Raw genomic sequence first — 69,389 nt, 5'->3', positions numbered from 1 at the left:
AATTAAAGACCTAAGCTGTGATTTCATGCTAGATGTATGCCAAAGATGTCCACAGCTCGTAAAGAAGCAATAAATAAATAGATATAGAAATATGAAATGGATTTATCATGAGCAAAAGTAGTAAGCAGTAGTAATCCTAATTATGGGTTCATCAGTCCAGCTGCCTGGCTTTTATCGGGGTGGTGGTTATTGTGTGAGTAATGGTTGAACATTTGATCTATTCTCCTGGTCAGCTTCTTACTGTGAGTGATGTGGTCCCAGGTGAACAAAAACTTGTTTAGAACATTTTTAGTGGTTTCTCCTGAGAGGGTAAGATGAAATGGATAGCACATAACTAAATCAAATCCAGTTTTCTGTGACATGATGCCAGTCAATTCTTTTAAAAGGATTTCCTTTTTTTTTTTTTTTTACCAACTTGTTTGTAGAAACATCTGAGACGAAGAGCCTGACCTGCAGCACCGCCCCCACCTTCCAGTCTCCCCTCTGATATTTGTGAAGAAGGCAAATGATGAAGAGCAGACTGTGAGCACACCCATAAGCATGTTTGATTCAATGTTAAAGTGATTAATGTGATGAGTGAGCTCCACAATTATTAGTCAGAAGTGTGACTTTGGTTCCTGTTATTGAAATGTTTCTAGAAGAGCAGAGCAGTAGGGGTCACTGTAGAGTCACCATGTGGACATTAGTCCTTTTGGAATATTATTAGAAATCATTAATAACTGTCATAGTAATATTTTAATCCAGAAGGCAGTTACTTAGTTATATTAGTTTTATTCCAGTATCATTAATTTTGGGGGCTTGGTTGTAGAGGTACAAGTGTTAGTTAGATCAGGTCAGTGATCCCTGCGAGGAAGCAGAGTCATTGTAGTGTCAGACAAGAGGATGTGGAAACTGGGAGGAGAATAAGATCATTAAAAATAAATATATAGATATAAGTATATATAGATAAGACATGTTGATACGTTGTCCCGTTATCACCCTTGCATTCATCTGTATGTTTGTTAGAACTACAAAGAGAAAGATGAGGCTGAAATTCCCCCACAAAATCACACAGAAATACACCTCAGTAGGCCAATTCAAGACTTAAGGACTCCCATAAGGACTGGGTAATGACCCACATAGGACCCACCAGGGCCTAACGACTCCAACTGTGTTTATATGCCTGACCTCCCTACCTGTCAGTCAGAACTGAAGAAGCCTCTTGGATGACAGGCGAAACGTCTTCAAGTACCTTCAACGAGTCCAGTTGACTTTTGCTCAACTCCCGAGGAACAATTCAAGACAAGAAAAAATAAAATAAGGCCCGAAGACTGAATGCACAGTGTTTTGAAATTACTGGGGCTTTCACATTGAGACTGGCCGTCGGGCTGCGTAACAAACGAGCGCGTGTTGTTGTCGTCGCCGATGTATCCGTTGCTGTGGTTGGCAGCACGATGCCGCAGTCAAACCACCATCTTCTTTGACTGCTTTAGCTTTGCTCGGCTCTTCAGACCTTTGCCGGATGATGATGTGGTTGCTGTATGTGTTATGTGCAGTCCAGCGGTCCTGGTTCAAGTAGTCTGAACTGTTTTGGTGCACTGGGCTATGCTGCTCACAAAGCTGCTGTGTGACGAGCCCTCGGCTTTACCAGCCTCCCTCGTAACCTCGCTAAAGCTGCATACCATCACTTGTCGATTGAATGACGCAGTTTCCCAATCGCTGAAGGTTCATTAGATCGTTCTGCCTCGAAGAACAGCTAAAACTAAAACAGTGTTGCTGTTTTGGTGATGCTGTGCTTTGCTGTCCTGTGACAGGTAATGGAGTGAGCCTTGAGGCAAGCACTGAAGCTTTGTCGGTGTGAGTTGAGGTGTGTTGCATTGAGGCGACTTTATTGCCATGGTGATAAATGTTGCTGGGAGCTCTGCTAGGTGAGCTCATAGTACAGGACAGACAGAATAACATTCAACACGACATACATACTTATTAAACCGTCACATAAATAAAGCATAATAATATCCACCAAATATCATTATATAAAAGATAGACCAACAACAATCCTGATCCTGATTCCTGGTCCTAATAACGCCCAGTGAACGAAACACCTTTAAGATTAAAACTAGTGCAGTTGCCTTTGATTCAGTGCTTTAAATGCAGGGATTCTAGTCTTTCTTTAGGAGTGTGTGGGGTGAACATGACTCGACTTTGTGTGTTGTATTTTGATGCTGTAGAACATTAGATTTTATATTGTTTGTCAAGGTTGATCCATTTCTTTCACTCTGAAACGATTCAAGACCCTCCAAGACTTTTTACACCCCAAACCCTGGAGAGGTTTCACAGAGCCCTTTGAATACATCCAGTTGAATATCAGTGCAAACACTCCAGCCTAATTTTAGACGGCAATAACACTGAATATTTGCCATTGGGTATCGGTGCATGCTCCTAGCTGTTGAGCAAACAAATAATCTTGCTACTTTGCCGAAGGAAACAAATGAGCAATGAGCTACGTCATAGTGGAACGTAGCCGGGCCTGTTTCTTACACACACACACACACACAAACACACACAATACCTTCTGTGCTGTCATTTCCCGATCAAAAACGACTTAATTTCCATTTACTGTATATTGGGTTTTCCAGCAACCTCAGGCACAGTGAGCTTTATGTGTTTGTGTCCCAGTTCCCGTAGGGGAGCCCTGGAACGTTTTCTGTTTACAGCTTTACTGTGATAACATTTTCCCCTCTGAATCACAGGCAGCGCTGTGTAGTGGTGCCACCTTTTCCCTGCCCACTAACAGGACACTCTCTGTCAGCTGGCTACACCGCCAGCTCCCACACTAAAGTCCCTTTGAAATACCAGTTTGTTTATTCTAGTGTACTAAATATGCAACGTGCAGTTTAACAAACCTCAGATTCACTGGAGGGAAATTCAGCAGCTATGTTGATGGCTCTGGCCTCTGTCATTTTCAGCTGAATCCCTGTTTCTTCAATTGTTCTCAGTGTGTTTTCGTGCAAACCTTGTTATGCTTGTACTGTTACGGTGGGCTCATTGCCCATCTTGTCATTTGCAAAACTCAGTTGACCTCTCTTTTTAGGCCTTTAGGTATCAGTCTCTGCAAAGATAAGCTCAGCATATATATCATTCTCTTCTCACTTCAACACAGATCTAAATGTCCATGCTGTCATTTCTAAAATCTATCAAACTATTATACATATCTAGAAGGGCTATGATCATTTCTGCCCAGCTTTGATAGTCCACATGCTCTGTATTCCAGTTGCAGTCCATGTGGTGTATGTAGGTCCTGTAAGTGTACACGACCACAAAGTCCACAATAAACCACAATTGTATATGGTAATATAATAGTACTGACTTAATTGTTGAACAAATGTATGATGAAGACGTTTATTGTGGTTCAAAGGTCTGAGTGTGAATCTCTAAACACGTACATAATCCACTTTATTTCTAGCCACAGCCAAGTTTGTAGAGGTCAAAACAGGCTTCAAAACATCCTGTCAGCATCTGCAGTCCTATTTTAGTGTTTTTTAACCCACAGCTTTACCAGTTGGTTCAGTCTCATCGTGGTTTTCAGCATTTAGCAGTTAAAGAGCCGGATATTTTCCTCAGGAGTTGGTGGAGACCAAAACATTGGACTCAATGTAAGAGAAAGATTTAATTCTGGTGATGGTCTCTCTTTGGCAACATGTCACCTGTTAACACCAACATCCTCCCTCCAATCATCGTTCTAAACATGAAATAAACAGGCCGCACCTGTGTTTGTCCGCCTGAATATCACACTATTGATCATTTCTTTAACACTTAAATATGACTCAGAGTTCTCAGTTCTGAAAAAATATTTCAACAATTACTTTAGTAATTTATTACCACTTGCCATCAAGTATAATTGGTTTGAGAGGTAAAATCCAAAAAATGATAGCTCTGAAGAATCTTTGAGGGCGCATGAGAAAAGTCTGTCCAAATATGAGTACTGTTGGAATTCCAACTACTTTCCTATACATGAGAGACAGACAGTAATCATTCGACTGTAATTATTTAAATCACTGAATTCACAGAATTCTTTTCTTTGGATCACTTTGGATGAGCAGCACAAGCGAAGACACACCACTGACGTAATCTCACCTTAAACAACACACGGCAGTAAGCAGCTGCACATCAGGCAGACACAGAGCAGCACTGTCATTTATTTTGAGCTGTGCTTGTACTTGTACTCAACAGTGGCTCTTTAGCCGCTAAATGCCTCGCTTTGTCCATCAGCTAGCTGCTACCTGTGTCTTTTTTTTTGTCTGGAAAAAAAATAAAGGAGATTGAAGAGAGTAGAGGTTGCAGGACAGAAAACCAAACAAAAAGACTGAGAAGCTCAGGCACTAGCCACCTACTTACTTTAACAACATTTTATCCATTGCTGGTATAAAAGCCATTGATTTGTCTTCCTCTAATAAAGGCAAATTAATATTGACCACAAAGAAGCTGCACAGTGACGGCTGCAGCAGCAACAGTTGTTACTTAAAGCTTCCCTGTGGAGTTTTAGACCTCCAGTAAAACTCCAGTAGTCTATGGAGCTGTTTTTTGTACGAGTTGGTCCCCTTTTTTTTTTTTTTTATCTCATGCATTTAATGTGCAGTCTTACGAATGGTGTCACGCTAATCTTCTGATTTTGACGCGTGGCGGTAACTCGCCAAGAGCTTCAGCAATGTGCCAACAAAGGCGGGAAAAAGAGCAAGACTGCAAACTAGTATACATGGATGTAGGATTTGAAATCCTCAAAAGATCCACTTTGCAAATGTCTTATGAACAAACACTGAAGTGTGACATCGTGGAAAGTGAACATGGTGAGTAAGGTTGAATGGGTTTACAAGAAAACTCCAGCAAGCACCTTTAAATCCACTTGCCACAAACCTCAGCCTGTCTGTGGACGGGATGTGTCTGTCAGTACCTGCAGCACACCTGCTCATGCCAGACACACAATGGCCAGGTTATTGCTAGTATTGCTAGCACTGTGGCCAGTTATTGCTGCTCTGTGCTCCCTGCTGTCATCACTCCTATTAGATGCTGTGGAGGAATGTGCAGGCCACAGCTCCACTCCGCCCTGCTGCTTGGGCAGCTGCCAGCTCAAATGACGACTCCCTTTTGTGCGCGGCTGCAGGACGGCCACACCTGCAGCCGCCGCATGCGGGACTAGCCTACTTTTTCATTAACTTTTATTCATCCCATGACTTTACGAGTTTGTGGAACTGCCTCATCCTGCTAATGAAAACCCATCCAACCAAAGCCTTGTTAAGGAAGTGAGAATAGTACCTGGAACAAATTCCTCCAAATGGGTTCTTTTGTAGTAGTACTACTTTGTAGTTTTTGCTTTAGTGAGTATACATTTTTCATATTTTAGAGAGACGACATGCTGAAAACATATTCTGGTCGAACGGCTTCTGCATTCTCCAGATTCTATGTGTCGAAACATATTAGAGGCATGTTCAGATCATGTATATCAACATATAGACTTGTCTTGCAAAGTGATGAACTATTTCCTACCACAATAGCATGTTAGACACTTGACATATTTATTAATGCACGCTTTTATTATTTCATAACAGATGTCACGGATCAGAGAAAGATGTACAAACTAATACGTACATTTTATCTGCTGAGGTTCTGACTTTATTATGGACATGCAGGAAGGACAGAAACTCAAATTTATTATTTGAATAAAAGTGTGAACTTTAATACTTGGTACCAGGAAAACAATTGTTACATGATATGAATGTTCTATTATCATCTTCAGAAAGAAGCTAATGCTGTTGTAGCAGTTAAACATTCAGTGTTTGAGATGTGAGACATATGAAGACATTTTTTAAAGTATCCTGATAATAACACCTCCATCTCATACAAACATGCAAAACATTTTTTTCACAGCTTCATGTTCATATAGATTATTAGATTAGATGTATCTGTGAAAGATTTACCTTCTATAAATTCTTAGTCTCACCCTTTTGACATCGATAGCTGCATTAGCCCATCTGCACCCTCTCTGTTCTCTCCTCACTCCTTTGTGTTTACACCTATGGAAACATGTCGCTACAATAACACCCCCATATCAAGCTTTGTCACATTGGATGGCGCCTAAATGAACAGCTACAGTACATTCATGCCACACCTTCTCAGTAGGGTTGAGGTGTTGGTCACTCCAAGGAGTGTGAAAGCTAATTAAGCAGCTGTTCCTCCAGTAACCACTAGTTGGCAGCACCATGAAAACGCCCACATTTTCTCTTAATTACAAAAATACAAGTTCTGTTTTTCGTTTTGTTTTTTTTTTTGTGAAGAGGCATCCACATTTGCTTTTCCTGAGCTTCTTCTATTTTTCCCTGTCAAAATTCTGTTTCACAAGTAAAACAACCTTTTGCAAACGGTTTCTAGTTGTGGTGGTTTTTAATGAAAACCATTTCCCATAAGCCTTACACCTTTTTCAGTACAAAAGAAGAATGAATTGAGAGTTTGGAGATAGAGACATGAGGAGCCAATGCTGCAGAAGGTTTTGGACAGCAGAGCAGGGTGCCCATGGGTCATAGAATTCCTGGAAAGTCATAGAAAGTCTATTCCAGACAGGGAAAGTAAGAGAACTTTACATGGGTCATGGAAATTAAATTTTTCTGTCATGTCAAGTCAGGGAATTTTACATTTAACTTGGTGGTAATTGGCAGAGATTTCATACCTTCATATCCCAGAAACACCCTTAAATTGTTGTATTAGTGCTTTAGTTTAAGGTTCTTTACATGAAATCTCAGCACCTCTGTCTCTCCCGTCCCCCACCCCCCACTGCTGCTGCCTTGACTCCTCAGCTGGGTCTCTCTGTCCCTCTGTATACAACCGCTGACTGACAGCCTCTCTTAGCCTCTGTGCTACCCTGTAGACTTAGCAGGTTAGCTGAGTCTGTCGCTGGGCAGCCGCTCTGACTCGTTTTTCGGCTCGGTTTCACCATGCTACAGGTTCACTCAGACTCACATGCACTAACATGAACCCATGGCCGCCCCAACGACAAGCAAAGGACAGAGAAGCTCAGATTACAAAACACACAGAGGGTGAGTGTGACTTCATCACTACCATCTAAATCTCATATAGAGAACCATTAAGCAGGTTGTAGATGCTGTATTAGCTAAGGAAATACTTTGTATGAAATCATATTGCGATACCAAATGAAGTCTTTATATGTGTCTTTTATGTGTTACACCGTCATGGGACAGAAGTATAGAAATAAATATGATGATGACCATCATGAAGGAAAGCTTTATGTCTGTGGTCACCAGAGGGCTGTTGCTGCTGCCAGTCATGGGCATCCAAACGCACCACAGCTCATGACATAATCGCTCTCACCCATCTTCGAAATCTAATACTCAGCTGGTGATCAGCTCTGGCTGCTCTGTATGAGTATGTACTGTATAGACAGACGTTGCACGGAGGGAAAAATGGAACCCATTCAGAGTAATGATGGGATGAGTGATGACTGCTGTGTACCAAGAGCTTTTTAAGGACACTAACATGAGGAATGTGGCGGAGATGTAACCTGTGGAGGCGGTGTTATGACTGTGGCTGGGATGCAGCCTTCACACGCACATGCTCACACACAGCTGATTCCACACCAAACATACATGTGCATTTACCTAATTGCAGTGACTGTACTGACGTGTTCTTCTAATCTCTTGAATGCACTGTTTACAACCAGGCTAAACCGAAGACATACATGGATCTAAGCTTAATGCTCGGCCGTTTAAGACGCTTCTTTCTGATAGAACGAAAGTGTTCTCTGCTTCTGAACATGAATTAAAGATGGATGTGTGAGAAAAAAGGTGCAGTTAAAGGTGCAGCGTGTGCATTATTGTCACTGTTAGCCGCCGTGTCGCGGCTCAAATTTTTCAAATTTTGTGGTGAAAATGCACCGTTTGGAAGACAAAGACGAAGAGAGATAAGGAATACCATTTTGTTTTGCAAGAAGTTAAAAACCCTTTTGACACATGGATCACACGTTTTATTTAGCACAAGAGAAATCGAGGGAGCGTGAATCTTCCTCAGCTTTAATAAAGATGTAGCTCAGCAATTGGCCTTTTCCCATTTTGTCATAATCCATTCTGATAAGGCTCCATGTTGCACACGGCACAAGTAGCGTTCCAACAGCAGGACGCAGTAAGAGGACTTTAGGTTTACTTGCTGAGGAGTTGGAGGTCCATTACTCCCTTGTTCCACCTGAAAATGATAAAGAATAATAAATCTTAACAAAAGCCAACTCAGCCAGCTGAAGATTCTTAATGTGAACTAGCAGCAGTAAGAAAATGGTGACAATGAATAATAACACTACATTCAAAATAGTGAGGATTTATCCTCTGGGAAGCACAAATGTTTTTAGTACATTTCATTTCAAATTGCCAATTCCAACAGAAACTTGTAAGTCAGTCACATTCTGCATCATTCAGTCATGAAGTGGTCGGGATTAAATAATCAGTTGTGATCCTACAGAAGGCATCTTGTGCACGGTGTGGATGAAATGATCGGTTATGTTAAGGCACAATCAGGCTGAGCTCTCTCCGTGAGTATTTGGCAGTGTGGCCAAAAGCACATATAATATACACACTGTTGAATGTGCTTCTTATATAAACCCTCCAGTGCTCTATGAGCTTCTTCTTAATTCGTACTAACTCATACTTTGCCTTTCATGAGCTCTTATTGGAGTCCAATCTAAACATTGCCTAATCCCTTCTCTGCTGTTGGTCTGTCTGGGTTCCTGTTGTGTCTTCTCAGTTCTCGGTGGTTGACTCAGGCGTTACAGCACTTCTTCCTGCATGCTGCACACGCTTCCTGTTTATCCTTTGGATTGCTATGAAAGTGTCACTTTTGCAGCAGGATTTGCACTTTTTTTCGCCACCGCATTTCGAGGAGACCTCCCGCCGAGCCTCCTCAGGGTTACGGGATGACAGCGGGCCGAAGAGCACTCAGGATACTAGTTGGCTTGGATGGGTGGATTTGTGGTTGCGCAGAAACAAGTTACATTATTAGTCAGAAAAACACTTAATAGGACTGACGCTTGGTGTCAGATTCGAGCTGAAAAAACAAATGTGGAGGAGGGGGGGGCAGTGTGATGAATCGCCGGCGACTCCTGACCTCCATGTGTTTTGGAAATATTTGCCTGGCTGACAAACAATGGTTGGCACATGGCCAGGCAAGAGGCTGCCAAACTGGCAATCCCCCCCCCCACCCCTTGACTCCCTCCTCCTCCCTCTCCTCCCTCCTCCTCCCTCTCCTCCATCAGTGTCCGACGCAGCGTGGCCAGTACACACATCCTGCCTTTGTGGGCCAGGAATGCCAAGAATCCAGACTGCTGCCCTCTTCCCCGCTGCTGCCCAACAAGGTGCTCTCGGCCCACCTCCCCTTCATCCCCCCCATCTCACCACAGCAACCCCCCCCCCCAACCCCCAACTCCTCCACCCACCCCCCACCCCACACACACACACACAGGCGTCCCGGTGGTTTCGCAGCCCAGCCGGCCGGGTGTCTGGGTGGCTGTGTGTGGTTTGATGCTGCACACAGCAACATCACCGCTTCAGTCTGGAGCTACAACACCTGCTCTCAGGAAGTGAGCCGTGTGTAGTGGGACCGGCTTTCAGCCTAAAGGCCGCAGGTTTGCTCCCAGCAGCATACTCGAGTTTGATGAGGTTTTCAGGGTGGTCTGTGGTGGGCTGAGGTCAGTCTTTTTCATCTTTAAGTCATTTTTAAACGTGATGCTAGCAAGTGTGGATCGGCTTCTAGAACCTCATGGTATTATCCCCCAAAACCATCAGTACCTGCAACTAGTTTTGTACAGCTCTGTCGTTAGGATGTGTGGTCCCCAAATGTTTTGTTTTGTGGCCCTTTGTGGCTATAATCAGTACAATCTCAGTCACACTGCATTACATTAGCTTGTACTGACAGGCACACAGATACCTAGCTCTGCAGCTCCTCTCAGGTCTACGGGGCATTTCATTTTCCAGCTTGCATCTTTCCTGTTTTAGTTCATCAGGTGGCAAGGTGCACAACTTCTAATAAATACCGGTGTGCTAATAAGCAAGCATTTGCTAACAAGTTAGTCACAACAACCCAAACAGTGCTAACATGTCAGTGTTGTGCCAAAAGAACAGGTATAACTCAGCAGCAGGTTAAGTCTTGCGTGTGCCAGTGTGCCAGTCCACTGTGACATCACTGCTGGGTGTCACCGAGGGTGCAACATGTTGCAGACACTTCTGACCTCACCCAGCATGAGTGACTTGAAACTTTCAACCAGAGAAGACGGTGAAATCCGCATTTCAATGTGTCTACTTAGGACTCCTCAGGACTATCCTAGTTTTAGACCTCTGAATCAAAACCCACATCACCATTTGTTCAGCCAGTAATGGCGCTGATCCTGTTGGTGGAAGCAATTAAACACTTGTGATCTAATCTAATCAACAGTGGGGGTCATCATCTGCCTAAAGACCCAGTTAGCTACTTAATCTACAGTAAAATGGTTGCAGCTGTACAGGTTCTTCATTTGCATGTTTGCATCAGTGTGACAAATGTTAACGGGCCCTGGCACCCTCTACTGCAGCTTCTGATGATGGCTTTTCATTTTCTATTTTTCTGAACAATTTCAGGGTTTCTTCTGCTTGTTGGCTAAAAACATTCAGTCTCCAGAACAGCCACAGAGCCCACGTGGATGGATTTGATCATCAAATGTTCTGTTTGTGCAGCACGGAGGGAGTTACAGCGTCATTTCATGATGCTTTCCTGGGATTACATAATCACAATAATGAAAATCTGAATCTTTGAATCCACATGCTCATGACAACAGGACAAGATCGTGTCATGTGATGTAAATCTCCATAACAGATACTGAGCGGACCTCAGGCATCTGGTAATGTTGTTTTTGTCAAAAGTGTAATCATTTTTAATCGATATTTTCCTTATTTTATGTCTTTAATCTGGTAATTAGTCTGGTAATCACTGCTATAAGGCATTTGGTCCTGTGTGTGTGTGTGTGTGTGTGTATTTCTCTTGTTAAATTCCTTTGGACACACAGATGCATTACAACATCACATGTAGCGTCTCTCAACACACTGTATCCACCATGTTTTTAGGAACAAGGGGAGACCTTCAGCAGCCTTATCAAATACGCCAAATTGCTTTTCCTATGTTTTAATGACAGCGCCCGCCAACGCTTAATGTGAGGACCTTCCTGCTCTCCAGCAAAACACTTTTTACGTGCCCCTGGAATGACAATGGGAATGGAGAGTTTTCCTACCAATCATGGGAACCTGAGGATAGGCCTGAATTTCCTGGAATGTGGCCCGTTAGGAAAGAGATGGAGGGAACACAGGATGTCCTGAGCACAGTGTCCCACAGCTCACTGCACTGGAGAGGACAGAGCCTGGCTGGGCGGCCAGAGCTGGTGGAAGAGTTGTTCACAGGAATTTTCTCCACATCACCACATCCCCTGTTAAAGACTCTACTGGGATGGAGTGGGATTCCCTACTCAGGTTTTCCATTACACCTGTCCCACCATTGTTTCCTTTTTTAATTGCAGGCATCTCTCAAATATAACATGACCTGTCTAATACCCCTAGATATGTATGGGAGGGGTAGAGTTACCCTGAAGTACAATATGTGCGAAACACTATTTGCTTGCCTGGATATAAACCAATTACCATTAATCATTAAAGATTTGTCTCCTGCATACACTCAGGCACCTTGACGATCCTCCCTGAGGTCACATGTGAGCGATTACACAGCGACTTGAGCACGTCTCTGTCTCTATTTCACACCAGCAAACCCCTCACCCCCTCTCTCTCTCTGGGCATCCTCCAGCAGTCTTGAGAGGAGAGTGGATGATATCACAGTGGGGGCGGGGGCATGTGTGTCTATAAGTACAGGCCCCACACAGGGAAACCTCTCTCTGAGGCAGAGCTGAGTTGTGCCAATACCAAGATACTTGTAGGACAGCAGGCGAGCAGCAGACGGGTGGACCTCTGGGTGCATGGACTCTGGACTGTGGATACATTTTTATCCTGGAGCTGAAAAACAAGACTTGTCTCCTCTTAGGACTCTGGACTGTTGATGTGGACGACTTCACACTCCTGCTGTTCTCAAGCCCTTTTGACGGTTTGACCAGTTTTCTCTTTTTGTTTGTCGGCTGTACCCAGGATGCTCAGCCTTGTTACTTTGCAGCAGATCATTTCCACCCTGTTTGTGCTCGGCAGCGCTGCGGTGATGGTGAGTTGCTGTGTCTTGTGGCCACTTGCCTTTTGAAGTCTCTCACTATAAATGTCTGTGAAATTTCATATCATAGATACTGTTGGATGAACAGTCATGTTATATCCTTTGAGTCACACCCACTAGCCATCACACATCCCGACCTGACCTCTGACCCTGCTCCCCAGGCAGAGGATGAGTGCCCAGCCGAATGCTCCTGCACACCCTCACCCCCATTGTGCCCGCCGGGTGTCAGCTGGGTGACCGATCACTGCGGCTGCTGTAAAGTTTGCGCTCGGCAGTTCAACGAGGACTGCAGTGCCACCGAACCATGTGATCACATCAAGGGGCTACGCTGCCATCTGGGGGCTGGAGGAGACCCTGAGAGAGGACTGTGTCGAGGTGAGCTAAGAAATCAGCCCTGCTTTTCAGATGTAAAACTCAAGTTTGGGTGTTGTATATCGTCTAGAAAGTAAATCCTGAATGTGGTGAAAAATACCGTGAGTAAGTGACCAGTGGGCTGGGACCACTAAGAAGAATCTAAGGGGACACCATAAAGGGATGAATAAACCCACCAGATTTTGTTAATGCTTTTCAGACCTTTCTCTGGTTTTTTGAGATGAACTAATCAGAGAAGAAAAAAGCGCTCCTTGGTTGATCAGCTCACATGTCATAAGGAGCCCCAAGACTTTCACTCATTTTAATGGTCCACAGGCCAAAAGTTTCAGAACTACTGAATTAGATAATGTCAGCGGCTGTCGGTATAACTCACATGACAAAAACACAGTGTTATCAAACGTGCACATGTGAAAGGAGAACTAATGGTTTTAGATACGACAATCAGTTTACGCAGAGTATCACTGGGAAGTACTCCTCAGCATGTGGAAACAGACTGATAAGGTCTTTGGAAGAGCTTCTCAAAACCTGTGAAATGAACCCTGGTGATGTCATTAGGTGAGCGGGGTCTAACAGAAGGTGCTACGAGGTGGCGTTATGAGAAATGTAGGGTTTCTGGACACTGACCTTTAGTGGTGAGATCCCTTTTAGAAAACATATTTCTTTCCCCAGTTTGATCCCACTGATATCAGTGTTTGTGTACAGATGCAGTTTTTTTTCCTGTGTCCTTCTATGAAGGTCCAAGGCCTCCTTTCACAGTTCTGCTTCCTGTTTTGTGTGTGCGTGTTGACAGCTGAGGCCCAGGGTTTGCCTTGTGAGTTCAGTGGGCGGGTGTACCAGCATGGTGAGGACTTCAAGCCCAACTGCCAGCACCAGTGCACCTGCATGGATAGGGTGGTGGGCTGCATGCCCCTCTGTCCTCACCAAGTGCCCCTGCCTGACTGGCGCTGCTCGCGGCCCCGGCTGGCCAGGCCTCAGGGCGGCTGCTGCGAGGAATGGGTGTGTGATGACAACAACCACATCAGTGAGGAGCCAGACGACCTGACACACACCTCCCTGCCAGACAGCCCGTCCCTTCCCAACCACATCAGTGCCCTATTGCAGGCACAGCCGCACCCAGCTGCCACTGGAGGGGCCATGTTCAGAGGTACACATCACAGTTTATCCCTGAGATGCTTTTGCTGATGCCCACCCCCAACGCTTAAAATGGTCTGAAGGAGGTTTTTCATGTTAACGACCAGTAGTTTGGACATATATGGTATGGATATGGTACAAGTGTATGGTTAAACAATGTATAAACTGCTTTGGAATCTATCTTGAGCTGGTGTCAGAAGGATGTGTAGAGCGTCTGACTTCACAAAACAATAACTTGCATTGGGGTGTGGGGTGCAGGCCAATACATTTCATAAGAAATGTTTACATTTCAGATTCCAGTTTTGAGATATTTTCTACTTCTTAGGTATCTAATATTCAAAAAATGTATATTTTATTCTAAAATATTTCTTATTTTAAACAAACTTTAATGTCTTAATCCCGCAAGTGACTTTGCTAGCTAAACCATCATGAGCTCATCAAAACTGAAAGAATTTATCCCCCTGGGTGCATGAATATAAAAATGTTGATTTAAAAAAAATTGGATGGCAGTGTTTTTCTTCCAGTTAGATACATTTGCCATCTTGTGATATTTCATCCTGAGGGTGGCCCTACACAGTACATTCAGTATAAACTGAAAAGGGTTTAACCTCAGGTGAGCATGTATGCGCTCAGTTACATTAGATTTTGATATATAAGTGAAACTTTTGACCCGGGATTATCTCTTCAGTAAGGATCTTTATGATTAGTCTGCTGTGGCCAATGAATGCCTACAGCTAATTTCATGAAAATGTGTCCTGTACTTGGACCCGAATGTGGAAAACAAAAATAACCAACTGAATGACATTTCAATCTGAAGGTTCCTCAATCACTAGAGCAAAAAAAAACATAAGCATCATTTAATCCACAAGTCATGAACATACACAAATACTTCATAATGCCTGAATGATTGCTGGGATCCATTGTTTGATTGTAGCTCATTAACTTTGTTTCCTCACAGAGATGGTGTCATTCCCCATATCTGAGGCGTTCCTCCAATCCAGCTGTTTCCCACAAACCACCGAGTGGACGGAGTGTTCCACCACATGTGGGATGGGCATTTCAAGTCGAGTGACCAGTGACAATCCGGAGTGTCGGCTGGTCAGAGAAACCAGACTCTGCCAGATCCGACAGTGTGTGCTGCAGCTTCCTGGAGCGAGCAAGGTACGCTAAAAAAATATACTGTTTAGTATATATATCTGACTTATTGTGAATTTCGTGTGAAATATGAAAAAGGAGTAAATCAATAAACAGTGCACTGTCCTTTGATGAAGTCAGTGGGACCTTCATGATGTCATTTCAATGGTGGCTCTGTTCTGTCATCCAGAAGGGGAAAAAGTGTCAGCGAACCGTCCGTCCTCAGGAACCAGTCAGAATCACCTTCGCAGGATGCTCGACGGCAGAGCGGTACCGCCCTCGAACCTGTGGCACTTGCGCCGACGGCCGCTGCTGCACGCCCTCTCTCTCCCGCACTGTGAGGCTGCGCTTCCACTGCTCAGATGGAGAGGGCTTCTACAAAAATGTCATGTGGATCCAGCGCTGCAGCTGCAGTACAAGCTGTCGTATGCACGGCGGGCCGTCCAGCCCTTCAGTCAGCCTCCACAATGACATCCACACCTTCACGCACTGAGGCTGACTCATCCTGCCCAGCCCTGGTCTGCCTCACTGGGCAGAGACTCTGCACCTCTCATCCCCAAACCAGGCGCCTCCCTGTCTGTCAGCTGCCCTCCCCAACAAGGCAATACGTTCGCTTGCACTTTAAGCTTCTCGCCACAATGACGGTGATCAGTTTGTCCACACCAGAGGTGTGTTACCTCTGTAGCACCAGGGCAGCACAGAGGACAACACACTGCAGTGTGCTGCTGCGTTAGACTGCTGGCCGAGAGCTTTCACTGAAACGTCTGTTATTTATTTGTAAGTGTGTGTACTCTCCACAGAGGGCAACGTGGCAGTTTGTCACAGACAGAAAGTTGTTTAGAAGAGTAACAGAGAACATTTATGAGACATGAGTAATGGACATGAAGTAATGAAGAACTAGAAGACATAAGACATATTCATTAGTGACTATAGGGACTGTGTTCATCAGTGCCTGTTGTTTGTGATACAACGTTTCCTACATATGTATTAATTGTGGAACTCATTAACCGTGTGTGTGTGTGTGTGTGTGTGTGTGTGTGTGTGTGTGAGAGACTGTGTGTGTCCATGAAAGTGTATTGTATAGTCTGAACAATGAGAAACTTTCACAAAAGAGAGTTTACAGAGTAATGTGCTCGTTGTGCATATAGAAGCATAACATAGATGAAAGCCTGTAGTGTGGAAAGACTTCACTCTTAATTGTGGAGTGGTAAATTCAAGGATCACCTCATTTTTCGGGGTGTGATTTTATTGTTTTTTGTCTGTGTCTTTCACAGTGTATATACGATGCTTTATTTTGAGCGATGGAGTCATGTGATAAAGTTAAAAAAAAAGATGTCTTGTGCCTATAAACTCAAATAAAACCTATCACCTTGTGATATGCTCTTTTTTTGGTTATTGTTTGAATGGAATGTATCAGAGCACTCATGGCTGGGTTAACTGTCCATGTGTACATGCATAAATATATAACGCCTTTATTAGTCTTGTGGGAAACTCACTGAAGAGTCAAATTCAAATGCAGACATTTCCAAGCTGAGATTACTGAAGCTGCCCTACACAGACCAGCCTCTGTCACTTAACGGCTGCTTTTTAGTTAGACTAAAGGAAAGGGCAGGGGATTATAGTTAGTTATTGCAGTTTGTCTTGAAGGGGACATGAGGGTCTGAACCAAATTGGAGGACAATCCGTCCAGTAGTTGTGGAAACATTCAACTCTCAGCTAAAAATGTCAACTTCCTGGTGGCACTAGAGGAAAAAGTCAGGGGGTGAAACACTTGGTCCAGTTACTCTGATGTAACGGTGTGTCTTCACTGTCTTGCTCTTGTCACAGAGCATTTCAGTGCTCATTCTCAGCCAGAGCTCTGCATTCGTGTTGCCTCATGGCCTTGCACAAAGCTCAGGCTGGCTCTGGAGCACAAACATTACAGTGGACTATTAAATTCCTCACCCTGGCCTCTGCCTCCTCCTGAGAGGACGGAGGAACGATGTGACCTCCTCACTGCCCCAGTCAGGACTACTTATTAACCATTAAATGTGTTTATGGTGACGCTGGAAGTGAGAGTGAATGAAACCATGGCTAATGTCATGATGATCTGGTCATCCAGTAACATATATTGCTGTGAACCATGGTGGGTGGATGGACAGGCTGATGAATGGCCTAATGACATGCCATCATTTGGCCACAGCGCTAGTGGTGTAGATACTTCGAGCCTCTTTCAGATACGTAGTATTCAAACACATTAAACATTAAACTGTGCTAATTGATATTTTTTGTTTTTATTTTTTTATTTGATTTTACATATTCGCTGATCAGAATAAAGCCTATAATGTCAACCTCATCTGGCTGTGAGGTTACCCACAGCTCTACAGAGCATTTTAACATTTGACACCCCACAGACTCTGCTGTCATCGATCTCATTTCCAGCAGCAGACAGCTGTTTTCATCAAAAACCCACCCGCACTACCTGCTCAGCGGCAAACGGCAGACAGACAATGTTAGAAACTAGCTGGTGAGCAAAGTGGAGCATTTAGCAGGTTTTTTCTTTTTCTCAGGGGTTGAATGGAAACTAAAATAAAGTTGAAAAGAATATCAATATGGGGTGAACACAAGCATGTAATGTCATTCTATATCATTCTACATCTGCTCTCTCTTTCTACTTGTATAGCGCCTTTCTGGTCATTTCGATTACTCTTTTACATCACATCCTCATTCACACATCGTTCATTCAGGAGGGATCTAAGGTGGAGGAGACTGTTCTTTCACACACTGAAGCTGCTTCAGGAGCAAGTTGGAGTTCAGTGTCTTGCCCAAGAACACTTCGACATGCCGACCACTCTACCTATGAGCGACAGCTGCTCAATAACTAATATCCATTAATAATAATATCTATTTATTATGTTATTCATATTATACATTTTCATGCTATATTACTGTGTTGCTCTTACTATACCTATTACTACATATACTATACATGCAACAGTATGATCTGTGTTTTCATCTTGGGTGTTCTAACTTGGGCTGGATAAAATCTTGACACCATTGGCATGTTTTCCTATTGGAACTATCTATCATAAATCCAACTGACAGAAAGTCAAATATTAGTATCATTCTCTGCGTCCTCCTCCACACGAGGCTGAATTCTTTTGCCATCCCACCGACAGGCGAGGACCAAAGAGCACACACGACATACCATCTCACCATGGAGACTTCCTTACCATCTGCTATCGTCACTGATGGAGCCGCTGGTTCCCATTTGACTCAGACGGTTCAACATTACCCTTGATGACGATGTTTGTCTGCTCAGGCAGTTGTAAATTCAGGGAATTGATCCCTCTAACCGCGGTGTTGTACACAAACGCTAGTGTCCCATGACAACACTGACTGCTCGTTTGTTAAAGGGTCATCCTGGAATTTCAGAGCAATTAATGGCAGAATCAGAGGCAGTCAGCTATGAGGAAAACATTTCAGGGGGCAGTTTTCTCAGCCTGTTCAATGCCAAACGATGTATGTGTCCACCCGTACGAAGGTTCAACGGTTGGTTGAGCTCAGTCTATCATTGCAGAGTTGGGATCAGTTTATAAGTAGTTGCTGAGAGGAATTTCGAAGGAAGATTTGCAGAACTCTCAATAACTGGAGAAAGGCAAACCCATTAAATCATGCGTGTTGAATTATATGCTTGCCAAAAGACACCTTTTAGATTTGAGTTCAGACCTGCTGTGCTTTGTGTGCACTTGTCATATAAAGTGTTATGAACCAGAAACAAATCAGAGCAATAGATGCTTTGATAAAGGTCATTTAATTTCGAAATATTTGACTTCAGAAAGACAGCACAAACATTAACACTGTTTTATTCGTCACTCAACAGTAAAAAAGAATCTGCAGTGTTCATTCCAATGAGGCGGGATGTGCTGCTAGTTTTGTTCAGGTTTGTTTTGTTGTCGCGTGTGTTTCAGTGTTTTAATCTATGTACACAGCCGTGTTAGAGGTTAGAGGGTGGGGCAGAGTGGGGAGACGGGGGCACAAGGAAAACTTTGCTTTGCTTGCCTTGTGTTACCTTTGCGGCTGTGATGGTTGCAAGCTGCTCTTATACACACAACAGATAACTGATCACACGAAACAACAGTATTTACTGGTGCTTGTAGATTTTTATTGAATGAAACTGTAGACAACGGTGAGTTAATGCTAGGAGGAAGTGAACAGAACAGGAGAAAGGAAACAGAAAGAAGCACCAGGGAGCTATTGTGACATGTGAGATTAGCTTGTAGCTGCAGCAGTTTTGGCCGCACATATTGCACATGGACCGGTGAACGACACTGACTGTGTCTTTGGACGGACCAACCACAGCCCACCAACAGACTAGCTCTGCACCCTGATTCATAATTTGTGACCCGTTGGAGCTCTTCCATGACCTGATCATTTGATCCTATAGAGTGCAGTTGAAGAGTTAAACAGAAACATTGTTCCAGCATTATTGGAAAAAAAACAAAAACCTACTGATATTCACAGGTTTCCCCCGAGAAATAACCGATTTGTCGACTTTCCCTTCCTGCAACACATCACTCCAAACTCCATGACAACCTGCGGAGATATTGAGGATGACTCATTTCTAAAGTGGTACCACAAAACTCAGATGACACGGAGGTGTTTGCCCTCAAGAGAGAGAAAACGAGGCCTCAGATGGAAGGATTTCTCCACATTACAGTGACGGGTACCTCATAAATGTGATTGTCTTGGCAGCCTGCGGTGCGGTGATGCTCCACAGCGGTTTACTTTGGCTGGAAGTTACAGGTGTTGTTCGGCCTCACAGAGAGCTGTGACTTTCAGCGTGGCCTTGACAGAGGAACAGGAAATATGTCGGAAATAAACGGGGGCCTCAAAGAGTGGTGGATGTTGGCCCGCGCCGCTACGCCAACCACTGCAGAGGAAATACCCCCAATCCCACCCCAACCCACCCCGCCATGCACTCTGAAAACAGATGTGCCGAAGTGGTTGCTCTTCAACACAATGTGGGGTAATAACACACGTCTCCATTTGAGTTATTATTGGCTTATTCTGCTGAAAACAAATGTGTGGAACATGACTCATTCTCTTTTAAGAGTGTCACAGCAACAACCTCTATTGAACTTAAGTCAACATTTCCACAAAGGATCCTGTTTAGACTGGGAGCTCCCAGGCAAGTAAACAGTGTCACGTCAACACTGATTCAAAGGACCACCACTACTTCCACCACCTCTAACACTGCGTCTAGTGCTACTGCAGATGATGGTGCTGATGCTACTACCGCACTGTTGGCCCTTGGGATCAGTTCTTGGTCCAGTCGTCTTGCTCCCCTGCTCCAGATAATTGGTCATTACGTTATGGCAGTGACCACAGTGATGCTATGAATGCTGAACAGGCCCAGTGTGTTAAAAAAAACAACTGGAGTCTTCAGTCACACTAGTGGCTACTGACATACTGATGCTGTCTACCAGGCTTAATGTTTACCATGTTCACTGCCTTAGAATAATACGTTGCCAATTTTCAACTGGCTTTATATCATTACATTGTGGTTAATTTGTACAAATGAATGATCTTTAGTCTTGACTGCATAACTGGCTTAAGAATAAGAATAAGAATAAGAATAAGACCGACTTTATTTATCCCGGAGGAAATTGTTGTGCCAGAGTGCGGTACAGAGGTCGTCACCACAATACAAAATGTTAAAATACAAAATTGAACAGAAACTTAGACACAATAAAATACAATTAAATTAAATAGTCTGTCCCTTTTTAAAACAAAAAGTACAGATTGAAAAGTACAATGGTAATGGTAAAATAACAGTAATACTTTTATTGTTGAGTCGGCTGAGTGACAGACTTTGAGAGCTGACCGGAGGAAAGTTAAACTTTGTTCATTAGCATATAACGCACATATATGTGACGACACAAAGCTGGTTGAAAATTGGCACAATCATCCTTTTCATTTAGTTTGTTAGCTAACATTTGATACTTAACATTGAACACAAAAAGCACAGATGAGGATCTGATAACGACACTAGACAAAGAGTTCATGGATCAGCAACATCAATAGGGATTATTCTTTTGGCACCATGACCATCTGTACCAAGTTCTATGGCAATTAAGCCAATAGGTGTGAAGACTTCTCGCTCAAATCCAACAAACGCCAGCCTCATGGTGGCACCAGAGGAAAAGTCTGTAAGATTAATTCTGTACAAATGTTTGTAGCAATCCCTTCAATAGTTGTTGAGCTATTTCAGTCTGGGCCAAAGTGCCAAAGTGAGCCGACTGATGCCATCCACAGAACCCTGCTGCTAGCGTGGCTAGCTCTAAAATACCTGGGGCGTGATTCCCAGCGGCAGCACCTTCCATTGAGTTGTGTTTTCCAAAAAACATGGTCATGTGTGAAGGAGGGTAGCAGGCCGGTGAGGGCTCTAGACCTTGTCACAGCACCACTTAGTTGAGACACCGGCACAGTGCTGGCTGGAAATTCAGGGGTCTTAAACGACACAGGCCTCCTCTGCATTAATCTGATCAAAAATCAAGTAAGAGCCTGCAATTGTGTGTGTGCAAAGTACCCTGCAGATCATGGCTGGCAGGTGGTAAGATGTGACAAGCAACACGTGTCCCCGGGGGAGCACATGTGTCAGCAGTCCTCCTCTGGAAAGCTGGAAAGCTGTTGAATCCCCCGTAAAAAAAGAATTCTTAGCTTCTGGTTTGAGAGAGCAGAAATGAGCTTTTAGCAACCCATAGATGTCACCAGGAGCAACAGTAGGTAGCTGACATGAGTGGATTTAAAACCACGTGTGTTCACTGTCCTCCAGTGGTCACAGTGAGGAGCTGCAACACAGCGTCAGACTGGTGGGGAGAGCACAGTGTCTCCATCAACTGTACACATGATAAGTCATTTTATGAAGCCTTCTGTGTCCGTACCAGTTTAACCTGGCAGGTCAAACCAAGCTGGTATGAAGAAATAAGATATGAGACAACAGAAATGATTATGACACAATCATTATTTCCTTCACAGTAACAAACTACAACTACACATTGTAAAGTGGGAATCATATACTGAGATATGTATTATTTCTTTACGGGCACCGGTGTGATAATAGTTATGTTCGAGTTAAGATCAGAAATGTGTAAATGCTTCTGAAAACAGCAATGTAATAAACAGAACACATGAAAAACAAGTCATTAAATAGGCAACTTGTGTTCATTTACTGACAAAATATTTCCACAGAAACATTATCATTATATGTTTCTGCAATACCTGCTTTCAAAAGTTCATTTAAGGATGCAACTGTTAGAATATTAATTCAGGAACAGGAAGATCAGCCTGATTGCTGTTACGTTTCGGACTCATCCCATCGTGCATATGTGACCTCATAAATCAGGACTTAGTCTGCTCCTCGCAACATTATAGGACGCTGTCCTCTGCTGGAACCCAACAGGAAGTACAGCAGGGCGCCAGGTTAATGTACTGACACTGACCTCGGACCTACTGACCTAATGTGCTCAAGAACAGTGTTAGTGACAGGTATGTAGAGAATGTGTCACCAGATTTCATGTAATGTCTTTCATCATTGTATGGAAGTATGATTACTGGCTATATGCTTGATTTGCCCTGATAATACTTATAATACTGCAACAACACTAATAGATAGATAGATAGATATATGCTTGTATGGATGGATGACAGGAAGAGCTATTGACACGCATGCACACGTGAATAAATTCCAAAGCTTTTAAAGATCTGCGACTGAAACTTTTGTGAAATTTGCCTTCATATTCAGTGATACATCTTTAAATCACGAGTCCTATGAACTCAGGTGATAAAGGAATAGCATTTTTTTTCTGATTAACAAAGAAATGTTGGACATTGATGATGTTGTGAAGACAAAACATCTTTTTCAAGCATCACAGAGGAGGTAAGGTCGGCATTAATGAAAAGTAGAAAAACCCGTAGCATCATTTGTTTCCACGGCTGCTTCCCATGTCTCACACACACACACACACACACACACACACACACACACTCAGAGGCACCCTGTGGGGCGCTGAGAAGATGTCAATGTGCATATTAATGAGCCACTATGAACTCATAAATCATTTTGACTGAGGACACGCCCCCTGCGCTCCGATTGGCTGCTGCGCGCTTCCTCCGGCTGCGTCCCCTCTCGCTAATTTAAATAGCCCCTTGCGCAATTTGATGAATAGTGTCGCTGTCAAACGCGGTGGAAACAGACGGAGGCATGTCGATAGACAGGCGGCTGTGAGGGAGAGGAGAGAAGCAGAAGCTGCGTCATGTCTCCTCCTCACGGCTACATGTAGTTTTTTTTTTTTAGTTTTTTGTTTTTTTAATCCGCGGAGCTGGATGTCGGGAAGAGTTTGCCCAACTGTTACCGCCGCCGCGCCTCTCCGTCCCGGGGCTTCATCTTCCGCCGCTTCGCCTTCTTCTGGAAACCTATGGAGACCAAAACACGGCCCGTCTGAGCGCGCCTTCACTTCTCCAAAGCGTGGCGAGATTTGACAGAATATTTCTTCCAGCGTCTCAAACTTTCAGCGCGGGAGGACAAAGCTCGGGCTCGGTAAGGCACCACGGCTCCTCTCTTTGCTCTCGTCTCCGCCCGCGCGCCTTCCAGCGCTCCTCCGAGCCGCGGACACCGTGTCCACTTCCACAGCTGGCACGCGCCACCGACAACTTTTCTGATGCCGCAAACCACCACGTTTACTTTCATTACTGGCAGTCTTCCAAAAGTCCCATTTGGTGACTTTTGCTCCCTCCACACGCACACACACACACACACACACACACACACACACACACATAGACATAACGTTAAAGCCTGTTAACCCATCATTACCCTGTAGACTTGTCAAGCTACTAATGAGATGATAAGATACAGAGAACAACACTCTGTTCACTCTGGATTGTGCTGCTGACTCTGGATCAGTGGAAATATCTCGAAGCCTCTTCTTCCCTGTGTTGATCAGTGTGTCAGTGACCATGTCATCAGTCAGGTCTGAGTTATTGGACATAGACTGTTTTGCTAATATTATCAGTCTGCATAACTAGATATCGTTTATTGATCCCTCAGTGGGGAAAGTTTGCTGTTACAGCAGCTCAAAGGGGACACAGTTAAAAGAAATAGAAAATTAAATAGCAATAATATAATATATACAGAGGAAAAACCTATATAGACAAAAAAAACCAAACTAGAACTCCTACCTGTAAATATTGCAAAATAAATGTCCACCAATAGGAAACAGGAGTAAACATATTCTACTTTAACACTTAAGGCATTTCAAAGGCATCAGTACAGTAATATTTATGTAGTGTGGGTCCAGCCTTTACACCTGTCTCACCTGTCGAATCTATTCTGTGTGTCAAAGCAGCCTCTGAGGGCAGCATGGTGAACAGCCAAGCATCAGGTGTACCGCCGGCCCCCAGGTCGTGTGCAGGATGCGGGGGGAAGATCGCCGACCGCTTCCTGCTCTTCTCCATGGAGCGCTACTGGCACACTCGCTGCCTCAAGTGCTCTTGCTGCCAAGCCCAGCTGGGGGACATTGGCACCACCTGCTACAGCAAAGGGGGCATGATTCTGTGTCGAAGTGACTATATCAGGTGAAAGGAAGGAAGAGGTGGCAGGGGGAGGAAGGAAGGAAGGAAGGAAGGAGGAGGAGGAGGGAGAGGAAGCTGCTGGCTTTAGATTTTGGAGGCCGTACAGACTCAACAATCTGTGTTTTCTTCTGTGTTTGCAGACTGTTCGGGCACAGCGGGGCGTGCAGCGCCTGCGGCCAGTCGATCCCAGCCAACGAAATGGTGATGAGGGCGCAGGGGAATGTTTACCACCTCAAGGTAAATCCCCAGATCTCACATCAGAGCGCTTTGTCTCCTGCTGCTCGTTTGACAGAAACATCTGGGATTTGACGGGGGAGAGACAGTGAGGCGGGGAGACGGGTCACCTCAGAATCAGGACGGAAGGGAATGGTGCCTTCCATGTGTTCTGCCTCGTGTACTCAATTTTAAACTTGTTTAAAGACACGTTTAAGAGATTTCCATTTCTTAACAAGTGATTAGACTGTAATGTGTAAACGTATTCATCTTCAGTTTCTCATATCAGGTGACTTCACTCACTAAACTTTGTTTTTGGTTTTTGTATCATGCCCACAGCTAATGAATGTGCTGTAGTGGCCTGCATTTGATCTCCATCTACATTTCTGACCCTCCTCTGTGCTTCTCTGCAGTGTTTCAGCTGTGCCACCTGTAGAAACAGACTGATGCCCGGCGATCGCTTCCATTACATCAACGGCACAATCTTCTGCGAGCACGACAGGCCCGGCGCCGTCTTGCTCAACAGCCACCTGCCTCCACTTCAGAGCAGCTCTGTGCTGACAGACCAGAAGGTGAGTAAAGGGATACAGAACTAGCTTCACTTAACAGCAGAGTGTAAATTCTCCTTACATGGAAACTGCACCACGTTGCAGGAATGCAAAAAACTACATTCTACATCATAAGAGTCTGAATATCAGAATCAAAATATCAGCAGGAAGAATAGGGTCAAAAACATTAAAGACAGAAACAATGCTGTACTATTTTGAGGTACTTGTACTTAATACTTGGGTATTTCCATTTTGTGAGCCTCTATACTTCTACTCCTCCAAACTGACTCCATCTTGACCAGCTAAAATGTTACAATGCATGTAATAATAGTCTACCATGATAATGTATAATAACAACAAGCACTATTCCACAGCATAATGGCCACAGGCACTGTGGATATGTGATAGTTGACTTTTAAGTTTTATTTTTTTTTGTATATACTGTTAAATCTGAATTCTTGTTCGTCCACTGAAAAATGAAACATGATAAAAAAAGATTTTAGGAAAAACTGAAATGCTACTTGGTAACTGAAGCGGAACAGTCTTCAGAATGTGCTTTCTTCAGCTACCAATGTTACAATGCTCTTTATAACTTGTGTATTATGTCATGGTGTGTTTTGTTTTTAGATGAATTCGTCCTCAAATAGGTCTATAAGCTAAAATGAACTGGAATTTAACGCTTGAATAAGAAGGAAACGGAAACATGAAAAGATGAATAGCGTTGATGCTTCGTATTCACACAAGATGAACCTGCAGGGTGTGTCGTGGCGGTGACCCTAACCCTTCTCCCCCCCCCTCGTCTTGTCTGCAGGTGTGCTGAGTGGCGGGAGCGCTGCGTCTCCGCCTTGCCTTTCCTCCCGAGCTTCATTTCTCTTCAGCGCACCGTTCTTCTCCCGCTGTTGTCACTGTTGTTGTGGATTCTCATCACTGTCCTGCCTCTCTCTGTCTCTCTGAGAGGACGCGGTTTCTCACCAAGATATCCTGTCCGTCACCATATCAGAGACTCTATATACCGCATACAAAGTCACATTTATGTTGTGTTCAATGTTAACGTGGTCTGCGCATCAGCAAAGACTTACAGAATGCGTGGACTGTGCTGGAAAACGGCTCCTTTGGGACTCAGAGAAAGCTGGAGGGAAACAGTGTGACGATGAAAGCCTGCGCCAACTAAAAGAGGGAACAAAAGATGCTTGAATGAACGTTTGGACTGCTGTAAAATGACTGTCAAAGCTTTGCTTGTGCCATGTGGCATTATTTCCCCTGAGCGTCAGTGCTTGTAATGAACTCTTGATCTCTCTCTTGTATATGTTAATCTGAGATCCACATGCTGCGACTTGAATATAAAATTGAAAGGCTTCAGGACAAAAAAATCAGAGCATCTGAAAATGTTCCATTTGAATGAGTTAAAAACTGCTTGTCAGAAGTCGGATTCAAAGCCCCATCAGTAACTAACTTTATTTTAATTATTCAAGGAAAACAAAAATGTAATGTTGCTGTCACCTGTGATAACTGATTTTTCAGATGCCCTGCACAAAGAACTGAATTGATCCAGTGAAGGTTTTGTTATTTGTCTTCTGTAGAGTTTTATTTCTTTATCAGATGCCTGTTCGATGTGTGAAAAAATTGTGAGAAAAATCCTATTAAAATGATTTTCCTGTAACATGTCGTGAACTGAGGTCGTTCTGCAGCCCTTAGCTGGCATTAGAGTGGCATTGCATTGCATGGTACCTAGCAGGGTGACTGTCTCTCCCTTTAGCCCTGTATGGTGAAAACATGCCTGATTACCCAGAGGAATGGAATTAGGGGGCTTGAGCTCTGACCATTTACAGAAGCAATTAAACATGAGCCCTGTATCTGTGCTGCTGGAGCTCCTGGGAGGCTGAACTTGGGGCATATCCTGTGGCTGACTGGCTCGGTGGCTGCCTGCCTGCCTCTAATAACGCCTAATCTGAAAGCAGGCTAATTAAAGGGGAGTGGCCCCCTCTACATCCAGGGCATTTGAAACAATCTGATGTATTTACTGTTTACCATGTTCCAATTAAAGCTTCTACACAGCCCGGTTTGTTTCCCACCAAAGCTCTTTGTTCTCTGCCACTCTCTGCGTGGCTTCTGAAAATTATTTTCCTGAGCTGCGTCTAATTCGCTCTTAACTCGACGTGCCTTTTTAATGTTGTGTAAAAACTTAAAGTCTCAGCATACCGTCAGAGGTTGGGAGTTAATCTCAGCGTGATAGCTTTGGTGGAGCACACACAGCGGGCAGGAAGCACAAGATACGATCTGCTCTACTTTCACACCTTGCCTGGGAGCATGGCAGCCATCAAGCTCGCACCTTAATGCGCTTAGCTATTTCGAAACGTCCCACTTGTCATGGTAGGTGCTGATACTGCATCAATTATTTATTCCACGTCTGATCAAGAAGCGTCACGCAAATTCATTAACGTATGCAAATGATCACAATTACAATTATCTTTGTATCGTGATGGTGAAGAAATAAAACCTCGGCACATTCCCGAGTCCCTCTGCACCACAAGTTACACTTTGCATTCAAACTAATCAAGCCTCATCTGCCTTTTCCTAATTAGCCGGAACGTTTTCAGATGCCAATTAGCAGGTCTCATGAAAAGGCTCTTTGCCATGAGGCGTTGTCTTTTATCAGAGCTTCTGCAGGTGTGTGGCTCACCATGTAGCCTGTGTCATAGGAAAGTGTTTATTCCTGCTAATTAATCATATTAACACATGCAGATGAGTGTAATTGCCTGAGCTCCTCCACGTCACACTGTGTGAAGACACACAACGATGCCAGGATATTTTTACATGCTCATGATGAAGAGGAAGAAGGCCGGCGAAGCCTCCTCTTTGCCCAGACACTCCTGTGATTCGGATCCAAGATGGCTGCCTTCCTGTAGCCCAGTTCCCTTGTGATGCTGATCCGTTGGTCTGTCGGCCAGAAGCTCCTCTCGAGTAGCGAGGCCTCTCTGCGCGTGGAGAGGCCAGACTGAGCGTTTGGAATCGAACGGCGTGCTGGCGTTAGCTTACACATCTCAGTGATGCTCCAGTCTGCTTTGTGTCACCAGATGTGAACTAAATTCTGACCAGCAGGAGAACACAGGGGCTCAGTTCCCACTCTGGTTAACAACTGTACTCAAAAATGAATAACTGAACCCTCACTTTTTTTATACTTTCATTTGACTCCATCTTTACCGCGAAGTGCTCATTATTTTGGTGTTTTTGAGCTGCATGTCCATGAGGTTTATGCTGTTAATCAGGGTTGGGGCAGATTACTTTCAAATGTAGTCAGTCACTGAGTGCAAGTTACATGGTAATTTCTGTAATTGATAATGTTATTCATTGGATTCCAAAAAAATTGATCATTTAATCAGAATACTTTTTGATTACTTCAAAATCAGATACTGAAAATATTTCCATGTCAAATAAAAAAAAACAAAAAACTGGATGCATCTACCAAAGTTTGAGTTCCACAAATATTCTCCATTAATTCAAAGCATCCTCAGTGTAAATAAAAAGTATTCTTTGTGTTTTGTGTTCGTTGTAAAAGAAAAGGAATAAAAATGTCACTCTCCACAATTCATCAAAACAAAACCAATCATTAGCATAGTCACCATTAAAGCTCACAGTGGACTGACCTTCATTGACATTCAATAGAACATATTTGGCATTTAGAATTGGTCAGATTCAATCGTCCTTTCAAACACGCTGGCGTAAACACCTGCAGGTGAACTGTTCATGAGTTAATGGCATCGGTTATTATGAAGCAATGTTTCATCATTTCAAAATTTCAGTGTTTAGAAATGTAATCAATTGATTCTTGACCACAATGCTGTCATGTTTTTTTCAAATGAAATCTCGCCTGATTACAGTTACTAATTTTTTTGTAATCTGATCGTGTAATACTGAATACATGTAATTAGTTACTACCCAACCCTGTTAGCAATACTACATCTTAGTTTGTACAGATGCTATGGCAATAGCGCATCAATAATCTCCTTTTCTACAGAATGTGAGCTTCAAGGAACCATTCTTGGCTCACATTTTTAATGTGCGAACACAATTGTTCACCGCCACCACTAACCACCACAGGGTTAGCCAGCATTCCCCACTTGGCCTTTAGAGATAAGTCACTGCTTCTAGCTCTTCCAAATCCTTTGTTACATCTTTTTTCGTCATGTTTTGGTGGAACAAGATGAATAAATTAGAGCACATAGGGAAGAGTTTCAGAGGACCAGACGCAGCAACATTTCTCACAAAAATGACTGTTTGCAAACTGCACGCGACGTCCTCTTTGTTTGGAATCCAGCTCTGTGTAAAACATGAAAAAGCGACCATTTACAGTTCAGCTAAATTACAAAACTTCTTTCAGGGAACTGCCATGATGTCTTTGGAATATCCAGAGAATTGCTCTCGTTGCTTTTTAAACATTTTTTTCATACAATGTTTTTATCTACCGCTCAAAATTCTGTCAGGGTGGAAGCATACATCTGGTCATATTGTAAGGATGAGTGTAAAAACGCTGATCCTTTAAGTGACTTTGGACACTTCTGTTTAGTGCTCGTAACCCTACAGCACAGCCGCAACACGTTGCGCACAATGCACATTGCAGAGATTTGTGGCCGTCACCGTCACCGGACTGAATTTGTCTTGGCTCTGTATCGTAATGGTGAAGTTGATGTTCTGTCTGTTACGCTATGATGTCTGTCATTACTCACACTCTATATGTAGTCCCTGCAAACTAGAAATAAAAAGTACATGCTTCCTGTCTGAGGATTTTTCTCAGAAAAGGCTCGTACTGGGTGGTTAGAACAGTGTTAAAGTGTTCTTGAACAGTACGTCGTCACGGCCATCGTCGAATAACAAATATAAAAACAGATCCTCACTTTGAGCCAAGACTTGATATTTGAATGTAGATCCAACAGCACGTGGTTCCTGGTGTTCACCGTTCAAGTAGATTATAGATATAAATGACTCTGTGTTACAGAAAAAACAGGCCGAGGAGCTGAGATTGAAGGATTCCAGAGGGTACTGTGTGTGTGTGGAGGTTGTGCTGTAGATGAATGCTGATAGACTGGTTTCGTCCACCCTTAGGCATGGAGCTCAACGTAAGTATGTTTGCTGTAAAACCGCCATCTGGTTGTCACCATTTTCAAAATCCGAGCATGTAAAAGCAATGGTAGTGTGTTGAAAGACGTTTATGGCATTTAGCTGTGCTGACAATCCTTCTGAAAGCTGCTCGAGCTGCCAAAGCTATTTATGGTAGCTCCAATCCCAGAGCACCAGATGACTGTTGAGAGGTAGCTACGGCAACGACCAACACGCACCTAATTTGTCATAACCATAGTGTGTTAAATATTCCGATGATTTCTGAATCCTCTTTGAACTCGCTGAGGTCTCCAGCGCCGCGCTCTATACCCCCGCATTGTATGGGAGTGAAACATGAGACGCTGCTGGAACATGTAGGAAGTGAGGCATGTTGCAGCCATAACTCACTGCCTTCAGCATGGGAGTAGAGGAGCATAATGACAAAGAGAGTGACTTTACAACTCCGAGCCTCATACAGGAATGTCAGGGAGGGGAGAGGGAGAAAAGTTCTCCTGGCCAATCGGAACGCTTTGAATAATTAAAGTGATCGGCTTAATTAGCTCAATTACGTTAATTTGACCACGGAACACGGCCATATGGTGAAAGGAAACAAAAGAGGGGGGAACTAATTAAAAGTAAAATAATGAGGATTTTAATTAACTGGCTCCCCAGACAGCGGAGCGCAGGGATCAGGAGCCTGCTACCATAATTAAAGTGCTGTAACGCTGGCAACATCTCTCCTCTCTTTCTTATATCTGTGAGGGCTCTATCCATCTAATTAAATCTGTAAATAAATTAGCAACATTGAGGGTTCCTGCTTGACTTAACACCGCCTGCAATCCACCCCCCACCTTCCCAATAACACGCTCACCTTACTTTCAGCACACTGCGCCACCCATATGTAGGCAAAGGTTGAGCTAAGGTCTGTCATTAACAGAGGGATGTGGGTAGAGGATTGTGTGTGTGTGTGTGTGTGTGTGTGTATTTCACTCTATCATGTTTGTGCAGGCTGATGCTTGTGTTTGCTCCCTTTCATAACACCGGATTCTGTTTTGAAGCTCTATCTGCTGGGAACGCTGGCTGTCACAGATCACAGGAGGTGACAGCGGCATCACCTCCATGTGTTACACATGTTCAAGCTGCAACCAGCCGCCATGCGTGTTCAATAAGTGCCATCTGGGCTTCCATTCTTCTGTGCCTAATACATTGTACCTCAGCGTCTTACTGGTATCTTTCAGCTACGCCTCTCCTGCGCTTTTTAACCTGCCTCTGGCCTTTTTCTCTTTCCCCTGCACACAATGCCACAGTCAACCTGCAGAACCCCGTGGAAGCAGGAGCTTTTTCATTAAAATGCATTCAGATTGACAAGAGACTTATTTGCATATTAAATTAACAAGCACTTAAGAGTTCTGAGCGAACTGTTACACTGCCAGCTCCCAGTAAATGAGGAGCGAGCGAGCGTTCGACTGTCATTACCCACGGCTGTCACCGTTGGACACGGTTGAGGAATAGTGTGTTCAGAGATAGAAAGACACACAGAGACAGATAAATGCGACAGAGACAACAAATGTATCGCCTCTTCCACCTCTACTGTCCCAGCTATGGTTCGAATGATGTATCATTTTGATGATAATAGGCCTGATACAGGTTTTTCATTACAATCAGTCAGTGTCTGCATATGAATACAGAATCTGTAGGCAAGGGGCAAGATTTTGGTATTGGAAGCACTGTGGTCTCCATTTGTAGTCTGAGTGGTATTGACCGATGACGTTTGAGCAGGCTTTTGGTTGCCTCCAGGTCAGTCCGTGTGGAGAGCGGAGGAGGCGAAATGCAGTCTCGGAATCCACCGACTGTCATCTGATGATGATTTAGCTTTTGTTTTTTTTTCAGTTTATCTGCATTCATATGCAGATATCTGTTTATGGAACTTAGCCGAAAAATCTTGGCCCAGATATCCATTATCTGTTGTCCGCATGTCTGCAGACTGCACCAGGAGCTTTGAAACATTGGCCCTCGCAAAGGGTGGCTGCTTTGAAGAATCTAAAATATAAAACATAATCTGGTTTGTTTAGACTTTTTTGTTTACTATATAATTCCATTTGTGTTCCGTCATAGTTCTGATGTCTTATATATTATATATACCGTATTTACCGGACTATAGAGCGCATCGGAATATAAGCCGCACCCACTAAATTTTAAAAGAATAAAATATTTTTACATATATTAGCCGCACCAGACTATAAGCCGCAGATATATACGTTGTGAAATGAGATATTTACACAGAAAGATTTTGTAAATGTTTATTTACATGCCTTAATTGTTTCCAAACGGTGCCTGTAACACGGCAGTAAAACGGCTGATCGAACAAAAAAGAAAAGTCATTAATGTTTTTATTTGTCCTCCTCCTGTGCACTGAAACCGTCACTGAAACGTTAGTGAAGAAAAATCTAGAGATTAGCCGCATCGTTGTTCAAAGAGTTCAAAGCGTGGGAAAAAAGTAGCGGCTTATAGTCCGGTAAATACGGTATATATCATAAATTAATGTACAATGTAGAAAATACTAGAAATGAAGAAAACCCATTGAATGACAAGTGTCCAAACTTTTGACTGATACTGCATATGTATGAAATCTACAGGATCTGGTGTGGCATGCATTCAGAATTGGTTAACAATGTAGTCATGTTGTGTGGCGAGTCTGCGGCACCTTCATTCTGTGTGACTGTGACAGTGATGCTCCCAGCAGTGCCCTGTGTCATGTTAGAACACAGGGGTGTTGTATCAATACCAGCTTTAGCAGGCTGTGGGAGACACCCGAGGGAGGGCTCCTCGCTGCAGAGACAGCACAGACAGCACAGGGCTGCTTCCGAAGTGACTGAAGCACCAGTCTACACCCTGCTTCCCTGAAGTGTTCAGCTAACAGGAAAAACACACCAGTAGCTCAGTATCTAGACTGCGAAGCATGATGATGGTGGATTTGCTTTGTCTTCTTTTTGTTCTTGTTATGGTTATGGTTATTACGGTGGAGTTTTCTCAAAATGAAGCAAATAAATCTTTTTAAAAAGCAGACCATCGTCACCTAAATATAATTCTGATACTTTTAAAGCTGGGCCCTGTTTTGACATATTTTGGATTCAAAGTGTAGATCTTTTCAGCCACTGCGGCGGAACAAGCTGCAATGGCTGCAACCCAATCCTCTGGGACAACTGCACCTGATCACAGTAGGTCCACTAAAAGTGCTTGTTTGATCCACTGACAGGCTCAGAGTGTTATTCTAAGTGTGTGACAGCATCATGGAAAGGATCCCTACAGAGAGAGACCTGGAAGATTCAGTTATATCACTCGTCTCAAAGCCATCAGACTCCACTGAAAGTAATTTTACTATGCAGACTAGTTGCTGTGACTTGCTCTGACCAACTCCTGTGTTCTGCTAGGTAAAATCATTTCTTGATAACGGATTCAGGTGACTTTACACCAAGCGATGTAACAGCTGCAAGATATTTAGAACCTCAAAAATAGGGCCCAGGTTTAAAAATATAGATTTATCCTTTAATTATAAAACAAGTCCTGCATCAACTGGGTTTACAACAGAAACAAGTGCTTAACAGAACTCAGCTCACCTCAGCTGGGCGCCAGTTCTGCGTGAGAAGCTGGCAAACCTCTGCAGTCACTTCCTGCAACTCATTCCACAAACTTTTACAAACTTGTCTTTACTTTGTGTTTTGTGTTTGATTGATTGCTATCATCTTTCTGATCGTCTGGCGATTTTATTGTGTTCATTTTATTACTGTTCTCCGTGATTTATAATGTGTTCATTTTTATCATTGGGGTTGCATCACTTTTTCATTTTGGTTTATTGCTTTACTTGTCCAGCACTTTGAAACTTTCTCGAAAAAGTGCTTCATAAATACAGTTATTTTTCAGCAGAATGTGGTGGAAAGCAAGTGAAATTATCTGAACCTACAGGACATATTTCCACCTTATTGTATACCACTGTACAGTGAAGGTTTGAATTGTATTTGTTGCCGTAATGAAAACTATTTGTTCTCGTATACGGTATCTCTTAAGAAAACATGCCCATGTCAATGAGCCAACTTGATGCAATAGAGAAACCTAACCTTTATTTACAGCTGTGAACAATCAGAAAAAAATCACCCATTATTCTTGAGAAGGACGACAGGGGGTGGACTGACGGTATTCTGAACTGATGAACTTCCCTCATACATCATCTAAGATCTATTAGAGAACTTTGGGTATGTTTATCATTTGCCACCTCTCACCAAATTACCCATGTAACCTCCGTGCTAGCGAAAACACCTAATATGGCACATCTTAAAGCAAAGGCAGAGGAAGAGTGACTTCCATGACACACCCTAAATTCTAACCAAAGGTTTACCATATTAGTGGCTGCTCTAAAAACGTCATGTGAATCACTTCCGTACAGTTATTGATGACACTGACAGATGGTGTGCTCCTGTGGATAGGATCAGAAAATGCTTATATGGGTCATTTTGTTCTTTAGTTCAGAGAACTTGTGTAAAAGACATAAGGTCAATCACTATTTTACAAATGGTTGGGCTATTTCTACCAGAACCTGATTTGGTTGGATGGTTTAGCCTTGACAGCAACTGCGAGTGTAATTCCTCTTATTTTTTTCCCCAGGTAGAGTCACAGTTCTGCTCAGTAGGGCAGTAGCATCACCTTGCTCATTAGAGGAGGAACCGCCAAACTGTTGTCAGATGAGCGTCTGGGGATTGAGCTCCCCTGTTTGTCTTGAGACAGTTTTTACGACAGGGAAGCTGGGAAAGGCCAGGCCCTCATCAACCCCCCACTCCACCAAACCAGGTGGAACACACGTGCGTTCATTAGCGCCCTTTAATGAGGAGCAGATGCAACAATGCCGCCTCTCACTCTCTCACTCTCACACACAAAGAGCTGTGCGTAAAGACAGACGCGCACACACACACACACACACACACACACACACACACTTTCTGAAATGCAGATATTCCTTCTAATGCTAGAAAGGTCCAGGAAGCAACGCTAATGTGTATTTCTATTATGCACACACGTACGCTGGCAGCCACTCACACACACAGACTTCTGACAGTAAAATAAATAGAAGCTCACACATGAAAATACAGACTAAACTTGAGTATGTATGCATGTCCCCCCCACCCCCTGAGTTCCCCTCCACACACACACACACACACACACACACATTTGCCCATTCATTTAGTCCTATTGGGGGGGGGGGGTCTTTCACAGCTCAGACGTGTGGGCCTCATTTGTCCAATTTAGATGAATGACTGAGATCATATATCATTCCCCTTACGTCTGACTATTTTTATCTTGGAGGAAGTCCATGCAAGTGAGCTGCAGGAACCAGAAAAATGCCCCATCTGTGGAATCCGGGTTGAGCTTTTACTGGTGTGAGATGTCTTTATTGACATCAAAAGTAGATAGGGGGGTGGGGGGGGTTCAGTGTCTTGTTGAAGAAAACATGCACAAATGGCTGATGGACATATTGGCTGGTCTTGCCGCCACTTTATGTTAGAGCAGCCTCTCTGAGCCTAAATTCATGTAATCCCTAAATTTTGGGAACGTCCGTGCTTTGACTGTTTGCCAAAGCCAGTAAATCTAATCGGCTATCTGTATATAAGATGATAAAAGCAATGCTGCAGCAGTGCATATTATTGTAATCTGATCAGTATTTAAGCCTACTTCACTGAACTTGGCTCATTTTAAAGGCACGGTTTAACATTTTCAGATTTACACTTACTTAGTCTCTCTGAGATGAGATCTCATGTCCGACAGAGCTGAAGTCAGTACACGGTTAGCCTAGCTTAGCTTTAAGACCGGAAGCAGGGAGAAAACCTAGCCATCACAAGTCCAACAAGCCAGTCCACAGCCATACTTCCTGCTCTGTTAGGTTGTACTGCCGACACCAGCGTGCTGACATGCTCCGAATTGCAATGCTAACATGCTAAAGTTCAGCAGATCTAATGTTCACCATATTCACCATCATATATGCTAATAAGGACAGCAAAAACAGCAAATACAGTATAACTGAGTCTGATGGGAATGTTATCAGTTTAGTAGGCATTTGGTCATAAGACAAAATCCTCAGTCAGATGGCTCGACATGAAAAGTCAGAAGATAACCAAAGGAACTAAATTCCTGTGTGCATTACACTGCATGGCAATCCATCTAATATAGAGATATTTCAGTGTGAACCGACCATACTTACAGTTTTGAGTGTGTTATTTCAGAATGTGATTTATTACATGATAATGAGTTTACAGTTTCTGTAGAGTAATGCCGATTACATTACTTTTATGTTCCACCAATTGAGTCGCTGAATCCATTTCCAATGGGTGCGTGATGGAAACGTGGTGTACAGAGAACGGCATGCGGCCTCTCTTCCCTCTCAGCACTGTGGCCTCGCAGCAGGAGGGTCCCGTGTTTGATGTCCAGCCGTCCCAGGCCTTTCCTGTGCGGAGTCCCTGTGTTAGCGTTGGGTTTTCCAGATGCTCTGGTTTCTTCCCACCTTCAAAGAGGTGTGTGTTAGGGTCCCTTTTCTTCTGTCATAGGAACAACAGAGGAATGATGAAGCCAGAAGCTCATCGAGACATGCCCCCACCCATGGTCTCGACCCATCACGGTTCTTGCCACTCCTGCCATCTCCATTCTTATTGGGCCCCTGTTCATCCCCGTGTGATCGACCTTCAAAACGCTCGACCCCACCGTTCACTACCCATCATCCAATCAATCCCACCTCCTCTCACCAATCCTAATAATCTACCTGTTACCACAACAACACTGTGTTCATGTTGGTGAATTTTTTCCTCAAGAGTCATTAAGTGTCTAAACTAATTAATTAAACTAATGATATGCAGGAAATAACTTAGTGACTGCTAATGAGTTTATTGGCAGTTTGCTACTGGCAGCTCCAAGTAATGGCAATTACTTGACATAGTAAATAAACTGATATTAACAAAATCTTTGCTATATTATAGTAATATATCCTTCTTATTTTGTTAATACTAACACCTATCCCCCACACTGGCCGGTAGCATGCCTTTAAGTACACATGCCCACACCTCTAAAGCTTATTAATGGTAATAACAACGATAATGATAATGACGATGATGATGATTATGATAAAAATATTGTCAAAGTCAAAGTTAGATTGCCGATCTGCTGCACAGAAACACTGGACGGACGACTAAACTACCGAATCAGGATTTTTAAGTTGGGCTCACTGTCCACAGTTCCAAGAACATTTTACCAGAAGACAGACGGAGACATCAAACTTAGAACAAGGACAACACGGAACTATTATATACATATAGCATACATTTAGATATACTGTATGACCAACAACACGCAGTGTCTCTATACAAGTAAAGTGTTTCTGTAAATACTAAACTGTTCAAGAAACAATGAAATTGACAGTGATCTGCTCATTTCACTCCTCAAATAATCACTTTTCCACAAACGTTGAAATATTTCTGTTGAGTCGCATAGTATAGTATTTCAAAGTATCTCATAGTATCTCAAAGATCTCCATTTTGTCAGCATTTGACTTAACACACATTCTTTTGATAGAAAAAAGTAAAAGGTAACACTGGTCCACTACAACAATGACGTTTCCTAAGTCACATTTAAATATTGTCTCTGACAGGCGAAAATCTTCAGTTCATTTCCTAATTTTTCAAATAATTATTTGCACTTTATCCAATAGAATAGCATGTGAAAAAGTTTCATGTTAATCAGATATTTAACTCAGACCAGATTACATCTTGAACATGGAAATTAGTACTGATATGTGTAAAAAAAACACATCTGTTTTCTAAACTAGTGAACAGTAAACTAGTCCACGTGAGTTTTCCGACCCTGACTGCAGTCCACCAGAGCCAGGATTTAAAGCCTCTATCCCCTTATTGGCCATTAAAGTTAACTCACAACATCCCAGCCTTGTTCCCTAATTGAGGCCTATGAGCTGGGGGAGCAGGTGGGGTTCAGACTGCCACGTTGGGGTAAGACTCAGCAAGGGGCTGCAAACAACCCCGAGCTAAGTCAGTTGAAGTGTCAGCAAAACGTAGTAGGGGAAATAATATGTGAGATGCATTCATTATACACTTTAATGCACACAGAACCAGTGTTAACACAGTCAGGAGTGACACCAACATAAATAATCTTAGTCTGAGGCTTAGTGTCTGCTCTTTCAGACCAGTCAATATCATTGTTCAGGCAATTCTATTCAAAGATAGGTAAATTAAAATAAAATGACGGCCTGCTGTACATTGAGTGGCTCTTGATTATCGTTCCCGACATCCTTGTCAGCCTGAAAACATTAATGCAAGTTTACCAGAGTTTGCTTTCTGCTGTTGTGTTTGTGCAACAATGTGGATATTTGGTCATGAATTCTCAGACAGTGATCAATGTGAGTCAAGGCCTGACCTCAGCAGCTTAAAGTTCACAGTTCATTCCATAACATAACACCGCTTCATCGGCTGGGGGCCGGTTAGTAAGCTGGCACTCACCGGTGTTTTATGATTGCCAAGCAGAAAACCACATTTAGAAATGTGTTTCATTACATAACAAATCAATGTGATAGTGTATGAGCTTAAAATAGAAGCGTGGTGAGGGGACCAGAGGATGGTGTTGACCAGTACTGATAGTCTAATGCCAACACCCTGCACAGCTGCTACTTTGGATGCTACAGTTATCGTGTTAGTCTAGACAATTTACATTGTGGTAGTCAAATGTAAGTCAGCAAATCTTTCCTTAACTGCCATTAGTTTGAATACTTGAGATCAGAACACTCATGCTGTGTGAACTTTCTGTTTTCTTCTGTTTTACCTTTTGGCAAATCCATTTGTTTAACAATGTACAGCACTGTGAAACAAAACTGAAGTTTGGGAAGATAGTGTTAACCGTGCCGATATTTTGCAGAACCTATAAACCAGTTCTGGAGTAATATATTTCACACTACCAATCTGCTCTGAAAAACCACTGTAAGTAAGGTAGGCCTACAGAAAGGGAACAAATTGGAAATCTCTCCAAACATTTTTCGAACATATCCAATATATGGGTTACGTTCCCCAAAAGGTGGCCTCACAAATGCTGGAGTACAGAAAATAGTTTTGGAGCATGAAGTTGCATTCAATAGGCCCATATTTTCGTGCACAACCCACTGTAATGCATAAACTATGTTTTCATGTGCTTGGAATGCCATGCAGTGGTGAACCGGCCATCTGGCAAACCCGTGCGGATCCCAGTGGGCCCACACTGTGGTGAGCTGGTGGACTAGGACGCATCTCTATGTGCCTGTCATTTGGGCTGCCTGTGAGCAGTGATTAAAGTGGGATTTGTAACGTGGAGGAATGCACCAAATCCCATCTTGGATAGAGATTTTAACATCTAGGTGCACTGCAGATGTGCATGAACAACCAGCTAAGGAGTGCACGACCGGGCTGAGCCACCGACAGAGCCCAGTCGCAGTTTAACATTGAGGTGCTAGAATGGAATAATCCCTTTATTTGTATTGAGCATTCGGTCATCGCACAGCTGCAGGAATGAATACGGGCATCTCCAGATTCAGAGCGGGCACTTTGATGCACAGAAGCACAGCAGAGTTAACTTCATTAATTATTAACAGTTGTTAATAGTCCCGTAAGGCCGACAAGATTCATTCTCACATTCCCAACATATTCCACTAATCAGTGAAATGAAACATGTTGACTGTGGCTATTACATTGAAACATCACTTATATGATCATCTCTGCAAGCATGCACACGACCGGGCTGAGCCCTGGACACCCGATGCACGAGAGTGTGCTGTGTGTGTTCCTGGATGCACGGTTCAGCTCTGACGATATCCAAATCCACGTGTATGCATGAATCATCCACCCACCACCCACCCCAGCAAACTATTTCCTCTGATTTAGAGACCCAACCCCGACATTTCCACCTCTTCTGGTTCCTGTAGGCTGTAATGCCTTTTAAACTATGTCGAGCAGCACAAACTTTCCAGTTGGTTACTTTATTGTTTGTTGCGCTGATGTACAAATGATTTACTTTAAAGATTAGAGAGTCTGCTTTCAGCAATAATTAGCATTTCCATGCATGCAATAATGTCACTGAAGCAAATATCATGGCACATTTAAGCAGCACAACCAAAAAAAAAACATGTTATAAAGTTGATAGGACAGAGGAAACTCCAAAGGGGAAACAGAACTAAACTTTTAGTTTCTGAAATAAAATATTTGAGATGGAACCCAGGATTTATATGAAGGACAGCTGCTTTACCCCAAACACTTTCACTGTATGGATCTGGACTGCGTGCCTGACCTTTTGGATGTGTTCAAGAACACAGAATATGAATTAACATTGGATCCAGAACAATCCTGCTCACTGTGTTTGGTGATTTAAATAATCAATGAAGTTACGCTGCTGTGCCTTGTGCATACACCACCAAAGGTAAGTGCATGTGTCTAAATGGGCCGACGTACTTGTCTTTTCTGCTGTGGTGGGATCGCTACCGATATTTCACACAAACCACAAGCCATTTGCTATTAATCAGAATGTTCATTTTTATGGCCTGTCCTGTCTGTCCATGGATATGACTGCAATCTGTGCATTATTGCTGGAGAGCTACATGGATACCGATGGACGTACACTAAACGCAGAGATCACGGACTACGTGTGATGAACGAGGATGTATGCTTGGTGTTTGGGTTGAGTCATGAGTATGGGAACATTTCAGTACCAAAGTACATTGATTTGAATGAGAAGTTTTGTGAAAGAACGCAGGTTTTGCAAGGGAGTGCGGAAGTTTCTTTGGAAACACCAAAGTTGCGAGAGAATACAAAAGTATTTTTCTTTTTGCTTGCGCCTATCATTTTTTTTTTAACATTGTTTTTCCTTCTTTTTCTTACCAGCATGTCTCCTAAGGGGCATCATACAAAGAGGTATTTGTGGAAGCTGAAAATGTTTCAGCTTGTGTAAACTTCACTTATATCTATTCTGTATAACGTCATTTCATAAACAGACAGAGGAACAGTATAAAAAGAGAAAGTGTTAATTGAGGTAGAGCGCTGAAATCATGCTGATCGGCATCAGCTGCTCATTTATGCATCACAATCACTGACTACTTTACAGCTGTAGCTCCCAGCTGACAAGTAATGTCCAATCATATTCATACAGGTGCACAGGGAAGCCACTGCAACCTGACACTCCTCACTGATACATTCATGACGATGTTGTTTGCTCCGTCTGCAACCTCAACATATTTGTTTCTGTGCTTTTTTCGGTTTTGTTGACTGTACGATGAATAGATATAATGTTCATGAATGTGTTTTAGGTGGATTAGTTCTGCTCAGAATCTTTGAGAGGTCCCCTATAGACCATATTGCTATAAATGGTTAATAGATTGAGGAACTTCTGAGTGAACTGGAATTCTTTCCAAGTTTCAAGAACAGTAGTGTAAGCTGCTACACAAACAGCTGTCTGTCTACTTATTTGCATCCACTCAGGTTTTTTCCGTTGACTCTACATGCAAATGCACCATTTTAACAATTCCCTTTGTGTTCAGTCTCAGCACACCTTTAGAATACTTCTGTTATATAAACACAATTTAATACAGGCTGGTGCATTTCACTCTATCTACAATCAACACATACCTTATATAAGACAGAAGTGGACCACTTACCCACAAGCACTGATAAAGGCTGGAGAGCCAAAGGGATTTTGCCCTTTAAAAAATAAATATCACTTAAAAGTGTTCTTTTGTCGATTGTGACCCCATTCTTTTGATTACTCATTGATGCATGGATAACTTAACACCCCACCTGCAACCTACAACCACTCCAACCATCAATACAATGCTGGAGAGCCAAGTCCAAGTGCAAGCAGGGGAGTGTGTTGATCAGGAGAGGTATAGCTGAAATGTCAGTGTGTGGTTTATATGTGTTTTGTGTACGTGTGTGTGTGTGTGTGTGTGTGTGTGTGTGTGTGTGTGTGTGTGGTTTGGCATTTCAGACAGAGATATCATTGCAGAGCAGGGTGAGAGGTGTCCAGCGCTGATACAGAGAGGGAGGGGGTTGTTCAGTGTCACCCTGAGAGTGGTGGCCTGTGGTTTTCCTGACTCAAGCAAGGTCCCACAGCCAGATGACGTTGGGGCGAGATGCTGGGACGCAGGCTAGGAGTTCAAGTCCCCGTGGCTCTGCTGGGTGCCTGGTCCTCAGTTCCCAGCTTGATAAGCAATGTTGCTTCTGCCCTCTTCGGTAGAACCTCCCGCAGCTGGAAATGCCAGTGTAGAGCCGAGGGCAGAGCTTGCCCAACAAAACCTCACCTCGATGAACCACGGGGCACCTGTGCCTCTTATCAGCACCCATACACCTGCACAGCCACTACAATGGGAGGCCGTGGATGTGTGTCTGTGCGGTGGTAGTTGGAGGGGGGGGGCAAACAGACCGAGAGAGCCTGGAAGACAATGTGGCCCCTTAGTGGTTTGTTGAACTCTTGGATGTGTGGAGGATCACAAACCTGACAGTTTGAGGTTTGTCAAGTAAGTGTGCCTCTGACTTTATCTGCCATAGAACTGAGCTTTCTATTCACAGTAGAGGCTAGCAAATGTGCTGCCAGATAAGAGATCAGGGCAACAGCCTCCACCAGTCTTGGGCCTCATCTACTGCTCTGTTTGCTTATTCTGCTGGTCATGACCTCAGGAATAGGAGAGAGCTGAAACACAGAACCATTTCTGAGCTGGTAGGTTAATGCCATGATGGATCTTTGTAATAAAACAAGCATATAGGTGTTGCTGTCTCTTAGGATTAAGTCTTAGACTGCAATGGCCTGTGTAGCCACTCTGCTGCCTCGAGGAGGTGAAGTTGATCTATTTTGGATTTAATTGGGCTGCTAAATGCCTCTTTGCATGTGTGTATGTGTGCACACAAGCATGGATTTGAGTGCATGGCTGGCTACACACTTGTGTGTGTGTTTTCTGTAATTGCATAAGCCAATGAGGAACTGATAAGCCTACTGGAGCCAGACAGCAGACACTTAAAGATGTCTGCATTGATAATAAGGGGAGAGTTTAGTAAAGGCAATCTCTCTGGCAAACACGCATGCATGAAACACTCACTGTATCATTTTTAACCTGGGCTCCTGTGATGAACTGTATACACAGTTGCATGCGTCTGAATAAACATTCCTTCAAAAGAGCAGGTAAACAGATTAATCTCATCACTGCTGGGATGCCGGGCTACGCTCAGGTTTAATCCTGGTCCGTGTGATGTTATCAGGATGCCATTTGTTGTCATAACCATCCAAGCACAGTGGCGCTGCATTCTTGCGCTCTGACAACCGCAGACTGAGGAGGACGTTCTGCTTTCACTTCCTCGAGTTTAATGTAAATCCCCATATTGGGAGAGGAGAACTGAACATGCGAATGTCTGTGGAGCCTCTGCTCTGGCTGTGGGGGAATAAAAGTACAGGACGGACTGCACTGAAGTGTGCTTCTCTTATGACCGTGGCAGGGGGGTCGGCGAGCTTAAAACAGCTATGATCTCAGTGCTCGTTGAAATGAATTCTCCATGGCTGCCGCTCCGTGTGACTGTGGCCTTGAGAGAAACTGGCTGCAGAAAGGAGGTTAAAAGCTAATTGATTGCATGTTGTCAGAGTGCACGAGTCGTGTCTGCCTGTGTACGTGACTGCGTGTATTTGTGCACAAGGACATTACTAGTGGCTGTGAGTGTGCGTGTGCGGCGTCCCTCACCCCCCCCCCATCCTTCCTGCCTGTGTTTTTAAACCCAGAGATGAAGCCATCTGCACCGCTCTCTGGAGACGCTGGGCTCCCTCGTCTCCTCGTCTCTCCTCCATTTTCTGCTCCTGCTGTAATGGGAAAATTGCTCTGTCTTTCCGCTCTAGTTGGGATTGGCTGCGTTGATAAGCATTGCAGGGACAATTAGAGGTAGGAGTTTTCATTGAGAGGCTTTCAAATGACGCTGAGCTGTCATTGGTGGCTGATACCCCTTGGGACATAACACTGCGCCGAAAAAGACTCCCTCTTCAATAAGAGAACACCCCTGCTCAGAGGTAAATTCCAGTATTTTGGGGGCAGCAACAACCTTCCCAAAGAATTCCAGTCTTGTCATAGTTGTAATTGCATTGATTTGAACAGCATTCAACCCCAGTATGTACTCAGAAAATAGATGCATGCAGCATCTGGTTTTATTTCTTTTTGTTCCTTTTCATGCCATTCTCTTTTGACGCTGGTTGCACACAATGTAGGCAACAAAAAGGCTTTTTTTTCCAACACATCTTGGCTTTGTTCGGATATGTGTGATGAGTCTGTCATTATCTCAGCAGGCTCCTACCAACACAGCTTTACCTTACCTTTCTCCTTCTCCCAGAGTTGGGGACAAATTAGGGAAGTCTCTCGCTGTGCTGCAGTCCCTCAACTAATTACTCTTAAAAGGTCTGATATGACTGGGAGGTAGGCAGGCAGTGAGAGGCTGGAGCTTGTAGACAGGCAGAAATATGAAGGTGTGGAAGGGGCTGGAGGCATTGTTTATGAGCAAAGTGAAGTGGACCATCACAGAGGGAGTCAGGCAAAGGCCAAGTAAGTGATGAAGGGAACGATTAGAGGAGAGTGAGAGGGGGATGAAAAAGGGGGGTGGCAAGAGCAACATTCCTGCGTGGGACTCGATCCCCCCTTTCAGTAACAGGACACTCTTGTCTCCGCAGTGGAAGCTTTGCATGAGAAAAGGCCATATAGAGTTAGAAGCAGTTTTGTGTTTTCTTGTTCACTTCTGGTCCAAGTGCATGCAGTTTTCAACGCCTCTCCAAATGTGTGCGTCATACAGCACAGTCACAGGTAATAGTCAACATTCCCAGAGTCATCACACTCCACCTCTGTTCCAGTTCTCAGGACCAGGTCTCCACTTTCTTCACCACCTGGGATTAAACATGCATCAAAACCCAAACTTAGTAGCCGCCAGGTTTCTCTTGAGCTCAGATAAAAGCTGTAATAATAACAACAACACTAGGTGAGTCAGTGGCGCTCCATTCACAGCACACTGTTAATTGGCCATAAATGAGCCCATCTGGTTTGATTTGCTGTTCGGTGAGGCAGCAGGATAGCGGCTCCCTCCCAGCTAAGCTCCCCTAGCAGCCCGCTCAGCCCATGGCTCCACTAACACCCGAGACCACCTAAGCTGAACTCATAACATGAAACCTAAACTGCACCTCTCTGCACCAACATAAAAAAAAAAAAAAAACTCTAGGTATGGCTTATTCCTAAGCCTTCCCTTAATGGCTGCATTATAAATAAACCCTTGGCTAAGGCCTTCATTTGAGAAGTTGTATGCAACATTCATGCATGAGATTAGGAAAATTAAATACTGGAGTGAGCCTTTAGACAGAGCCTGAAGTGTAATCAGGAAGGTTTGACTTTCCCACAGTGTAACATGACGGAATGGGGCTGACAGTGTTGTTGATCAGTATGACAGACGCAGTGATCGCCCAGCTAGGTGCTGATATTTGGCTAGTAGCTGAAAATTGTGGGTAGGGGCTAGGGTGTGTAGTGGGGCGGAGCGAGGGAATGTGGGCTGAGTCAGAGATGTAGACTTAGTACACCCAAATTACAAATTACCTCTAGTCATGCAAATCCTTTTTGTTTTAATGATCAATTTTAAGATATCCGTGTTTGAGATTTGTGTCTCAGTTCAAAAAATTGAGATAAATGGAATTTTGCTTGTGAAGGTCACAGCATTGAGCATTTTTGTCAAAGCCTGTATTGGTAGATTTTTGGGGGGGGCATTCGGGGTAGTGCAAAAAAAGCTGTCAACGCAACCCCTTATTAAAGATGACATGGCTACGTGTTTGCAGAGAGTTGCAGATTCAGAGCACATGATTAGAAAAATAGCCTATGGAACAAAATTTGTACGTCCATGGCATTTACATTACTTTTCAGTAATAATCCCACAATGCTCACACAATTTGTTTAAATGCTTCAAGTTCAAGTGTCCAAAATCTGTGATTTTAGTGATTTCTGACGTAGCTCAGCACAAGTTATAAAACGAAATCCATTTCCTGTAACGGGGCTTATTTCTCATTACGTCTCAAAGTCTTCTTGAGCCACTGGCAATCATTATTAAAAACTCACATCTGAAAAATGGCATTGTTACTATGTGTTTGTAATACATACTGTGATACACTCACAAATAATATTTACAGAAGCTGATACAGATTCGTAGTTGTTTGCTAGATGTGTAGTAGATGATACGTGATGATGCCATCAAATTTAGGAATAGAACGCTGGGCAGGGTGCATGGGACAGTAAAGTAATGGTGTTAAAAACAGCCACAAGACTGTGCATGCAGCAATCACTGCTTCTTTTCACCAATAAATTCTCCCTTAAAACATCAAACACAACAACAATAAAGTAACATTCCCAAAGTCACAAACTCCATTAACCTTTGCTTAGTTTAAACTCAAATAATGGCAAATTTGACTGGTTCCACTCTGTGGGGTCCAGACCTGTTGGCACCACTTCCCCACCTTTAGCCTCAGATCAATCCCAGCACATCCTGCCGGCTCTGTTTGCACAGCTTGCTGCCCAACGCTCATACTAATACAATGCATTACCTCAAAGCAGAACAAACCATCACAACTTGTCATAATGTCAAGTGGCCGCAGCTTGATCATCAAATAGGTGAACCTGCTGGCTCTGCGATGCTCAGGACTGGATTTGAATGACTTTAGGGTCTAGCTAGGCTGCTAACTGTTGATGGTCCAAACCAGACTGGTCCAGACCGATGGCTAGCTGCAATTATCTTGTTTTCTATTTCTACTTGTGTTAAATACTGGCAATGTGATGTGGAGGCTTTGGAGAATTGTAACATAATGAGGAATGTAACTAATTACTTCTACTGTTAAGCAACTGACATCATAAACTACTTGTTCAGTGAAATAAGTAAATAAATAAGGAACTCATATCTGGGAAAAAAAAAAAAGGCAGACAGTGGTGCAACAACTGCAGCACTGGTGCAGGGCAGTATTCATGTGAAACTGGCACACACATATTGGTTTCATGTTAAGTTTCCTGAGTTAGTTTTGCTGTGGTCACAATTTAGGCTGAATTAGGTGCTTGGCAATAAAAGATCTGCACTGGTTTGCACCAACACAAACCAAACAGCCCAAAGTAATATATCCTTCTTTTCTGATGAGTTCTTCTGGCTGGACGATTATAAAAGAATTATGTTTTAGGAAGGGAGCCGTTTTGTGGCAGATTTTCTTTTGCAGAGTTTGGTAGAAAAGACAAAGTTCTCTGTTTGTCCTGTTTGTTATATGTAAAAGGTTTTGTTCTTGTCTGCAGTTGCATTTTTGGTGTCTTATAAGTCCTTGTGGGCTGGACTCAACAAACAACCAAACTACCTATCTATGAAACATGTTTATGAAATATATTATGCTGCTTGTTTTTGTTATTTAAACACAGGGTTTCGGCTTTTCAGTCCAGGTGATGCAGCGTGTGAACAAAATAGATGCCCACATTTCCTTCATCCAAGAAATAATTTGGATGCATTTCTACAAGCATTAAACGAGAGTTTACCAAAGTGTTTTCCCACCCACTCCTCCACCCACTCCACCCTCCGCCTCTATACCTGTATGAACAACTCAATATCATAGTGTTACAACTCCTCTAAGTCCCCTGAGTCAGTGAACCATGAGTGACACACCATTACCCTCTAAGTTCCTGAGGTCGAGGCTCAATAATGTTAAAACAAATATGGCCAGGTGAGTGAGATAAGCCTCTGCTAACAACTCTGTGAGTGTGAGCAAAAGTGGGAAAACGGGGAAAGCAAATCCAATCCCGTTCATTTAAGTAATAGTGTTGTGAACGTTTCCACTAATGCATCACTTGCAGGTAACTGACTGACAAAAATAGATTTTTAATCTCATTATCTCCAAAACGGCGAGGCAGCAAGAGAGAGAGAGTGTGAGAAAGGGAGCTGGAGAGTGTGCACAGTGTGTGTGTGTGTGTGTGTGTGTGTGTGTGAGTGTTGGTGTGTGTGAGTGTTCATAAATGAGTGAGTTTGAGAGGACTAGAGAGAGAAAAGAGGGTGAGAGAGAGAGAGAGAGAGGGGGGGGTATGGCTGTACAGATATGCACCCTCGCTTCCTCCCACCCCCAGGTGCTCTAATTGAGAGGAGGCTTTTGTTATATAAACAAGAGGTACACCTCAAGTTGAAAATTAAATATTTGGAGAGAAGGCAGCATGCTTTTGAAAGGGATACATATTCCAGTGGGTGAACGCTGGTGTCAAAGAGGAGCGAGTGAAGAGGTGGTTATTGGCATGGAGAGCCTGCTCTCTGCACTGGAGAGTCAATTCTCACCTTGCCTCTCCTTCACAACAATGAACACAACAGCTCTATTTCTGTACGCTCCAATTGGAGCACGCTGCTGCTGATTGTTCTACATCTCAATAGGCTGTTAAAGTGGTAATCTGCAAGTTCCTTGTTATTTCCTTTTTTTAACTTTGTCTCCATGTTTGGTGCTAAGCGCTCATTACTGCAGTTTTCCTCTGCACGTCCCAGAGATCTGTCAGCGCGCCTGGTACACCGAAATCCTTTTCCTTGGATTTTTGAAGCTTGAGTTTCTGTAAGTGGCATGCTTTGGTGTCGTGCTATGTGGCTATTGCTGCTCATGATAATTTGTGTTTCAAAAATGGCATCGAGTGGGAATGTCTGACTTCCTCCGGTCTGCATGGTGTACAATCTCAGGGTGCTGGGTATGGGATGAAACCCTCCACGCATTGTGAGGAGCTTCCTGGTCTTGATATCAGTGGCCTCTATCTCCTCCATCGGCCACCTTAATTTATCAGCAGGGCATCTGATGACGTGTTGATGGCTCGGACCTTGATTCCATACATTCCGAACTCTGCCTCCATACATGGCTACAGTCTACCTGTATTGCACAAAATGTAGCGTTTATTGAAGATTTTAACCTCTTCTGGAAACGTCCAGCCTTTTTCCTTCAAGATGGGATCCACCCAGATGGCCTTGGCTCACTCATTCTAACTAACAACTTATTTTACTCCATCTGGCACTCCCTCAGGCTGACTAACCTCCACCATCTCATCATCCACACCTGGTCACCACTGGTCATCACCAGCAAAACTCTCCACCCTAGCTTCCCCTTGTGGTCAGGAATGCTAACTCCTGTCCGCCATTCCAGTGTTGAAAGAAAGAAAGTTTACCCAAAGCGCACAACTGCTGTCTCCAATTTGATCCGTTACACGCCAGCCACAGTCTGCCTCTGACAATGATTTTAGTACTTTAAAGTTAGCATTATTAAATATCAGGTCCCTGTCTGGCAAGTCGCTGCTCATCAATGATTTTATTATAAAGGAAAGCCTTGATTTTATGTTTGTAACTGAAACTTGGCTCAATGAAAATAACAGTGCAGCAGCCCTTGTTGAATCAGCTCCCCCAAACTTCCATTTTTATCAGTGAGGCTAGAGTATTTAAGAAAGGAGGAGGAGGAGGAGCCACTTTATTTGATAATACACTGTTGCCCATAAAGTTAGAATCAAATGTTTTTTTACCTCTTCTCATGAAATGATCGTGACAATGTGATTTATTCTTGATAAATAAAGTGTATATCTTCTCAACTTTATTGATCAAACTCTTCCAAACATACCACAATGAACCTTTGCAAACTTTCTAATGACTCTTTTATTTGCGGTTTCACTCGTCCTGAGGTAGGCTAATATAATACATACTGTAACAGCCTCTGCCCTTCCCTACCACTTTGTCCTGACTGCTCATCTTTTCAAATATGTAGTGGATGGGGCAGAGGATCTTCAGCGTCAACTGAGAGCACCGGGACCCGGTGTCCACAGTTTATAAAGTGGTGGCTCCTACTACAGTCTCTCTCTCTCTCCTCTTCCCTGCAGGCACCGGTGTGGTTACGTTGCTGCTTTAGTTACACTCACACATCATCTTCACTTTCATACTCAACACCACGCTACTGATTCTTCTGACCTCCACACTCCATGTTTTTTGTTATTTACTTAATTAATCTCAGTTTGTTTATGGGCCAGTTTGTGGCAATAGATAGAGAGCCAGACAGATAGATGGATGAATGGATAGATGTATAGATAGCGAGAGATAGAGATAGATAGATGTGTAGTATTCCTTTGCTCTCATATTATAGCTGACTTTTCCAGAAAACGAATTACAATACATGTAACTGCAGCTTCAACCTCATGTTCTACATTTCATTGCCCACAGCCAAAATTGAAGAAGCCAAAGGTAAAGGTTTTGTTAATTTGAACTATATAACTTCTGGATGACTGTGTAAGTTTTGAAGATCCTGGACAAAAAAAATGGTTTTCTATTCTGGATCTATTATAACAGATCTGAGTAACAGTTAATCCGAGACATTTGAAAGCAGAGCAGTTTTAATTTGAGGTGCAGAAATACCACAACATTTTCCTCCTGTCTGCATTGATCAGCCACACATGAGAAAACATGTGTGCTTATGCATCAGTAGAACAGAATAATACCACTTAACAATAGCAGCAGATACAGCCGCTGCCTAAAAAGCCTGTACAGCGTAGCAGAGGGTAAATGGGAGCTGCAAAGTCTGCTGCGAATCGATAAAACCCATCAAACACCTGAGGGGTTCCCCAATTTTCCCACAAACCACTCCACCCCCTGGGCAGGGGGGAAACAATGGCGGGGCATCAATACCTGCAATTGGGAGAAGGTGGGGCAGGAGACAAACCACACAAGTGGGTCACTTCTCCTCCAGACAGCAAATGGGCGCACAATCGTTTGCATCAATTCAGTCCAGTGGGAGATGGAGGACAGGATGGGGAAGGGGTGCCATTAGAAGTGTATTGGTATAGAAGGTGGGCGCCAGGGAGGAAGAAGGGGTGTGGAGGTTTTTAAAGCAGGTAGAGATGGAGACACAGGGGGATATAGGTGTTTTCAATTACCCACAAATTCACAGCAATTTCCTCCTCTTTCTGACCACACCTCCCACTGCGAGGCTGATGGGAGTCCTGAACAAAGAGGCGTGTAGATCGCAATTGTTTGACTGCGGGTTGGTGGGGAGGAGCAGGAGGAGGTTGGTTTTTCATCCGACTGCCTCGTTCAACCTTTCTCTGTCACCTTGCAGCTTGTATTGGAGCCTTCTTTTTTTTTTTTTGCAATGGGTAGGAACTTCAAAGTGTATTTCAACTTCTGTGTAGATGATGATAAGCCACTTCCTGAGAGCAAAAGATACTCTTATGTTTGCGTAAAGATAACAGACACACACAGATAACACACACAACATGCACTGCATTGTTCCTTTTTTAGCAGAAAGAGGGCCGCGCCATCTATGCCTTGCAAAAATGGTTACATTTTCCCTCATCTCAATGATCACTGTGCCTTCGGTTAAAAAACTCTTCGACTATTTTCATTGTGTTACTCTATTAGCAGAGAGGGTAGGTTTGTTATGCTGTGGATTGAATCATAGCAGATGCTTTGTGTGTGTGGTGTGGTGGGGGGGGGGGGGGGGTAGCTGTAGCATCACGATAATAGCATGTGCCCATACAGGCCCGTCTTGTCCTGATGAACTCGTTCTTTGTTGGGAGAAACCCTTATCCCCTGACCCAAGGTTAAAGCAAGGTACATTTATTTAGGGAATTGCAACTGTAGGTCTGCAGCTTATGATTGTACTCGTTATTGATCAATCTGCTGGGAATGTTCTTTATTAATCACTTATATACACGTCAGAATAACATTTTGTGACCAACAGTGATTCTTAGGTTTTCAGCCGAGTCAGTCAGCTTTTGTGCAGACGTTCATGGCTCCCACTGACTTTGGTGATCTCTAGCAACATCATGAGGTCCATATTTGTGGTTTAGAGTGAAATGTCACATCAACTATTGGATGGATTGCCATACAATCTGGTTTAAATGGTAAAATGGTCCGTATTTGTATGGCGCCTTTCTAGTCATTTCAACTACTCAAAGCGCTTTTCACACGTCAGGAGGAATCTAAGCTGGAGGAGACTGTTCTTTCACACTCATTCACACACTGAAGCCACACTGATTTGGGACCAAATACTTGGAAAACTAATGACATTCCCATCAACCTTAATTGTCTACTTGCTGTCTTCTGCACATTAGCAAATGTAATAGACATGCTAGACACTAAGATGGAGAAGCAGGTAAACATCATACCTGCTAAAAATCAGCAAGGGGAGTTCTTCCTGCCACTGTTGCTCAATCTAATATGTGATGCTGCTCATGTGGGGATTCTTGAATCCTTCATGTTGAATTCCTGAATCGTTGGGTCTCTCTCTCTAATTAAAGAGTTTGGTCTAGACCTGCTCTTTATGGAAAGCGTCTTGGGATAACGCTGTTGTGAATTGGCGCTATATAAATAAAGATTGATTGATTGATGGATTGATTGATTATCATTGGTGTTGGCATGCCGATATTAAATAGTATTTAGCTCCAGCTTCCTAGAGCTGCTAGCCCAGCGCTAGTTTAGTTACTCCACGTTGTCAAGTAGCAGCGGTGAATTACAGCACGTTTCCTTTCTACCTTCCTTTCCAATGCAGCCGTTGACACATCAAAACCTGTTTCGAGGAGACAGGAAGTTTCCTCTGCTTGCAGATGTTGCCACATGAACACATGAGAGGCCTGATAGGAGCCTCTATCAACTAACACTTCCCCCTGTTCCCTGGCTCAACAATGAGAAACAACTAGGTAGCCATTTTACACACTCACTCTCCCGGTATCATCTGAAGTAGTGTGTGTGTGTGTGTGTGTGTGTGCAGGGGGTGGGTTAGGGATCTTTCTGGATGGTTAGCCTTATCTTCCCTCCCATGCACATTCACAATATATATGCTGTGCCAGATGGCCAGAGAACACAGAGCTGCTAATGGCACCACTTGATCATGTCTTCGCTCCGCTATAAATCAGTATATTAACAGCCTACATAAATGCCTTACACGGAGCATTTGATTGATCCCGATGTGATGCATAAAAGTCATTTCATAAAAGGAGAGGAGACACTTAAAGAACAATGTAGATTTAGCCCGCGTGTCTGAGTGTTAGTCCACTCACAATTTAAATACATCTAATTTAATCTAATTAGAATGTGTTTGCATTTATATACATTTTATAGAGTTTAAAAGTGTGGAGTTTATTTTTTATTTATCCTTTTGAGGAAATTCAAGTTTTACACTTATTTTCATTTACAAACATACACACACACACACACACACACACACACACCCACACACATATGCTGTGGTAAATGAGATGTTGTTTGTCTATACTAATACATTACTGCTCCCTTGTGGTGGAAGTCCTGCTGTACTTTTAAAGGGTCACTTCACCCAAATGAAAAAAAGGACATACTTTCTCACACATCAAGTGATATTTCTCCATGCATATAGTTAGTAGTGCCATAAAAAAGACACATTGGACTCTCAAACAGGACTTTTTACATGCTGTGACAGAAACCTGGACTAACAAAACCAAACATCTGCCTGACTATTTTAGAGATTTTTTTTATTTAGGCGAATTGATCCTATAAAACATTTCACCTCCTTATGCCCTGATAAACCTTGCAATGCTTTGACTGCGTTTGAGCACCAAGCTTCACTGATGTAAACACAGAGTCTGCCTCAGTCATCCTCCTCTCCTCACCAGAGTCTGTAACTCTGTCAGTTTAGAGCACGCTGCACCCATCAATAGAAGTAGTTTGATCCAGGGTGCTGAGATGAAGCCAGGTCTCTGTAAAGATGTGGATCAGGTCTCTGTAAAGATGTGGATCAGGTCTCTGTAAAGATGTGGATCAGGTCTCTGTAAAGGCGTGGATCAGGTCTCTGTAAAGACGTGGATCAGGTCTTAGTAAATGTGTGGATCAGGTCTCTGTAAAGGTGCGGATCAGGTCTCTGTAAAGGTGCGGATCAGGTCTCAGTAAAGGTGTGGATCAGGTCTCTGTCAAGGTGTGGATCAGGTCTCTGTAAAGGTGTGGATCAGGTCTCAGTAAATGTGTGGATCAGGTCTCTGTAAAGGCGTGGATCGGGTCTCTGTAAAGGTGTGGATCGGGTCTCTGCAAAGACGTGGATCAGGTCTCAGTAAAGGCGTGGATCTGGTCTCAGTAAAGGCGTGGATCAGGTCTCTGTAAAGGCGTGGATCAGGTCTCAGTAAAAGTGTGGATCAGGTCTCAGTAAAGGTGTGGATCAGGTCTCAGTAAAGGCGTGGATCAGGTCTCAGTAAAGGCGTGGATCAGGTCTCAGTAAAGGTGTGGATCAGGTCTCTGTAAAGGCGTGGATCAGGTCTCAGTAAAGGCGTGGATCAGGTCTCTGTAAAGGCGTGGATCAGGTCTCAGTAAAGGCGTGGATCAGGTCTCAGTAAAGGCGTGGATCAGGTCTCTGTAAAGGCGTGGATCAGGTCTCTGTAAAGGCGTGGATCAGGTCTCTGTAAAAGCGTGGATCAGGTCTCAGTAAAGGCGTGGATCAGGTCTCTGTAAAGGCGTGGATCAGGTCTCAGTAAAGGCGTGGATCAGGTCTCAGTAAAGGCGTGGATCAGGTCTCAGTAAAGGCGTGGATCAGGTCTCAGTAAAGGCGTGGATCAGGTCTCTGTAAAGGCGTGGATCAGGTCTCAGTAAAGGCGTGGATCAGGTCTCTGTAAAAGCGTGGATCAGGTCTCAGTAAAGGCGTGGATCAGGTCTCAGTAAAGGTGTGGATCAGGTCTCTGTAAAAGCGTGAATCAGGTCTCAGTAAAGGCGTGGATCAGGTCTCAGTAAAGGTGTGGATCAGGTCTCTGTAAAGGCGTGGATCAGGTCTCAGTAAAGGCGTGGATCAGGTCTCAGTAAAGGCGTGGATCAGGTCTCAGTAAAGGTGTGGATCAGGTCTCTGTAAAGGTGTGGATCAGGTCTCAGTAAATGTGTGGATCAGGTCTCTGTAAAGGTGTGGATCAGGTCTCTGTAAAGGTGTGGATCAGGTCTCAGTAAAGGTGTGGATCAGGTCTCTCTCTTATTATGTGCAGGAGGATTAGGATCTGGAAGCTCTAATGCATCAACATCACGCTTTGCCTGTGATAGTTCCTCTTCCTTACCTCCTGTGTTGGAGTGGGATGTGTGTCAGGGCGGCCATGATCGTGCATGTGAAGTAGGAGATCAGTGTCAGTTTCCAACAAGGGCTCTAAATTTAGCTGCCAAGGGGACTGGGTGACCCAGTCTGACAGCAACATAAACCATACAGACACACTGTGGACGCCAGCTCCCTTTCGCCTGCTGCCGTATGCTGTACTGGTGCCGTGTGTGTTTCTTATTGAAGGAGGTGAGCTGTGATTATTTTATTTCCTGTAATATGCATGTTTGTTTCCCTTCTCCCTACTGTGATTTGTTTTAATATCACATTAACAGCACCCCCACACCCCCACGACAGACTGACGTGACTTAGAGAATGGCTATGCTGCGCGCCAACGGAACTGTCGTCTGTGGCCTGCTAAGAATACAGCTTGGTGATTAGTGAAGTGGCAATTAAAGGCAACCATGTGCCAGTCTGACGTGCCAGAAGCCGGACTGGGCCTGAACAGTCCTGATCCGCTGGTGAGAGAGGCTTTCCTGATGGCCTACGACTACGTAGACTATGTAACCACAGGGGGGGCAGATGGAAACATGGCTCCTGCCCCCACAGCCTGCACCGCGGCCCTGCGCCATGCTGGAGACGAGCTCCTCAACCGCTTCCCCATCTTCTTCAGACGCTGGCCTCGCATTTTCCAGGACGTGACGGAGAGCACGGCCTGCCCCATGCTCATGAGCATCCTGGACGATCACTTCTTCCCCCCGAATCCCGGAGGGCGGCGCAGGGAGATGGCCTGGAGCGCCGTGCTGTCGGTGTATGTGCTGGCCGGCCAGATGGCTCTACATTGCCACGAGAGGCGCATGGTGGTGGTCCTGCCCCAGCTGAAGGAGTGTGTGGGGTCCTACGTGCAGAGGGTCATCTGCCCTGATATACGAGACAAGGGAGGATGGGTAAGTGTGCACAAGTGAACATGTGCATCTACAGAGAAGATAAAACAAGTGCATTCACTCATTTTAAACACAATACCACAAAGACAATACCAATTTTAAGTAATGAAGTTGAGCCCTAGCAAAATGCCTCCATCATGTTTCCTTCATGGCAACGGTTTTATTTTACTTCCATAAACATCAGGCACATGAGAGAGACAGGCTTTAAAAGTGGTTTAGGCTGAAGCGGCAGAGGCATTTTTAGTCCCTGATGTGGGTCAAGCACCAAAAACACTAGATCCTACACTTCCCATGATGGGGTTAGGGTTAGCATCTTTCATCAGAGCCTGGTAAAAAGCCCAACTTTTACCAAAAAACATCTGTTAAAAATGTGTTGCCTGCATGCTCAAGTAGAGGTTCTACCAGATTCTTGCAAGAGTAAACTGACGGTGAGATGATGGACTTGGGGCCTTTGGGAATCCCAGTGGACTTGGCTGCTTTTACCTGGTTGCTAATCCAGCCTTGAAGGCTGTACATTAAGACTGTCTTATACAGACAGGACGCTGTGAAGAATTCTGACTTGTAAAATCCAAGTTGTGCCATACTTGACATGTATTTTTCACAAGATCCTGACAAAAATCCTTCCATAATTTCTGAAAAAGAAAAACATTAATTAAAAACATTTATAACAATTCAAACTTAAATGAAGCATCATTTTGGGACAGTTCCCCACCCTACCTGCTCCATCAAATACTGCTTTCATGCCTTGAGAAAGGAAAATGCTCCCAAATTACTTTTTGATTGAGGTCTTAAATGGTGTACCCTTTGTCCAGGACACTATCACAGTATATTGAACTGAAATGTTATTTCATTTGAAACTTTCATCTTCTTGTTTCTGACAGAGCGGCTTTGTGTCCCGCTTTGGGGAGAAGCGAGGCCTGGAGAGCCAGGTGAAGACGGTGTGCTGTTGGACACTGCTGGCATTGGCCATAAGCATCCTCACCTACTTCTTATGGAAAAGAATGGCTTAGCCAACACCGCCACCTAGTGACGACAACCGCAAACTCTCCAAGACTGAGCTGCTAAATACAAACCAGAAGCATTTGTTTTATCGTTTACTTTGTGGAAACATGTCAGTCTGTATATACTTCAGGCACATCAGGATAATACAGTCAACCACAGAGTAGCTGATGTGGTAACAGATGAACAAATGTGGGCAAACCAGTGATGTTTTTCAGGTTTTCCAATAGTCACATGCTGGCAAAAATTCAAGTGTTTCTGAAGGAATATACGACCTTTGGTCTGGTATTATGAGTGCTCCCAGCTCCTGGTCAGCTGTGCAGTAAATCTACATGAACCTGTCTGGATTATAGAGCAGGCTGATGACCAGGCTCAAGTGTGCTGTAGCTCTGCTCTTGCTGAAAGTCCTTAAGGTCTATTAACTGTATACACATCAGCCAGATGTGTTATCACCACTGCTACACAGGTCAATAAACTTTAATCTATTGGAGTCATCTACGCAGCACAAGTGCTTAATTTACAGATAACTCATTGCTGGCAATACACCAGTCATGCAGCTACACTTTATGTACAGTGTAGTGCATTTTCTAATAAAACTAACCTTTTCTTCAAGTTAGTGCCTGTGCTCCACAGTGCTTCATTAAAACCAGGAAGGCAAACATCAAATATGCACAACTTTTATTAACATCAACAGCAGACAGAACACTGAAAACTGGAAAAGACTTGGAACGTTACATTTTACGGCAAAGATTTGACAGAGCTTTGTAAAAATGGAAGATTTAGGCCAGCTCCTCCTCACCCTCCTCCTCAAACTCTCCCTCCTCCTCAGCGGTGGCATCCTGGTACTGCTGGTACTCAGACACCAGGTCGTTCATGTTGCTCTCTGCCTCGGTGAACTCCATCTCATCCATACCCTCGCCAGTGTACCAGTGGAGGAAAGCTTTGCGCCTGAACATAGCTGTGAACTGCTCAGAGATGCGCTTGAACAGCTCCTGGATGGCCGTGCTGTTGCCGATGAAGGTGGCAGCCATCTTGAGCCCGCGGGGAGGAATGTCGCACACTGCGGTCTTGACATTGTTGGGGATCCATTCGACAAAGTAGCTGCTGTTCTTGTTCTGCACGTTCAACATCTGCTCGTCCACCTCCTTCATGGACATGCGGCCACGGAAGATAGCGGCAACTGTCAGGTAGCGGCCGTGACGAGGGTCGCAGGCAGCCATCATGTTCTTGGCGTCGAACATCTGCTGGGTGAGCTCTGGCACGGTGAGTGATCTGTACTGCTGGCTGCCTCTGCTTGTGAGGGGAGCAAAGCCGGGCATGAAGAAGTGCAGACGGGGGAATGGCACCATGTTTACGGCCAGCTTCCGCAGGTCAGCGTTGAGCTGTCCGGGGAACCTGAGGCAGGTGGTGACGCCGCTCATGGTGGCAGAGACCAAGTGGTTGAGGTCACCATAAGAGGGGGTTGTGAGTTTAAGGGTGCGGAAGCAGATGTCATACAGGGCCTCATTGTCGATGCAGTAGGTCTCGTCTGTGTTTTCTACAAGCTGGTGGACTGACAGTGTGGCGTTGTAGGGCTCAACTACTGTGTCTGATACTTTTGGGGATGGCACCACGCTGAATGTGTTCATGATGCGGTCAGGGTACTCTTCGCGGATCTTGCTAATGAGCAGTGTGCCCATACCAGAACCTGTACCACCACCCAGAGAGTGTGTGAGCTGGAAGCCCTGTAGGCAGTCACAGCTCTCCGCCTCCTTCCTCACCACATCCAGGACAGAGTCAACCAGCTCTGCACCCTCAGTGTAGTGACCTTTGGCCCAGTTGTTGCCAGCACCGCTCTGGCCTGTAAGACAAGAATCAAGATTGAGCTTCACAGCACTGCAGGTGCATTAAGAGCAGCAGTTAACATGCTGGGCAAGTGTGCAGATTTACCAAAAACGAAGTTGTCTGGTCTGAAGACCTGGCCAAAGGGTCCGGACCTCACAGAATCCATGGTGCCTGGCTCCAGATCAACCAGCACAGCACGGGGCACATATTTACCACCTACAAAACAAAAAAAAGGAGAAAAAAAAGCATTAAAAATAGGTCAGGAAAACTAAGGCTTCAGTAGTCTGCAAATAAAAATCAGGGCTGCTCCAGACTTACCTGAGGCTTCATTGTAGTAGACGTTGATCCTGTCCAGCTGCAGGTCACTGTCACCGTGGTATGTGCCAGTTGGGTCGATACCGTGCTCATCACTGATCACCTCCCAGAACTAAATGGACACAAGTGTGAAACTTGTTAGCTTATTCAAAATAGAATAAATGCAACTAAGCAACATGCATCCATTAATTTGATAATGTACATTCGTTTAATTCGCCGTTGATTGATCGCTCGTTAATTTTGATTTTATAGAGATTACTTAACAACTGAAAAGCAATCTCCCGCCGTGCTGGCTTCGGCGCGCGCGCCCTGACTTCCTATTGGCTGCCCCTCATGGGTTATGAATTTGAAAATTCCTGGTTACGTCACTAACCGCCAACACCGCCTACTTGAGGCAGAAGCCGGCGCAGTAGGCCCCATTGAGCCGGACCGTTACTAAAAAATAATTCATTAAAAAAAGCTTCTTAAAATGTAATAATCACGATGAAACTTGTTTTGCTTACATTAGAGGGTTTATACCGTTCATACGAGGTTACAGGATCAAGGTGCATGTTTTATCAGTCAACCCTCACTTCCTTTTTTTTTTCCGCATTGCAGTAACGTTTAAGGAAACAAGGGTTTTGTTAAACGTTGATCATCTATGTAACATTTACATTGTTATTTAGCGCTGGTGGGTTTTTATTGAGTTTGCAGCAACGGTGGGACAAAATTAGGCAGATTTTAAATCATGCCAAAAGTAGTGTTAAATTTGTTCCACACGGCAATACTTCGACGCAATAAAGGCTCCAAAGGTCGTCTCAAAGTTTACTATGCTTAGATTAACTGCTGAAAGGCAATATTCATCAAGTAGGACACAAAGATATTCCCAGGGTGTGGTTTCTGGGACGCACACAGACACAAAGCGCCGGCTCCTCGGGCAAAGAACACGGTGTTTCTGAACAAAATGACTCCATGTACCTCTAAAAAAGCTAATGCAATTTTACTGACCTTGGCACCAATTTGATTTCCGCACTGGCCGGCTTGAAGATGCACAATTTCCCTCATTTTTTCTTCTGTGGGTAGACGAGACCTTTCAATGAATGACTTTCTTCTCTGTAAGTGCGTACTCAACGGCTAACTCACTGCTTTATACAGCAATAGGACCCGCCCTTTACTCCTCAACTCGAATGTCTATTGGCTTATTTTCGCAAGTTTGCTTAACAGACACAAATTTAGACCAATGACACTGTCAAATTCTCATCCGCCATTGGTCAAATCCATCTGCCAATCACATTCATCTCGAATGTATGACTAACGCCTAATCTGTAGACGTTGGCCTACTTCCCCCATGATGGCGGAGTGGGAATGCGACACTGACAACAGATTTTATTCTGCCTTTCACCGCCGCACGCCTAGTCAAGACAATGAAACGTTTTAATTTCGTCGATCCGTGGAACATCGTTTGATTTGATCAGTTACAAGACTGCAATCTTAGTTAACTGTTAATTAGCCCCAGTCCACGTGGCTGACTATCAGAGTACAATGGTGAGATTAAGCAGAAATTTGACTAGTGGGAACCCCAGTGATTTTAAATCACGTGCCTCTTAGGCCAGTCACAGTTTTTTAATTCAGCCAAGCACAGCAAATGCACATTTCACTCTCAGGTTCAATTTGTGAGCCCTAGTATAGTTTGTATGGAGTGAAAAACTCCATTGTTTTCCTCTGTGGTGTGTGATAGAAACCTCTAAGCAGTGACATCAGACTAACACAGAGTCTCAGTGACTAAAGTTTTGTGCCACGAAGTAAAGAAAATAATCGTCACACTGTGGACCATTTACATTTTGGTTGTGAACACTGAGCAGTAGGCCTATAACGGTACGTCAGCCCTGCAGGGGCCTGATAGTGGCCCACTGATAGTGATCGTGTGTGATGGTGAAGTGCCGGTCAAGACAGATTTGATGAATGACTTCAGAATAAGTGATAGGGAAATTCTCTTATACAGGATATACATTACACCGAACCTCTGTGGTCCATTACCGGTAAAGTGCTTTCCTCCTAGCCTGTCTGACTCAGCTTTTATCCATCTCAGACAGAGCATCTTGCTTGATTCCGGTGATGATGCAAAAGTTTCGTTGTCAGGTTTAAACATATAAATGAGCAGAACAGGATGTTTGTAGAAAAATCAGTAGCCTACGCTTGTGTTTGTGCTTTTATTGTGTGCTTTAAAGCAGAGTTGTGGAATGAGGGCAGTTGGGCTCATTAATAGTTAATCTGAATGCCAGGCGACAATGTGGTCGTGACGCCAGTGCTGCTACACGGTACAGTTGCCACAGCCATGTCTCTAACATGTGGTGGGGGGCATCCCTCCCATGTTGTCGCTATGACAATTATACTTTCCCGCTGGGTGTTGCGGACTTCTGTGCATAAGTACAGGCCTTTATATAAGATTTTCATGGAGCTGCCCAGCCTTCAGCACAGTATCTGTGCATACCATACATTTTTATGCAGATTAGTTCTTGTGCAGGCTAGTAAAGGCTTTCTGGGGGTGTATGAACACTAACTGATTGAGCGTGTCTCATTAAATAAAGTGTTGAATTGAAATGAATTGGTATTCACTCATTCTGGGGCTGGGTGTTTTTACTGGAACGCTACTGACATGCTTATCATATCATACAGTATGTAGGTCGCACATAGTCTATACTGTGTGTGCATTGTAATGTGACACACAAAGGCCCCCCCTGTTTGCACCATGACAGAACAATGTACATCACAGAGAGGATAAGTCAGGATACAGGCCAATATGACCAGCTTGTGCTGCAGTGCTATTCCCCTCTACACTGGCCTTTGCTTTCAGCTGTGCAGGCAGACAGAAGTTTGCGTTATGATCTGGTATTTTGTACTGTAAATAGGTCTCTCATGCATTTTAGCAAAGATATCCTGCAACGGGAAGGTGACAACTTAGAACTGCAGCTGATGTTTTAATTCTCACATATAGCAGGGAGGTGTAGTGTACTGGTTCTGGAGATTCTTCAGTGAAGGACCAGGGTTCACACTGCTGGTTTGACACTGCGGGGTGAACCAAGCAGGGATTCCCCTACTGGTTCCAGGGCAGTGGTGGCGCACTGTCACTGGAGCCAGAGAAAGTATGTGCTCTGTTCACACAGTGCAGCCATCTTTTCCTAAATATAGCTGAGATGCTTTCAATAACCAAGATCAACTTTCCATAACCTTAACCAAGTGCTTTGAGTTCCCTAAACTAACTAGAAAAATGTTAATCATGCTTTAATTGCGAGGATACTATAGGAAAATAAACTGATAGTGAGTGATGTGTTCACTTTACTTGGGCAGTGACCAGATGTCAGATACATTCAATACAAACGTTCCTGAGATCCCATTATAAAATGCATTTGAAAATGCACATTAATTGTAGATGATTGTAATTGTAAGAGCACGGTGGTGCAGTGGTTAGCACTGTTGCCTCACAGCAAGAAGGTTCCGAGTCCGAATCCAGGTTTGCACCTGGGGTCTTTCTGTGTGGAGTTTACATGTTCTCCCTGTGCTTGCGTGGGTTCTCTCTGGGTACTCCGGCTTCCTCCCACAATCCAAAGACATGCAGGTTAGGTTAACTAGTGACTCTAAATCGCCCATAGGTGTGAGTGTGAGCGTGAGTGTTTGTCTGTCTCTGTGTGTTGGCCCTGTGATTGGCTGGCGACCAGCCCAGGATGTACCCCGCCTCTCGCCCAAAAGTCGGCTGGGATTGGCTCCAGCTTCCCCCGTGATCCTGACGGATAAGCGGTATAGATAATGGATGGATGTAATTGTAAGTACAAAAAATTTGCTGCATGACAGGATTTATAAAATGAGAGTCACACAGAAGAGCCACATTCGACACACTGCACATCTTAACTGAGGGAGGAAAGTGTCACCTTTTTTGACAACATACAGTCAAATGATCTCCAGGTTTTGTTCAAACGGAGGAGCAGAGTTGATTCAGCTACCCAGACCTAAAACGTAGGTTACAACAGTAGGATTGAAGAGGAATATCCATTACCAGCATTTAAATTGGATGAAAAGATTTGAGCAGTCTTCAGCAGAATTACAAGCCTGGCACCACACCACAATGTAGGCAGATAAAAATCAAACGGGACATTTTGTGATTTGGTTGTATTTTTATAACTTGATACTCCAGTAATGACACCAAGCCAGACACTCTGTGTTTGGCACAGATAGCCTCAGGACTTTGTGGATGCTCTCTTTGATCTCAGTCGGTTTTCTTCCTTTGCAGTCTGTTGCCTTTGTGCTATAACTGATCAATTATTCATTGATCTCTTTCTTTGGGAGGATGGGAAGTGTGCATTGAGTGGTTTGTGGTGACAGCTTGAGCAGGTCAACTGGAGCTTAATGCATGAAAAACCTTTCAGCACACTGGGAGGAGATTTTGCTGTTTAAAGCTTTTTAGAGTACCGTACCTCATCGTGAAGCCCTTCCCACAGTGTGCTTACAGTACAGTACCACGCACACTTCCTATCTTTGTGAGGCCCTGTCGAACCATTGCTGCTTTCCATGACTCAGCGTCTCTCAGGACACTGCAGCATTCAGCACTCAGCCTCCAGCTTTAGATCAATATTAGCAATAAGAAACAGATGCGGCTGGGGAGGACACACCCACATCAGTCCTGCTCAGAGGTTATAATGCCTTGACAACATGTCACTGATGCAATTTGATCATAAAATATGTCCACTTAGGAAAAGCAGAAGAGGCACCATCACTGTATAGCAGGGACAAATCTACCTACCTGTCTGTCTGTCTGTCTGTCTGTCTATCTGCCTATCTATGCGTTTTTCTGTAATATTACTGATCTCATACAACAACTTAAAAAAACTATTTTATGAATCATTAGACATCATATTTGACACTAATGTTGAATCTTCAGTAATGTGTACAGTTTCGAACCTAAAAAAATCTCACACTCACAAGTTCGAAGCTGCAACAGTGCAAACAGTAGCACGTGCACACAAATCAAGGTGAATGAATGGTATCATGAGATGCGAAGAAGAAGGAATACACAGTAACAACAGAATGGTAAAGGAGCATATTTGTGAAGCACATTTCTATTGTGATATGCACATTGTCAACCGTTGGTGTCTAAATGTATTCTGCCATCCCCCTTTTAGGAAGCGAAAAGCTCCTCCGCCCCGTATCATAACAACTGAATGCATAGATTGATTGAATTTTTATCGACATGGATTCATCACGAAAACAAACTGCACTTACATGCATTATGAGGACAGTAATGTAAATGGTAAAATGGTCTGTGCTTGTATAGAGCCTTTCTAGTCATTTCAACTACTCAAAGTGCTTTTACGTCACATCCTCATTCACACATCAGGAGCAATCAAAGGAGGAGGAGACTGTTCTTTCACACGCTGAAGCTGCTTCAGGAGCGAGTTGGGGTTCAGTGTCTTGCCCGAGGACACTTCGACATGCTGACTCATAGCTGAACCAGCGACCTTCCAATTGAGGGACGACCCACTCTACCTCGGAGCCATAGCCGCCCCATTATGCACCATTATTACTCATCACTAGTCATATTCCTAGTGTCAGTACTATAGTTGCTCTTCCCCCTTCTCTCTCCCTCTCTCTCTCTGTCTCTCTCTCTCTCTGTCCGACCTCCACCCAACAGGGACCCCTACAGAATCCGCCCACACTGAGTCTGGGTCTGTTCCAGGTTTCTTCCCATTAAAGGGGAGTTCTTCCTGCCACTGTTGCCTAATATAATATCTGATGCCTGCACATGTGGGGATTCTTGAATCCTTCATTTTGAACTCCTGAATCGTTGGGTCTCTCTCTTCATTAAAGTTCTAGACAGTAGATATTGTGATATTGTGGATAATGGGTTTTTGGGGTGGACAGGTGTTAGAACAGGAACAGCTGTGCTCATGCACAGTGTGTCTGCAGAGAGAACCACTGATTCACACTCATATCAGATTACTGACTCGTCACTGCAGCAGCATTCGGCCAGTCTCACATTCAGCTGCATATCACAACAGTTTCAGGCCACGCACACACACCTGGCATACTTTGTGTTCAGAAGTATGCCAGGACATACTGTGTTGTTCGACTGCAGGTTACACCCTGAATTGGCTTTGTCAAAGACACTGGAAAATACAAAGAGCTCAGCTGGGAAAGAAGCAGGAAGACTTTTTTATATGACATGTGATTGAAGCTCGATACTGATATTTGGATTTAGGCCACTGATAGCTGATTTTTGAGACAGTGTCGTGACGCACATGGAATACTTATCATCAACATATCAACAAATTGAGTTAAGACTGGAATCTGACTTCTAAAATGTAGTAGGGAGACAAAAGCTAAACCTACATTTATTCGTTTTTCCCTAGCTGTTGTCTGTAATTGAAAAATATAAATTCTGAGTAAACCAACATCCTTTTTTTTTTATCAGTTTTGTTATTCCACGTAACTAAATGAGACAGTAGCTAAATCCAGTCATGATAGATGGAGGAAAAAAAACACCTGTGAAACCTATAGCTATAAGCTATAGAATCATGTATCATATTGATTTCAACATAAATATTCACAGTGTGCTAACATATAGGCACAGCAAAACAGTTACTTCATTCCTATAGACTGGACTGTAAAGAGTCCAAATTCATGCGAAAGCAAACTCGTAGCTAGAAAGCAGAAAGAACACAAGATACTGCATTTCCGCACTCCCCACAGATAATCCGAGCTCCAAATGAAGTATGTGCTGCTTATTTTGCAGATCTTGTGATTGAAATGAACATAAGAGAACAGAATTAAAGTATTACAACCTATGTGTCTACTACACAAAACATGTTGTTGTATATTATTATTGTTGGTAGTGGTGGCACTAGTAGTAGTAGTAGTAGTATTTGTATTATTATTATTATTATATAATACAGCCCAATACAGTGTACATGTTGTATATATTATTATTATTATTATTATTATTGGTAGTAGTAGTGGTAGTAGTAGTAGTATTATATAATACAACTCCTCACTCTGAGTGTACATGTTGTTATATATTATTATTATTATTAGTAGTAGTAGTATTTGTATTATTATTATTATTATATAATACAGCTCCTCACTCTGAGTGTACATGTTGTATATATTATTATTATTATTATTATTATTGGTAGTAGTAGTAGTAGTGGTAGTAGTAGTATTATATAATAATAATAACTCCTCACTCTGAGTGTACATGTTGTTATATATTATTATTATTATTAGTAGTAGTAGTATTATTTGTATTATTATTATTATAAGACTCTGGACTCACCTGGTGCAATAATTTACCTCTGTGTAATAATTTATAATACATCATTTTTAAAACATACTTTTATATATTTATATTTTTACTTTTGTGTTTGAAGTTTATTCTTATTCTTTTGGAGCTGTGTGTAACAAAAGCAATTTTCCCCTGGGGATTATTAAAGGAATTCTGATTCTGACTCTGATTCTGATATTTCCTCAACTCAAACTGCCAATTTGATCTGCTTTTGAATAATACAGAGGGAGGAATACATCCCTCTATTGATCCGTCCTCATCCTTTACTGTGTCGTGTTACTTTAAGAGTGCTGCGTCTGTTTGGCTGCTCTCCAGAGAATTGAGTCAGGAGGTCCATTTGATGCTAATACAGCCAGACAGTCAGCAGCAGGCTATGCACAGTCACAGCCCCACAGTCTCCTGAGCCTGATGGTCTGCTTGGTCCGGGGGAAAACCACCATGTCCCCCTGCTAACACGCCATATCATGTTACAAAAATACAGAGTCAATATGTTGGGGCGCTGCTGCAGGCCCAGCTGGCTGCACTAGGGGGTGTGGTTTGGTATGCTATATCATGCCCCATCTACATTACTGGGATTTGATTAGTGTGTCTTCAGGATTCTGTGAATTTCAGTGTACTTCCTGAGTGTATTGTCATCCTCTGTCTTAGTAATGATCTTAAATTTGTTGCGTGACAGGATTTATAAATCACACTATATTCATCACCCAAACATTATCAGCACAAGGACCGACTCCCTAAAACGTCCGAGGACTGCATTGCACACTTCCTGACAGCTGGAGGCTAAAAAAAATGACTTCCATCACGTTGAGATGCGAGCAAAGGAGAAGGACCAGGAAGCGACTGAGTTTATGGGAAATGTGGTTTTAATTAGAGGCAGACAACTCAGAGACAGGAAATGCATTCCCACTTTGTGTCAGTGTCTGTGCGATACAGTCAGGAGAAGATCAGTTGCTTTAAATGTAAATCTGGAGGCAACATGGCTAAAGCAGCTTTTTATCAATTGAAAAAGATCCCAAACTAGAAATGTCATATCTCAGACTGATAATGAAAAAGAAGTTTGCCAGCTCAAACTACTTGACTGCTGCCTTTGCTGATACTCAGCAAACAGTATAAAGATGGTATCTTTTATAAAAAGCATAGCTGACTTGTAGCGGTATGCACTACAGTGGATGAATTATATATATTATATAATATACATATCATATAGTACAACTCCTCACTCTGAGTGTACATGTTGTTATATGTTATTGTTGGTAGTAGTGGCATTATTTGTATCTTTATTATTATTATTATAATATAATACAGCTCCTCTCTCTGAGTGTACATGCTGTTATATATGTGGCTGGGCGGCCGTGGCTTAGCGGTAGAGTGGGTCGTCCCTCAATCAGAAGGTCGGGGGTTTGATCCCCAGCTCCTATGGGTCAACATGCCGAAGTGTCCTTGGGCAAGACACTGAACCCCAACTTGCTCCTGAAGCAGCTTCAGTGTGTGAATGAGTGTGAAAGAATAGTCTCCTCCAAATTACATTCCTCCTGTATGAATGATGTGTGAATGGGTGAATGAGGATGTGATGTAAAGCGCTTTGAGTAGTTGAAATAACTAGAAAGGATCTATACAAATACAGACCATTTACCATATTATTGTACTGGTAGTAGTAGTAGTGGTATTAGTATTATATAGTATAACGCCTTACTCTGAATGTACATGTTGTTATATATTATTATTATTAGTAGTAGTGGTATTATTATTATCATTATAAGACTCTGGACTCACCTGGTGCAACAATTTACCTCTGTGTAATAATTTGTAATAATAATTTTAAATGCATACTTTTTATATATTTATATTTTTACTTTTGTGTTTGAAGTTTATTCTTATTCTTTTGGAGCTGTGTGTGACAAAAGCAATTTCCCCCTGGGGATTATTAAAGGAATTCTGATTCTGATTCTGATTCAGATACTGAAAACATTGCCTTGCCATGGTCTCGCTTTAAAGAAACATAAGATATACACAGTACAACTGATGGGAGATAGAAGTTGCTGTTTCAGTGTATCAAGATATATTTTATTTATAGAACATATAAGCAAATGTATACATTTAGAATGAAATGAGATGAAATAAAAAACTAAAATCAATTATTTTTATGCATATAGGCTACATGTGTACACCCAGGAGAGCCTCAACAATGGACCAATTTGTTTACATAAATTGCAGAACATGTATGGATATATTATGGATATATTTTGGTTAATGTTATTTACACTTTTACATATTTGGGTTTTGTTACCAAAGTCATTCAAATGTTTCTTTGTGTGCAGATAAAATGAGCTCCGTGTTGTTAATGCTAAATGCTAAACACAATCATTCTGTCAGGAGGAAACAGAGACGGCTCTTGGCCTAGGCCATATAGGCGGTCGCCTAGAGCGCCACCTGCTGGAGGGGCGCTGCTGCAAGCCCTCAAAATCAAAACAAAAAACAATTAAAACAATAAATAAGATGAGGCCGCCCAAG

General features: G+C 43.4%; 4 protein-coding genes across 5 annotated transcripts; 3 read left to right on the top strand and 1 right to left on the bottom strand.

The window, feature by feature from the left end:
* The first annotated feature begins 11,982 nt into the window (after positions 1-11,982).
* On the top strand, positions 11,983-16,245 carry ccn1l2 (cellular communication network factor 1, like 2). Its single transcript, XM_070833761.1, has 5 exons — positions 11,983-12,255; positions 12,423-12,636; positions 13,424-13,777; positions 14,723-14,925; positions 15,089-16,245. Exons 1-5 carry the CDS (start codon positions 12,187-12,189, stop codon positions 15,389-15,391), a joined length of 1,143 nt encoding a protein of 380 aa, XP_070689862.1. The 5' UTR covers positions 11,983-12,186; the 3' UTR covers positions 15,392-16,245.
* A 6,869-nt stretch (positions 16,246-23,114) lies between these two features.
* LOC139203688 (LIM domain transcription factor LMO4-B) lies at positions 23,115-27,331 on the top strand. Of its 2 annotated transcripts, none has more exons than XM_070833525.1 (5): positions 23,115-23,479; positions 24,288-24,516; positions 24,654-24,750; positions 25,140-25,298; positions 26,086-27,331. In XM_070833525.1, exons 2-5 carry the CDS (start codon positions 24,302-24,304, stop codon positions 26,092-26,094), a joined length of 480 nt encoding a protein of 159 aa, XP_070689626.1. In that variant the 5' UTR covers positions 23,115-23,479; positions 24,288-24,301; the 3' UTR covers positions 26,095-27,331. The 2 variants fall into 2 exon arrangements, with proteins under 2 accessions (XP_070689626.1, XP_070689627.1); XM_070833526.1 differs by having other exon boundaries at positions 24,285-24,516.
* Positions 27,332-55,635: 28,304 nt separating this feature from the next.
* Positions 55,636-57,921, top strand: bcl2l16 (BCL2 like 16). The gene is made up of 3 exons (XM_070834207.1): positions 55,636-55,733; positions 55,820-56,431; positions 57,310-57,921. Exons 2-3 carry the CDS (start codon positions 55,949-55,951, stop codon positions 57,436-57,438), a joined length of 612 nt encoding a protein of 203 aa, XP_070690308.1. The 5' UTR covers positions 55,636-55,733; positions 55,820-55,948; the 3' UTR covers positions 57,439-57,921.
* Positions 57,922-58,088: 167 nt separating this feature from the next.
* On the bottom strand, positions 58,089-60,653 carry tubb2b (tubulin, beta 2b). The gene is made up of 4 exons (XM_070833161.1): positions 60,554-60,653; positions 59,570-59,678; positions 59,357-59,467; positions 58,089-59,267 (listed from the first exon to the last, which is right to left on the bottom strand). Exons 1-4 carry the CDS (start codon positions 60,608-60,610, stop codon positions 58,207-58,209), a joined length of 1,338 nt encoding a protein of 445 aa, XP_070689262.1. The 5' UTR covers positions 60,611-60,653; the 3' UTR covers positions 58,089-58,206.
* Positions 60,654-69,389: the final 8,736 nt, after the last annotated feature.

The sequence above is a fragment of the Pempheris klunzingeri genome, chromosome 7 (assembly GCF_042242105.1).
Source record: "Pempheris klunzingeri isolate RE-2024b chromosome 7, fPemKlu1.hap1, whole genome shotgun sequence".
Classification (NCBI taxonomy): domain Eukaryota; kingdom Metazoa; phylum Chordata; class Actinopteri; order Acropomatiformes; family Pempheridae; genus Pempheris; species Pempheris klunzingeri.
This window is presented reverse-complemented; position numbering and strand designations above follow the sequence as displayed.

Coding starts and splice junctions, on each gene's coding strand:
- ccn1l2 (XM_070833761.1), top strand. CDS start 12,187: ATGCTCAGCCTTGTTACTTTGCAGCAGATCATTTCCACCCTGTTTGTG. Junction 12,637..13,423: donor TGAGAGAGGACTGTGTCGAG/GTGAGCTAAGAA, acceptor GCGTGTTGACAG/CTGAGGCCCAGGGTTTGCCT. Junction 14,926..15,088: donor AGCTTCCTGGAGCGAGCAAG/GTACGCTAAAAA, acceptor TCTGTCATCCAG/AAGGGGAAAAAGTGTCAGCG.
- LOC139203688 (XM_070833525.1), top strand. CDS start 24,302: ATGGTGAACAGCCAAGCATCAGGTGTACCGCCGGCCCCCAGGTCGTGT. Junction 24,517..24,653: donor TGTCGAAGTGACTATATCAG/GTGAAAGGAAGG, acceptor CTGTGTTTGCAG/ACTGTTCGGGCACAGCGGGG. Junction 24,751..25,139: donor GGAATGTTTACCACCTCAAG/GTAAATCCCCAG, acceptor GCTTCTCTGCAG/TGTTTCAGCTGTGCCACCTG.
- bcl2l16 (XM_070834207.1), top strand. CDS start 55,949: ATGTGCCAGTCTGACGTGCCAGAAGCCGGACTGGGCCTGAACAGTCCT. Junction 56,432..57,309: donor TACGAGACAAGGGAGGATGG/GTAAGTGTGCAC, acceptor TGTTTCTGACAG/AGCGGCTTTGTGTCCCGCTT.
- tubb2b (XM_070833161.1), bottom strand. CDS start 60,610: ATGAGGGAAATTGTGCATCTTCAAGCCGGCCAGTGCGGAAATCAAATT. Junction 59,679..60,553: donor GAAATCAAATTGGTGCCAAG/GTCAGTAAAATT, acceptor GTGTCCATTTAG/TTCTGGGAGGTGATCAGTGA. Junction 59,268..59,356: donor ACCAGACAACTTCGTTTTTG/GTAAATCTGCAC, acceptor CTTGTCTTACAG/GCCAGAGCGGTGCTGGCAAC.